This window comes from Furipterus horrens, unplaced genomic scaffold (genome assembly GCF_987537825.1).
Source record: "Furipterus horrens unplaced genomic scaffold, mFurHor1.1.pri manual_scaffold_7, whole genome shotgun sequence".
Lineage (NCBI taxonomy): Eukaryota > Metazoa > Chordata > Mammalia > Chiroptera > Furipteridae > Furipterus > Furipterus horrens.
Genome location: NW_028327177.1, coordinates 38,837,968 through 38,889,329, shown reverse-complemented (window position 1 = coordinate 38,889,329; position 51,362 = coordinate 38,837,968). Strand labels below are relative to the sequence as shown.

The following is a 51,362-nucleotide window of genomic DNA, read 5'->3' as shown; positions in this document are numbered from 1 at the left end:
TTCTTATTTACTCCTGAGTCATACATTACTCTGCTTATTTAATATCCTAACAGGAAGCAGAGTTTCTGCTGTATTTTTTGGATAAGTCAGTTTTATATAGAATACCTTTTTAGAGCTTGAAGGCAGGTATTTTAATAGGTTTTGACAGTAAACTAAATTCCCCTCATTTTAGAGGTAGAGAAAAACAGTTCCTCAGGAAGACTGCGAATTCATGTAAATCAGTTATAAAGACTAAGTGTGTAGTTAAAAGTCCTTTACAGCTGTTTGAATACACATTCAAATATATCGTAACCTGGGAGTTGGGTTTTATTTAGCAAAACATTTAGTAAAGAAGTTATATTTAGAGTATATACTAAAGAACTCTCAAGACTCACTAATGAGAAAAAAAAAAACAAAGGGGGGGGGGATTAGAACACTTTGTCCAAAAAGATACACAAATGGCAAATAAGCCACGAGAAAAGATGCTCCACATCATCAGTCATTAGAGAAATGCAAATAAAAACCACAATGAAATACTACTACATAGCTCTTAGAATGGGGGAAAAAGCACTGGCTATACAAGTTTGGTGAAGATGAAGATGCTAAGCAAATACAACTTTCATACAGTGCAAATTTTATAATAGCTTTTTATTTGTAATCACAAAAAAACTGAACACACTTAGAGGGACATTCTTACTCCTCAACCCCAGAGAGTTGTTTTGAATAGTCTGTTAATGCCTCCCAAGTTTTTAATTATAGTGATTTTAAAATTATGTATACTATGTTACCTTCATACTTCAAATCTTTAAATAAGTGACTTTATTATTAGTAAATAAATGAGCAAGAAGGTGCACCTTGCTCATCCTTCACATGGCTGCACCTACTTCTTATCTTCCTGCAAAGGCCAAATACTCCCAGGGTTTGGTTATGTTAGTTTGAAACGGTTATTCTAGTTTAATATGGTGCCTAAAAGACTATACTTTTAATAGGCCTGTATCAACCAGTCTCATAAGTAGATTTTTGTCTGTTCTATTAATTGCTAGACTCCAGTCTCTAGTGATAAACCCAGATGCTCAGTAAATAAGATAACTATAGAATGAATGGGGAAAAAAGCAAATAATAAAGAAGTACATAAATATGCTTACAAGGACACAAAAGTACAGATTAAAAAGGATTTGAAATATCATGATTACTAAGGTAGCAAAATTTTCCTAAATCCTGCCAACAAGGTTTGAATAATAGTATTGAAACTGGTATAAGCCTTTGAAAAGCAATATTGAGCAAAAGCCATAAATATGGATATATCCTCTGACAAGACATTTTAAAAATGTAATTCAGTACAAGCAAGAAAGATGTGCTTAAATGCCTATACTAATGTATTCCATTAGAACCCCAGTTTGGAAGCATTGTAAGACTAGCTTAAATAGCTGAGCAGCAGGCAAGTACAATTATGCAGACAGTAAAAACAGTAACATTAAGGCAATGTCATCAAATGATTGTTACACCAATAAGCTCTCCTAGGTGCTTCATATGCATATGTCTTAAGTAATATTCACAACTTTTATAATTATAAAAGCATGAGATGGCAGCAGGGCAGGCTTTAACTTTTCACCCTATGTACTTTTGTCATATTAGACTTTTTGTAAAAGCATAAGTTCATGTTTATTTTATTTTTTAACTTTAAAGAATGAGTTGATGCTAAATTCCAAAATTTTCTGAAAATCCTAGAAGAAAATAGCACAATATGGTATATATTTAAAACTTGCCTAACATCAATAATGCTAAATAATCCTTTGGCAGAAATTATGAAATCATGTATTATGTATTAAATCTGAAAAAAGAAATCAGCTTTAGGACTATATCTTGGAGACATGAAGTCTTCTTTAACCACTCTCTCATCACTACCAATATATTTTGCTATTCTCTACCTTTGAGTGCCACTTTAAATTGATGAAAATTATATAAATAGGAATCATACTAAGATAAGCAACTACAGTATAGAATTCTTAGTTTGGCTTTTAAAGGTAAAAGTAAGAGTAGTTGAACCACAAGAAAGCAAAAAATATAAGAGAAGTGTCCCTATATCAACCAAATACTTCTTGCTCTACCCTTTTGTGGTGGATAGAATAATGGCCCCCAAGATGACCGTGTCCTAATTCCCAGAACCCGTGAATATATTACCTTAATGACAAGTGGAATTTTACAGATGTGATTAAATTAAGGATTTTGACTTGGATCAAGGATTTAGTTTGGATTATTCAGGTGGACCCAATGTAATCACTAGGGTCTTTGAGACTGGATGAGGGAAGTAGAGGAATCTGAGATTTGAAGATGCTATGCTGTTAGCTTTGAAAATGGAGGAAAGGGTCATGAGCCAAGGAAATCTGGCAGCCTCTAGGAGCTAGATAAATCAAGGGTAAGGATTGTCCTCTAGAGCCTCCAGAAAAGAACAAAGCCTTGATACATCTTTAGTTTTAAAAAATTTTAACCCAAGGAGATTCTTTTTCACTTTTGACTTCCAGAGCTTAGGATAACAAGTTTGTATTGTTTTAGCCACTAAATTTGTGGTAATTTGTTACAGCAGCAATAGAAAACTAATAACACCTCTGTAATAATACCTCTGTAACGTTCAACATTTTTGGCCTGTAATAATGAAAGTACCTAGTGCTTTCTCTTCAAAGTGATCTTTCAGTGTATAAAATGTAGCCCTCCACCCCCCGCTTTTTTTTTTTTGAAGCAAATGATTCTACTACCATGAGGGTTCAAAATGAAAGATAGGAACTACACGTTAGGAGAGAGGGTACTCAGGGTATTGAAAAAGAGAAATAATTTACGAGCATACCACAAAAATCCTTAAAGCAAGATGATCATTCATTTGTGGGAAATGTGACGTCCACCAAGACGTGAATTTATGTGTGTCTTCTCTTAAATTCTAAGCTTTCGACATCTACTCACAATTTTATCACTTTCTATTTTATCAGAGACGATAACCTATTTTGTTTTCAGCCTCTCTTTCTAGTCTGGCCTAGCATGTCCAGGCATTCCCAAAGGGAACTGCGAATTTGGGAAGTTTTAGGGGACTTTGTGGTTATTGAAGGTCATGTACTGGCATTCAGTGTGCTGCTTCTAGGAACAGAAGATGGGCAATGTTTGAGACAGTCTTGCACAAGGCAGAATTTTCCTGAGTTCCATTCACTGTTCAACCGGACAGTAATATAAGTGAAAAACCTGATTATGTATTTACACCTAGAATGAATTCCTTTTCACAAGTGCACAAGTGTTGTGGGGTTTTTGTTTTGTTTTCAAACATAATTTCCAAACATGCAGCCACTATGTTAACCAGGGGAAGATTATATTTCATTTTGTTCAGTCTTAAGAGTTGTTTCCCCATTTTAGAAAATCACATCACTGAAGGTAACACAACTCAAGGTTTTAAGGTGCCAATACAGCCCACCAATCTGTATTTGTAGCTGTTGAGTCCATAGTGATTCTACATATATGTCAGTTGGATTATTTGCAGCTGGAAGTGATTTTATAATAAATCTCTTCTGTTTCTCCTCCATAGTATAGGTAGAGTATTAAATTAATTTTTTAATTATGTTATCTATGAATTTCATTGTAACTGGGTATAGGGAGTAGAATATAGTATTATTTAAAAAGGGATATTGACTCCAGTAGAGTTGAAAATATTGATCTAAATATATTTATGCATTCATTCATCCATCCCTTCCATAACTCTGTACCTGTTATCTTCCCTCTTCAGTTGAACTTCTTCAAAGCTGTCTTGATTTCGCTACTCAGTCTGTCCGCTTGTAGTCTACCCTTTACCATTACTATGTCATTGAAATTGTGGCTGTAAAACTCACCATAGCCAGTTAAATCCAATGAACATTGAAGAAATCAAACTTCATTTTACCTGAACTTTCTATAGCACTTGACTTCATTACTCCCTTTTATTTGAAACTTTCATCCTTTGTTTTCTGTGTCATCAACCTCCATGATTTCCAATCCCTCAAATCCCTTTGGAAGCCTATTCCTTAAATGTTGCTATTCCCTGATATTGCATTTTTAGCTTTCTTCTTACTCTACACACACTTCCTAGGCTATCTCACCCATGCCTACAATTTCAGTCATATCTGGTAATTCACAAATCTTTACTTCCAATTCCAGTTCCTCTCCTAAAATTCATCTCTATCTGGAAGCACTAAACACCCCAAATTCAACTTGTCTCCAAATCAAACTCACTTCCTACCCACTCATCTGCAGTTACTCCTGGATCTGACCCCAAATTTGTAGCACCACCACCCACCCTCTCATGTCAAAACCTGAGAGTCTAGGTTGACCTTTTTACTCTATTACCGTCTCTCCATCCCCACTGCTAGTCCAGGCTCTTATCTGTTACCCAGTTACAGCAAGTCTCTTGTCCTCTTGTCTTGTCCAACCCAAGTACCCTCCACTTGGCCACCTGAGGGATCTTTAACATAAATGTATTTAAATTACAATATCTGCCTTGGAAAAGCTCCAAATTCTAGTTGTTGTCTCAGAAGAAAAAAAAAAAAGCCCTTCTCATTTGACATTTGTGGTCACCTCACCTATTTATCAGTTTAGGTGAACTGCAGATTACTTTTAAAGTAGAATGGGAAGATAAAGGATATTAGAAAATGTATAAATGCTTATTTCCTCATTTTACATACTGGAGATTTAAGAGATAATGTGTAAAATTGATGGTTCAATAAACAGATTTAAGTATAAGTTTATAAAGATAAAATATAGGGCAAGGGAACTGATATTTCGTAATAGAAAGTTGACAAATCAAGAGCACCTCATTTAAGTTATGGAGGTAACTGCTAAGAGAAATGGTTGATTTAGCAATTGAGATGAGAAGCTAGTTGTCTTTCTGTAGCTAAATTATTTTTAACCAAGTACATGCATACTTTGAGAATAACTTTTAAAACGGAAAACAAGGGCTATTTTAGTGAAAACTTTGACTACTTTTTTGAGATATTGATTTTTCAGAACACTTCACTGTACCAAAAATAAATTTAATACAATTGTGAAGCTGACTATATGTACTAAAGAAAAAGGCAGATAATTTGCCATAAGAAAATTACTAAATGACAATCTTAACTTGAAAAGCAACATTGTAAACACAGTTTAAAGTATAATTTGTTATTAGCCACTTAGGCAGTACTATTACTTAATGGAAACAGATGATAGATACTGGGACAGGTCCATGAGAAGCTAGAAGATATAATCTTTCTATAATCCTGGTAATGTCGAAAGAAATCAGAATAATTGATTCTAGCTCCTAATTGATTCTTGCTTTACTATTTTGCTTACATTTTTATGTATCTCAGCACCTAATTTCCACTGGTCATTTCAGTAGCAGAGATAGCTTTTAGTTTCAAAAGATAAACTCAGGTTTCTGAGGTTGGTTTTATTCACTGAATTTAAAATATCGCATTGTTAGAGTTGTTTTTTTATTTACACAAGCTTTCTCAAACTTTTCCATCCTTACCCTTTTAACTGAATCACCACCTTCTTCCACAAAGGATTTGGGGTCTACAGTGTGGCAAACATAAACAACCATCCCACTTAATTTTGCTTGATGGACTAGCCTACTAAATAAAATATTTTTGGAGGTGCTGAATCTTGCCAATTTGATTTTTAAACATCCTATTAATTCTTTAGGTCTTAGCAAAGTACCTGACACATACATGACAGACGCCATAAAAATAAGTTTTTTAGGTGATATGCATGTAGCCTATGAACTATACAGTGAGAAGCATCAAATTTGGAGAAACTTCACACCAAAGCAACAGACCCTCTTAGTAAATGACAATAATTATTCTAGGTTTTTGAAATGAGGCGGTTAGACTTTTAACTAACCAACAATTCTCAAATTTACCCAGTTTAGTCATCTAAGAAATTCTGAAACCTGTCCTTTAAGCAAATTTGGAGGAAGAAAACAAACCCATGGAGGGAAGAACTTGGGGCGGGGATTGGGGTTCAGGAAGGGAACTTGTAGAAGTGAAATTAAAGACCGGTACTATATATTTAAGTCAGTTCAAACAAGGTTGGTGTTAGGTGTTCCTGAAAACAAGACAGATTTAACAACACATGTTTGTAAAGACTTACATGATCACCCAATTTCACTCCATTTCTAAATTACAAATGTAGTGCTGAGGTTAAAAGCACAGGCTATGGAGTCATAAACTTCTTTAAGTTTTAATCCCAGCTCTGCCACCTATTAACTCCAGGACCCTGGGTAAACGACTTAGCCTACCTGAGCCTGTTTCCTGAAGGATTGCAACAATGACAGTTCCCAAGCACAAAGAGTTGTTCTGAGAGTTAATTGCATGTTGTATTTTACTTTTTGCTGGGATATAGGGAAAGGGTCACAAATGGTAGTTATGAATGTGTTTATTGCTTGTCTCCATCATTGGGATATAAGCTGTAAGAGCCCCATGGAATTTGTCTCACTTAGAACTGCTTCTCCAGTTCCTAGAAGTTTGGCAGCTGATCAGTGCTTAAACAGTTTTAAATGAATAAATGATTCAACATGTTGATTCTGTAAACCAAATATAAAAATACATCACTGTTTTACAGGTAGAACTCATATTATACACGTTTCTATAAACAACTCACAAACCGGAATAACCACCCCAGATTCTCACACAATTTATCTGTCTTTAAATAATTATGTAGCATGATAAATGCACTGAAGGCAGGTTTAATTGCAACCAGAAGGAAAAAAAAAATACAAGTTTGAAAACCCTGTTTTTCACCTCAGTGTACCCTATGTATGTATACAAATATATACATAATTTAAAAAATCAATTAAAGACCTGCTATCGTCCATATACATTTTTAATTATTAGAAACAACCATAGAGTCAGAATTGCAGTCACTGGAGTCTGAAAAAGTCATCAATTAAAATAAAATTCATATTGAACTGTCATAAGTAGGATGTTCCACTGGAGTTTTTGAGAGCCCTAAATTATATGATAGGTAACCAGTGGCATGCATGTACAAGACCTCAAGTCCAGGTTTAGAACAAGTGTAGCCAGAGCATAAAGCAAAGCTACTTATGTTTAGTTTACTTGGGGTTCACACCCATGTCACTTGTCTAATCAGCACTATGCTGTCAGCAAGACACAATGACATGATCAAGCAGAAGAAGAGGGTAAAAACTGTTGAACCACAGGGTTATAGTAGAAACGGAGGCTTTGAAAGGCTCCTTAGGTCACAGAACAAGTTAGGGCACAGGCTGTCAGTCCTCTAGATTTTCAGTGTTGCATGTGAATGTAAAGCTATTGCATAAAAATCTGAACATAGAAGCATTCAGTTTTCAGTTCATTAACTAACTACATGCCACAAAGTTTTAACAATGAAATAATTTAAATGTGTGCCCTATATATGAGGACTTATCCCACTTAAATGCTAACTACAGAATTATTTTGATAAATATCAGTATAAAACACTTAAATGTTTACTGTATTTCAGACATCATTCTAATCATCTGTATTAAGTCATTTAATCCCCAGGAGTAGATGTCATTATTATGCTCCCACAAAAGAAACTGAAGTACAGAGGTCACACAAAAAGCAGTGTGTCAAGACTCAGACCTAGTAAGTTTGGTGTTTTGAGGCTTTGCCCTAACTACTAAGTTAAACAGTCTACCCTAACAAAACGTATATATTAAACATATATACGAAAACTTAAAAGTAAATACATCATGTTGATTGTTAAATTATACAAATGTAATTTAGTGCTATTTCCTCTATTTCCCTTTATTTCATTCTAACCATTTTTTTTTTTAAACCAGCACAAAACTAAGTTTTCTTTATTAGAACATACCTTTGTTTTGTCTTTAAATACTCAGTAAGCATAACATGACCTAATTGTGTAAGCTGTCTAAAGAACTTTTGCTACTCTTTTCTAATTGGGTCTGTTTCATTTGCATTGAAATTTGCCTTAAGGGGAGAAATTACAGTCTCTATCTGATAACCAAGTTAAGGATGTTTTTTAAAAACTTTATTACACTAAGAATTCTTCCATATAACTGAACTATATTTTCATGCATTATAATATTAAGGTATAATTCCAGGAAACTAAATAAAAAAATATTTTAAAAAGCTAATATGGAGAACTTCAGGGGAAATCAGTATGTATTGTTTTATTATTGATATAAAAGAAAACTACAAATACTGTACAGTGAGGTGTGCTGTAGAACACTATACAGTTATAATAAACTATCACAATTATTTATTACTTAAATGAAATATATACAGCAATCACAAATCAGAAAATAATGGGTAACAGCCAGTGCCTTAGGGATGATGTAACATCTATACTGTTTTATTGAGCAGTTAAAGCACTTGATATTTTTCCCAAATATTTACACTATCACTACTTAGTTTTACATAACCTCAATAGCATATCCCTCCAAAAAGTAGACTCTCCAGCTCTTGGCACTAATTCTTAAAGTCAAGTAAACCTGAAAATATTGATAACCTTTTCAGTCTTTTATTGCTCCACCACAGGCATAAAGGCTCAGGAAGGGACTTGTGCATTCTAAAGAAAAGTATGCAATACCTTAAAATTTTAAATACTAAGTAATTGATACTCACAAGCAGATAACATCAACTAAAACTTTTTTTTACTAGTTTTCCTTTCTTTTACAAGAGAATAATCATTGTATTATTATACTACAAAAGCATGTAGACTCCATAATTTAAAAAATTAAATGTCAGATATACAAGTAATGGCATTTTCTCCAATAATTCACAATTTTTACAATTTCTGCTATTTTGGAACAAACGTTAAAATTCCCACTATTTAAGTATTAATAGTATGAAATACTTAGCATCTTAAAGAATTATTAAGATGACAGAACTTAAAATTAACTATAAATCTTACATTGATGATATAGCTCCCCTTTGTTATTTTATTTAAGTAAACATTCTACTATGATATGTTTTCAAGTGAGTAGTTATGGTTTGAAAAATTAAAAATAAAAATCCTGAACCAAGACCATTTTTTCATTGCTTTTAGAGAGAGAGGAAGGGAGAGGAAGGGAAACAAACATCAACGTGAGAGAGAAATATTGGTTGCCTCCCACATGCACCCCAACCAGGGATCAAACCCACCACCCTTCGGTTATGGGACGATGATCCAACCAAGCCACACAGGCTAGGGCTGAAAAACTTAATTTTTTATGTTAATTGTGAAGAGCCTTGACACTATATAATTTTATTAAATTATATAACCTTAAAATGTAGGACATGTCTACTCAACTGAATCAGAGCATGTACTTCACTACTACTATTATAAAAGGTCATTAAGATGAGTAGAGTTTAACCTGATTTTCCAAAGGCTTTTATGAAAACCTTAATATGGAAACCTTGTTTTGAGAACCATCAAACTCAAAATCTGTTCTGCCGTATTTTAAGTATGGGCCAATTAAAATTCCTGTTGAAAAATGAAGACAAAACTATTGATATTCTGAAATAAACATTTTATGATATTGTTGTGTTGACAAGTCGAAAACTGCAAGTTTATTTCATATCTAAAGGTTATTAGGGAGGCCTAAATTTTTAGAGAAATGTTCACTAGCAGCCAGTATCACTAGGTAACTGCATAAAATACTCTTATAAACTTTGCATTTAGTAGCTAATGTGATGTCAGTACAATTCTCAAAAACCTGTCATGAGTAGGATGAGTTGCTAGCAAGTGATCTTCCCTGAGATAAGAGACTATAAACAGGTCTATTCATTTCCAATGAAGTTAGATACTCAAAAATAATGGCAATAAGGACCTGTGGCTCTGAATCACAGATACATTTCAGTTTCCAAGCAGTAGGCTTGATTGTAAAACCAAACTAAAACTTATCAAAAAATATGCAGAAATTTGCTAAATTTCTCAGATCATTGTCCTAACATTGTCCAATAAAATACCTGAAACACAGTGAAAGAGAAAGAAATGGAGCTATGCTTGCCCTTTAACTAGAGTTCCTGAGTAACCATTCCCTTGGAGTTCATTATATTCTAGCTTATATTTGGCAGTTATCTTGTTTTTCTTCAATTACCAGTATTCTAGACATACACTATCTTAAATTCCACCTGGACTCTGGGTCATCAATTCAAAGTTGGTATGATTAACTATAAAATGGATTACTGAAGGAAAAATTTTACAGTTTTACTTTGACTTTCAGTGAAGCACTGCCAACAGAATTTAGTTATAGGGTTGAATTATAGTTTATAATGTTACATCTAGGGATAAAAAATATTTTAACTGATTTATGATATCTAGCTTGAACTCGAAGTTGTGGTGATCACAAACAGTAGTACTAAAAAACAATCATTCTTTAGTCCTACTTTTGATTATGATAACCATATGGAAGGACAAACAATGATATCTAAGAACTTAAAGAAATTCTGTCCTAAAACTTCTTGGTAAAGATGATACCTGGCCCACCTCTCAAAAACTATTAATTACCCCAACCAAATCTTAGCAGCTTTAAAATAATTTTAATAAATCTAATCATTCTCTGAATCATGCCTTTTATTCTTTATCATAGGAGAACTCAAACTATTATAATATTTATACCTAACTGGCTTCTAAACAACATTACTGTGGCAGCAGAAATTAATCGTTTTAGAGATTAAGCACTATTAATCTCTGACATCTGACTAAATGAAAATATTTAATAGGGACATAAAGTTTGTTTCTGATATTCTTACTTTATGCTATATTTGTCATTTATTAACTAAACATACCAAGCCACAGGTGAAGAAAATATTTGTAAAAGAAAAGATGATTATATCATGTACCTGGAAACAGTGCATTTGTTTGTTAGTTTTTTGTATTTAAACTCAAAAGGGGGAGGAGGAGCATGTTTCAGTGGCTGAAAAGCCAAAAATAATAATAGTGGTTAGTAATATTTGTAATTTTTAGTTTAAATCACAGAAGTCACCTGTACTAAATGGGAAATATTTGGTATCTTCAGTTCTTTATGCAAAACTAGTGCACAATATAAAAGTTCTACATTTTGCTGCTATTTAGATATAGAGAAAGACACTTGAATTTAGAAGAAAATGGAGATAAAATATGGTTTTAAAATGTGAGAATGTGAAAAACCCAAATATATTATCTTGCTCAGATAGGGATCACCTGCAAATGTCTAGATTCTCCATTCTTTCCTTATTCAAAAATGGACTAGTTTATTTAGTAAGTGGATTCAGTCAGAGATACTTTTATAGAAAGGAAACCAAAACCTCTCTCATTTGGAAACACAAATTAAAGTACTGTTTATATACCTTTATGAATCAACGGGTTAAGATTTTTAAGTCCCTGATAATTACTTTCTGATGTACACCTTAGAATGTGAACAAGTTCTGCATCTGTTACGTGTGCAAACAGAGACAGTCAGGCTTTGAATGCTCTACATAAGAGATTGTATTAACAGAACTTTTGTTTTTCATTCATTCAAATTCAACTTAATTTCAGTGAACAGAGGAAAAAGATGGATTGAAATGTACATTTCAGAATACAGGTTTGCCAAATAGGACAAAATAGTGCAATACCAATCTCAGGATAAATATTCTCTGTCTTTAAGTAATAAGCTTGAAAGCTGCTTCTTGAGGAAACTGGCACTAAAGATTTGATAAATACACTATTTAAGCAAATGCCCAGTTGTTCAGGGTATAATGCAGTAAAATTTGCATCCAAATCCAAGTGAAGCCAACAAATAAAGAAAACCTTATGGACTCGAAGAAAAAAGAAAACTGGTTCAGAGGGGCTCAAAGACACTTAGCATATACAAGCTTAAATACCACTGATCAAAATCGTAGAACAATGTAACTTATTCATAAAGATAAATTCTTATTTATAAATTGTGAATCTGACAAACTCTGAAAATTAGAGATTAACTACTGCAACCATTATTTTTATATTTTCTACCACACTTTGCAATCAACTTTTCTGCAAGATTAAAGAAAAAAAAAATTTGGTGGTACTTGACCAGGCCAGGATTAAAAAAATAATGGTAACATATTATCAACAACAGAGCACACAATTGGCTGTGTTGGCTCAGACAGTAACATTACTGAATCATACTGACTTTATCATTCTAGAACAGATACTTTCCCCATAACCTTGTTCAAGGCAGCAAAATATTGTATCATTACACTCTATTCTCAAGATATTTTCACCAAGAATACATATCTCTATGAATGTTTACATTCACAGAAATGTCAGGATCCCAGTGTCTAATAAATCCTTTTATGAATTTTAAGTTACAATTTAGTTCAGATAACCTTCAAATTTACATAAATCTTTGACACTGGTAAATATGTGGTATGGTTATTTTGATGACATCAACAGTAGCAAAACCTCATTCCCACTCAGTCCTAACCTTTTCAGAAGTCAAACATATTTTGCAAGAAAATTTTCATGTTTGAAACATTAAGACTTTCATGGAATTAAAATTACAACGAACTTTCAATGAACCACATATATGGAAGAAACTCACCTCAGCAGATCTAATTACTAATTTATAGAAATTCAGAGCCAGCCTGGGCAGCAGTATATTAAAAGCTATTGCCAATCACACACTTGCTATCATGCACTGAATAACAAGATATAATCTTTGTATTATATACGTACAAGATATTTAATGACTAATCAAATTATGTGGCCCAGCCAACAAATATTACATATTCACAATAAACATTCTGCCTTTATTAGCCTCTAATAAAATCAAGAGTGATCCATTGGCTCAGTTGTGTTTGTCATCTCAGCATCTTGACTCTCCATCTCTTCAGGTTCCTCCACGGAACTTCCCTTTTGTGCTTTTGACCTTGTGGCAAATGCTGCTCCCAGTGCCTCTGCCACACAGCTATCAGTTGTTTCTGTATTCAAATTTTCAGTGCCACCAGTTAAAGAAAAAGATTCAGGTAAGCCAGTCTGAAGACTCCCAGACTTCACAGAACTCATAACTTCTCCTTTCCTTTGAGGATGATCAGATGGTGACTGCTCGGTACTTTGATCCCTCAAGTGCTTGTCCATTGAAGCCTGAATAGAAGAAACCATTTCCTGCAATTTTTTTCGCTGGGCCTCAACCAAATCAGGATCAAGCTGCCTGCTGTCTCTCATTGTAACTACTCCAGGAGCTATTCGAATAAGCTCATTGTTACTAGGAGCAGCTGTGAACACAGAAGGCTCTGTTTTAATGGAACTACTACTAAAGTCTGTCCCTGTGTTATGCTTCCTTACAATTGGAGTTTCCCTAGCTCTTGGATCAAGTTGTGGGTTACTGGATGCAGTTCCCAGAGAATGCCCTTTTCCCTGAAACGCAGTTACATTATGAAGTTGCTCAGATTTCTTTTTCACTACTCCACCACTACCTAGTTTTAATAGCCCGTGTGAGGGACTTGATTCCCTACTTCTCGTAGTAGCCTCTGCTCGAACCTGACTTACAGCCTCTTTAACTAAGTCTTCAACATCAGGACCGATGGGGAAATGTCCTGCAGCATCCATACACAACTCCAATCTATCTTCAGAAGCATTATAGACAAAGGTTTTGCCAGGCAGATGTGGAAAAGTACAATGCTTGCCATCAGCCATACCTAAAGAAGGGGAAAAGACATTTAACATATTAAAATGTTATTTTAAAAATACAGTAAGGACAATGTTAGGTAAAACAGTAAATTTTCAATAATTTACAGATACCAGTTTTCGAAACAAAATTAATTATAAAATAATTTACTTGTTAATAGAACTTAATACTCTTACAAAAAAAGGAACATCATCATAGACCTTAAAGTATACCCCAAGGGATGTTTAAAAGAATATATCATTCTTATATTGTGCTTATATAAGAGTGTATCCTCATTTTTGAAAGACACTTGTTGAATGTTTAAAAGCAAAATGTCACAATACCTGTAATTCTCAAATAACCCAGAAAAATATATACATATATAACCTATGTAACAGTATAAAGAGACATAAAGCAACTATAGCTAAATGATTATATATATATATCATAACCTACAACAGAATTACGAAAGGGGCTTGAAACAAACAGCTGAGCTATAAAGAAAATACCAGTAAGAGTGTTAGTAAAGTAACGGCTTACAGTAAAATAGTAAGAAAATATACTTTCATTTACTAAAATACGCATCATAAACTTTGCAAAAATACTTATTAGGGAAAAATGTTAGAAAAAAAGGTTACAGTGTGTGCTAAATTAAAAATAATTCTACTGAATTACAGAATACCAGAATAAAAGCTGTTTTCTCAATATGACCTAGGTATATATTTTTCAGAAATACATAAAAAATCTGAACTTTCAAAATAAGACATTCCATATTTAAAAGTAATATATATGGTGCATTTGTAGGAAAGCTTAGAGTAATGCACTGTGACTTCAGTATAATTGTAAAAACTGACACTTGGTCACAATAAATTTAAAAGATTTTATTCAATTTCTTTAAAATAGTTGTATTTCGTATTACCACTCTTACTCCTCTCTGGTAGGTCAGAACCACCATAATTGCCTGAGCTATTGATGTTCCTCAGAATGGCCCACTGCAATTTACTTCTGATAGTCAGAAGCAGAGGATAGAACTTTAAAGCCAATTTCTCTTTATTTTTCTAGTTGAGCATTTTGGTCTCACTACATTGTATTTCAAAATTTTACACTTTTTGTAGCCTGAGAATACAAAAACTGTGTGTGTGTGTGTGTGTTTTAAAACTATCCGATATCCTTACATTTTATATCTGTCACTCTTAAGTATACTCCAAGGATGCAAAAATAAGGGTTTTCAAATCTTACGAAACCACAGATTTTTCCATGTTAAAAGAAAGATGAAGTAGAGAACTTTTGCTAATATATGGTGTATATATTACTGTGTTTATAGCAAATATAAAGGCAAAAGCAAGCTACTAAAGAAGAAATTGTTAGTAAGTGCTACACAAATTCAAAGAAGAGGATGATAAGTGAACTCTAGGACGTTTTGTGGGCATTTAGGTTGTCTTTAAAAAGGCTACTGAACAAAGCTATAGTGGTTCTAATGTATCTTATTGTGAGTATTCCAAATAACCAGAGAAAGGAACTAGAATGCAAATGAATAAATAACATAGTAATTTCAAATAAACATTCATTTCAATGGTAAGTGAAGTATTAATAAAAATCCAACTAGAATTTCTCCTTGGTACATTTTTGGCAGAGATAAATGACAAAAATAGACATACAAAAATTAAAATTAGAAATGTGGTTTAAATAGCACCTTTTGGGGCACAACCCTGGAATCAGTTTACTGTCTACTAATCCACTACCTCAGAGATTGTAAACCATGACTCAGGGAAAAAGACATAGCAAAGAGAATTTTGAAGTAAGGTCAGGGACCCACCTAGGCAAAACTTTCCAACGTTCGTTTTATAGGTAACATCTATTGAGACTCACTATGTGCCAGGAACTGAATTAAACTCTGATGATTCAAAAATAAAGTGTAATGATATAAACAAATCATTATAAATCATCAGGTAAGTATAATGATGGGTAAACTACTAGTTTTGCTGATTATTTCAGGATTAAATGAAAAAACATGCAAAGCACATACCACATAGTGCCTAATATAAATCAGGGAATCAATAGTTAATTCCTGTATTAGATCAAAAAGCTTTTGTAATTTTTCTAGGCTGTTACTGTGATGCTTTCCCTTGGCTATCCCTGGAAAGAATCGTAGTCCCACACGTGTTCATCACAGTATTATTTACAATGAAACAATATAAGCTTTTAACAAGAAGAGAATGACTATGATCTACCTTCCTGATGGAAGTAACATGGTAATATTGATATACATAAGAAACCTTTGATGCCTCAGAATTTACAGCAAAATGTGCATCATGGTAAAATACCAGGAAACAAATCTATGTACTATAATTGCAATCAAAAAAGTATGTATAAGACAAATATTTTTAAATTACAGGTGCTGTTTCTCACTTCTATAGTTTCTAGGCTTTTTACATTATATAAAAATTGAAATACGTATTTCAGAAATCAATGCAAATACTTTAAATGTTGTGGTCCCTTTAAGCATAATCATAACTTATAGTCCTTTGAATTATAAGAATCAGGGTATATTAAAACTTTTATATCACATATCAACAATTCCATTACACATATACACCAAAAGACATCTATACTAATATTTATAGCTACATTCTTCCTCACATCAAGTAACTCTAAACACCCCAAAAGTACATCAGAACAATGGATGCATTATATTAAAATGATACAATAGAATACTATGGAGGAGAGAAAATGAACTACAGTTGAACCCATCAACATGAATGAATCTGAAAAAGCACTGCATAAAAGAAGCAACTCATGGCATACATAGCTTAATTGCATTTTTATAAACTTCAAACACAAGTAAAACTGAACACTATAAGTTAAAGGATATCTGTGCAAGGGTTAAAACTAAATTTGCCATTCATCTGCATTTATCTCTGTATGAAGACCTGCAAATTAACTTTAGAATACCTTTCCAAATATAACTAAACTCATTTACTTATATTGGGCAATATTTCTGTTCAAATGTAGATATACCATATATATATTAGGGTGGACTTTAAGTAAGAGAAGTATGTTCTTTTCCAGTGTTTGGAGGAGATGGGTTTATGTTTGCAAGTGAGAAGGGATTAATCCTTTGATCACAAGATAATAATAATTTGCCACATGAGTCTGTCCTAAAAAGAGAACATTTTACCACAAATATTAGGAGAACTTGTATTTTGAAAGATAAAATAATTTTCTGATGACCTATTTCAAATGAATATATTATATAGTCAACAGAATTTTAAATAATGCCACAAGTAACAGCTAGAATTTAAATAAAAATAACAAAAATTAACCAAGTATTTTTTCGGTACCAGGCCCTTTGCTAACTGCTACATGTGCACAACCTCATTTGATCCTAACCATAACCCTGAGATTACCATACCCCTTTACAAATAAAGAAACTAAAACTTAGAAGCCATACCAGGAGTAAGTGATAGAACCAAAATTTGATCTCAGATATTCTTACTCCAGAGCTCTGACCTACCCTCCTAATAAGGATAGATATACACAGATAACATTTAAAATATATATATTGGCTCTATTGAGATGTAATTCACCCATTTTAAGTGTACAATTGAATGATTTTTAGTACAGTCACAGAGTTGTGCACTCATTACCACAATCACTTCTAGAACATTTTTATTACCCCAAAAAGCAACCCTGACATCAGCACTCACTCTCATTTCCTCCCCTCACCCCATTCCAGCTCTAGGCAACCACTGATTTACTATCTCGTTAGGTGTGTCTATTCTGTGACATTTCATATAAATGGAATATATATGGTCTTTTGTGACTGGCTTGTTTCACGTAGCATAATACAGTATTCTCTCACTTATCGCAGGCATTACGTTCTAGACCCCTCTGTGAAGTAGGAACCTTACATTTATTCTACACTCTTAAACCTACGTAATTTTAACAACATATGTATACAGTACCGCAAAATCCTGTGATACAGTGAAAAATCCGCAATGAATAATATAATATTTTTAAAAATCCTGTGATACAGTGAGGCTGCGATAAGTGAACCGCGATATAGAGAGGGACTACTGTACTTTCAGTGTTCATATATGATGATGTAGCATGTACCAATACTTCATTCCTTTTTATTGCCAAATAATATTCCACTAGGGTAGATATTAACAAAGTAAGGATATCGTCATCGTCGGCAGCCGTCCGTCTCGAGAGACGATGGTGTAGCTTCTTAAGAGTCTATCTGCACCACCGAGAATGGCTGTGCAGTCCGACTCGGGAGTGACATGGTATCTGTCTCCTCCCATGTTGAATCGACATCTTGCGATGACGCTGGAGTGCCCTCTCCAGTGAAGCTGAAGTTACAGAGCCTGGGCAGGGTGATATGGAGGGTCTGCTGTTGCCCATGCAGCAGACCCCCCCTCTCTTCGCAGCTGAAGGGTCCAAGGGAAAGACGGAGTCAATACAGCTTGGCTTCAGGTGCGCCGCAGGAGTTGCCGGTGTTGACTACAACGTCAAACCGCCTTAGGGACTCCGGCTCCGGATTTTCTGTCGGGGTTTACTCCCTTAGCCTTTTCCCTGAAGAGGTATGCCGCAAGGCAGCGGAGGTTTTTTGGAGTCAGAGTTTTCCTTCTCTGATGTGCCCTGACTGGAAGATCGAACCAGCGACACTTAGCTCGCAGGCCGACGCTCAATCCACTGAGCCAAACCAGCCAGGGACAAGTAAGGATATACTGTACCGTATTTATCCAATCAGCAGGATATAGTAATTTGATTTTTTCCACTTTTGACTATTATGAATAATGTTATTATGAATATTTTTGTACAAGTTTTGTGTGTACATGTTTTCATTTCTCTTGGGTATATACCCTAGAGTAGAGCTGCTGAGTTGTATAGTTTGTCTATGTTAAATCTTTTGAAGCCCAGATCTACACCATGATCAAGTGGGGTTTATCCCCAGGGTGCAAGGATGGTACAATATTCACAAATAAATAAACATAATACACCACATAAACAAAATGAAGGATAAAAAGCACATGATCATATCAACAAGATGCAGAAAAAGCATTTGATAAAATCCAGAACCCATATGATAAAAACACTCAGTGAGGTAGAAACAGAGGGAGCATACCTCAGCATAATAAAGTCCATATATGAGAAACCTACTGCCAACATCATACATTGGCAATGGGCAAAAACTAAAAGTTTTTCCCTTAAGATCAGGAAAAAGACAGGAGTGTCCACTTTCACCACTCTTATTCAACATAGTACTGGAAATTCTAGCCACAGCGATCAGACAAAAAAAAAAAAAAAAGAAAGAAAGAAAGGAAAAAGAAAAGAAAAGAAATAAAAGGCATCCAAATTGGAAAGGAGGAAGTAAAACTGTCATTATTTGCAGACATGATAGTGTACATAGAAAACCTACAGGCTCCACCAAAAAGCTACTTGACCTAATAAGTGAATTTGGCAAAGTAGTGGGATACAAAGTCAATATACAGAAATCGATGGCATTTTTGTACATCAACAATGAACTATTAGAGAGAGAAACTAGGGGGGAAAATCCCATTTACTATACCAACAAGAAAAATAAACTACCTAGAAATAAATTTAACCATGGATGTAAAAAACCTGTACTTGGAAAACTACAGAACATTGAAGAAACTGAAGAAGATTCAAATGGAAACATACACTGTGTTCATGGATTGGAAGAATTAACATAATTAAAATGTGCATTCTATCTAAAGCAATATTATAGATTCAACACAATTGCTATTAAAATGCCAACAGCAAACTTCACAGATCTACAACAAATATTCCAAAAACTTACATGGAACCAAAAAAGACACCGAATATCCTCAGCAATCCCGAGAAAAAGAACAAAGTTGGAGGGATCACCACACTTGATATCAAACTATAACACAAGGCAACTGTAATCAAAAGTCTGGTACTGGCATAAGAACAGACACACAGATCAATGAAACAGAATAGAGAGCCCAGAAATAAACCCATGTCTCCATGGTCAATTAATATTCAACAAAGGGGGCAGGAGCATAAAATGGAGTAAAGACAATCTCTTCAATTAACTGGTGCTGGGAGATCTGGACTGGTACATGCAAAAAAATGAAACTAGACCACCAACTTACACCATACACCAGAATAAACTCAAAATGGATAATGGGTTTAAATATAAGTCATGATACCATAGAAGTCCTAGTAGAAAATATAGGCAGTAAAATTTCAGCTATCCCACACAATAATATTTTTGCTGATATATTTCCTAGGGCAAGGGAAATAAAGGAAAAAATAAAGAAACAAGACTACATCAAATTAAAAAGCTCTGCACTGCTAAAGAAACAATCATAAAAATGGAAAGTGAACCAACTATATCGGAGAATATATTTGCCAATGATACCTCGGACAAGGGTTTGATCTCCAAAATATATAAAGAACTCATAGGACTCAACACCAGAAAGACAAACAATCCAGTTAAAAAATGGACGAAGGACCTGAATAGACACTTCTCCAAGGAGGACATACAGATGCCCCATAGACATATGAAAAAATACTCAACATCACTAGCCATCAGAGAGATGGAAATTAAAACCATAATGAGATATCACCTCACACTGGTAGAAATGGCCATCATTAATAAGTCAACAAACAAGTGCCAGTGAGGATGTGGAGAAAAGGGCACCCTACTGCACTTTTGGTGAGAATATAAACTGGTGCAGCCACAAAAAATTAAAAATAGAACTGCCTTTTGACCCAGTGATTCCACTGCAGGGAATATACTCTTAGAATTGTGAAGCATCCATTCAAAAGAACCTATGCACCCATATGTTCACAGTAATGCTATTTACAATAGCGAAGTGATGAAAACAGCCTAAGTGCCCATCTGTAGATGAGTGGATCAAAAAGCTGTGCTACATTTACACAATGGAATACTACCCAGCAGAAAGAAAGAACTCCTACCTTTTGCAACAGCATGGATGGAACTGGAGAATATCATGCTAAGTGAAATAAGCCAGTTGGTGGAAGACAAATACCATATGATTTCACTCATAAGGGGAAGCTAATGAACAAAATAAACTAACAAGCAAAATAGAACCAGAGGCATGGAAACATGGAACAGAATGACAAAGGTCAGAGGGGAGGGAAGAGGGGGATAATGGTGTAAAGGGGAAGGGTCTAGTCAAAGAACACATATGAATGACCCATGGACAATGGTGTGGGGACTGACTGTGGGAGCAGGGGGTGGGCTGGGCAGAGGAGGGCAGAGGCAGAAAAATTGGGACATCTGTAATAGAATAATAATAAAAAAATCTTTTGGGGAACCACCAGACTATTTTCCCAAGCAGCTGCACCATTTTACATTCCCAGCAGTGTACTAGGGTTCCAACTTCTCTATATCCTTGCTCACAGTTCTTATTATGTCTTTTTTATTATAGCCACCCTAGTGAATGTGAGGTACTATCTTATTGTGGTTTTGATTTGCATTTCTGTGATGGTTAATGATGTTGAACATCAGTTCATGTGCTTTTTGGATGTTTATATATTTTCTTTGGAGAAATTCCTATTCAGATCTATTGTCCATTTTTAATTGGGGTTTTTTGAGTTCTTTATGTTTTAGATACAAATCTATCATCAGATACATAATTTGCAAAAATGTTCTCCCATTCTATGGGCTGTCTTTTCACTTTCTTGATGGTGTCCTTCATAACACAAAAGTTTGATTTTAATTTATCTACTTTTTTCTTTTGATGTTTGTACTTTTGGTGTCATAGATAAGGTTTTGCCTAATCCAAAGTCAAAAAGTTTTAGGCCTATGTCTTGTAAGATTTTTCTAGTTTTAGTTCTTATTCTCAGTTTTTTGATACAGTTTGGTTTACTTTTGTACTGTGTGAGGTAGGGGTCAAACTTCATTTTTGTGTGTGTGGACACACTCTTGTCCCAGTACCATTTATTAAAATTAATTCTAATTAAACACTGACTTAAAAAAAAAATCAAATGGTATTAATATATTTCAGAAGGTAGAATGAAGTGAAAGATGGAAAGTTAAAAGGGATGCAAAAACGGTAGTATCAGAGAAATTTATAGCTTGAAAGACTTACATTAAAAAACAAAACTTTTAGTCAATCTAAATTTCATCTCAAAGAAACTAGAAAGAAGAGTACAAGTAAACACAAAGCAAAAATAAAGAAGGAAAAAATAAAGAGCAGAAATCAATGAAATTAAAATCAGAAAAACAATGAGAAAACCTATGAAACCAAAAGCTGTTTCTTTGAAAACATCAATAAAACTGATAAACCATTAACTAAATTGGTCAGCAAAACATGAGAGGCACAAAACAAGAAAGGTACAATATTAGAAATGAAAGAACTATAATCCTAAAAGACATTAAAAGGACAGTAAGGGAATATTATAAACAATATTATGCCAATAAAATTGATTAACTTGGGTGAAATGGACAGATTTTTTTCAAAGACAAAACTAACAAAGCTTGCTCAGGAAGAAAGTGTTAATCTTATTTAAAAAAACTCTATTAAGAAATGAAATTTGTAGTTAAAAATTGTCCAACAAAGAAAACTCCAAGAACAAATGGTTTCACTGGTAAATTCTACCAAACATTTAAGAAAGAACTACTATCAAAACTATTACAAAATCTACCAGAGAACAGAAGAGGAATGAACAGTTCCCAACTCTATTTTATGAAGCCAACACTATCCCAATCATACAGTCATTACAAGGAAATTACTATTATCCTTCGTGAACACAGACACATGCAAAAACACTCAACAAAATATGAGCAATCTGAATCCACCATGCAAAATTGGTTCATATTTAAAACAATCAGATTTCCAGTCAAGATGGAAGCATTGGGAGACATGTTTCACTTCCTCGTACAGACACAAGAATTACAACTAACCTCAAAACGAATAACACCCAGAACTGAAAGAAAATCGAACTGTATGGAAGTCTGACAACCAAGGATTTAATGAAGCCACTTTCATCCATATGGGTAGGAGGGGCGGAAACGCTGAGTTGGGGTGGAGAGGTGAGGAGACGTGGAACAGGACAGGGAGGAAGCAGCATCAGCAGAACAGGCAGTACCACATTGAGGAGTGCTGGATAAACACCAGGGGGGATACCTTTGGAGCAAGGGATACCTTGGGAGCAAGCGATTCCAGCCCCAAACCAGACTGAACAGCCCAGGGTTCCAGCTCCCAGAAGATAAAGTCCCATAACTTCTGGCTATAAAAACCAGTGGGATTGGGACAGAGGAAGAAACTGCTGATTTCTCAGGAGAGTCCTCTTAAAGGGCCTATATGGACTTAGAACATACACAAAGCCACTCAGTCTGGCACGCACCACAAGGGCAACAACTGGAAGGGCACTGGTTGCATACGGGAAATGCGGGAAGTGACTGGAAATGGGGTGAGTGTGGGGCAAACCTCCAGAAGCCAGGCAGCGGCACTGTGCCCTCTCCGAGTCCTCCCTCCAACTCAGAACCTCAAAATGGTGAAGCAGGTTGCCCTACCTGGTGAATACCTAAGGCTCCACCCCATGCAACTTAACAGGTGCACTAACACAGGGAGTCAAAGCAGCTCTATCTAAATCACAGAAACAAACAAAGGGAGACTGCCAAATAGAGGAGACAAAGAAATATGGCCCGAATGTAATAATAGAACAAAATCCCAGAAAAAAAACTAAATAACAGAGATAACCAACCAATCAGGTACAGAGTTCAAAACACTGGTGCTCAGGATGCTCAAAGAACTCACTGAGTAACGGCAACAGCATAAAAAAGACCCAGGAAAGAATGAAGTTTACACTAAATGAAATAAAGAAATATCTACAAGGAACCAATAGTGCAGGGGATGAAGCCAGGTTTCAAATCAACTATTTGGAACATAAGGAAGAAATATGCATTCAACCAGAACAGCAAGAAAAAACAAGTAAAGTATAATGAGCCTCTGGGACATCTCCAAGAGTGCCAACATCTGAATCATCAGGATGCAGGAGAAGAGGAAGAACAAGAAATTGAAAACTTACTTGAAAATATAATGAAAGAAAATTTCCCTAATCTGGCAAAGGAAATAGACATACAAGTCCAGGAAGCAGAGAGAGTCCCAAACAAGTTGGACCCAAAGAGGACCACACCAAGACATATCATAATTAAAATGCCAAAGGTTAAAGATAAAGAGAGAATCTTATTTTTTTTCTAAGTGTAGAGTTTCTTATTATATGTAACATATGCACAATTATTTAAAGTTAATAAATTTTTATTTAAGGAATTTCACATGTTTTGAGCCCTTGTTCCTCCTGAGTTTGAGCCTTAATCCCCTTTTCACTCAATCCAGCTGCCATGACAGTCAGTTCTTGACATCCATATTCCTGTCTCTTTTTCAGGCTTTTCTGTCTTCTGTCCAGTGTTTTTGCACTTTGATACTCTCTTTTTAGAGAAAGCAGCTTCTTCCGTATATTCTTGTTCACCAATTTGATATTGCATTCATTGTGTTCAAGGTTTGTTGCATCCTCGTCTCCTACTGGCTCTTCAATAGGAGCGACAGATCCATTGTCATCCAAGAATTTATATCTACAACTATCAAAGTCTTCTTTTTCTAAGTCTTCACCAACGTTCATCTGTTACAAGGATTCCTTGAGGTGGTATTCATACTTCAGTTTTACAAGGTAGTTGAAAAATTCTCTTGCCACTGCTTGCTCAGTTAAAATTTTTCTCCAAGGTAGTGATTTTCTTCCATTCCCTGATTCTAAAAATGGAAACTGGGGTCTTTTATCTTTAAATTGTTTCTTAATTATTCGTGACCTAGTGCTGTTCCTCCTGGTCTTCCCCTTGGTCTTCCTGTTGGCTTATATTTCTTCTTTTTACGTTTCTTTTTCTTGAGTCTTTCAAAAATAGCTTTTAAAGTCAATGGTCTTGGTTCTAAAGATGAATCACTGGATGAATCTCTTGCTTGAACTCTTTCAAGAGAATGATCACATTTTTTAACAGCATTTCTTTGCCTCCGTTTAGGTGAGTAAGGAACACACTGAGTTTTAAATAAGCTGCTACCAGAGGAAGAGTTATCACTTTGATTTTCAATTTCCATAGCTGAATCAGATGCTGTTATACAGTCCAAAGAATCCACTGCTGATATGTATTCTCCAAGTCCCTCTTAAAACTTATCCGTCACTTGTTCTTTGCTTTTACCAAATCTCTGTGCCACTGCGCCGAAGAAAAAGGACTAAAGAGAGAATCTTAAAAGCAGCAGGAGGAAAGAAGACAGTTACCTACAAAGGCATTCCCATAAGATTATCAGCTGATTGCTTATCTAGAAACTTTGCTGGCTAGAAGGGAGAGGCAAGGAGTATTCAAAGTGATGGAAAGCAAGGACCCACAACCAAGATTGCTCTATCCAGCAAAGCTATCATTTGGAATGGAAGGGCAGATGACGTGCTTCCCAGAAAAGGTAAGGCTAAAGGAGTTCATCATCACCAAGCCATTATTATTACAGGAAATGTTAAAGGGACTTATTTAAGGAAAAGATAAAAATTATGAATAGCAAAATGACAACAAACTCACAACATCAACAACTGAATCTAAAAAACAAAAAACAATCAAAACATACTATACAAACAGTCAGAACAGGAACAGAATCATAGATATGGAGATCATCTGGAGGGTTATCAACTGGGAGAAGAAAGGGGAGAATAGGGGAAAAGGTGCAAGGGATTAGGAAGCATAATTGGTAGGCACAAAAGAGACAGGGGAATGAAAAGAACAGTGTGGAGAAGCCAAAGAACTTACATGCACGACCCATGAACATGAACTAAGGGGGGAAACAGCTTGAGGGGAGGGGGGGTACTGCATGGAGGGGGAGAAATGGGAAAAAATTAGGACAACTGTAATGGCAGAATAAAATATAATTTAAAAAATCAATCAATGAATAATCACAGGTATTTAAAGTACAGCATAGGAAATATAGTCAACAATAATGCAGTAACTATGTATGGTATCAAGGGAGTACTAGACTTATCAGGGGGATCACTTCGTAAGTTATATAAATGTCTAGCCACTATGCTATACACTGAAACTAATACAATACAGAAAGTCAACTGTAATTGAAAAATTTAGAAAGTAACAATTAAAAAATGGTAAAAAAAAAAAAAAAAAAGTCAACCAATGCAATTCAACCCTATCAAGAAACTAAAGAGAAAAACCATAGGATCATTTCAATTGATGCTGGAAAAGAGCACCTAATAAAATTCAACATCCATTTACAATATAAACTTTCAGTAAACAAGAAACAGAAGGAAATGCACGCTCAACCTGATAAAGGGCATTTCTAAAAAACCTACAGACTGAATGCTTTCCCCCTAAGATCAGCAACAAGGGAAGGACGTCCACTCTCACCACTCCTATTTAACAATGAACTTATAGCAAGTGCCATAAGGCAAGAGAAAAAAATAAAAGACATACAGAATGAAAAGAGATAAAACATAAAACTGTCTTTTATTTGCAAATGATATGATAACCTACATAGACAATCCCAAAGAATCTGATAAAAAGCTACTACAACTAATATTTGAATTTGGCAAGGCCACAGGATACAAGGTCAATGCATAAAAACCAATCTTATTTCTGTGCCCTATCAATGAATAGGAAATTAGAGATTTTAAAAAGCGTGTTATACAACAGCATCCCCAAACATGAAATATTAGGTACAAGTGAACAAAGGATATGCAATAATTATATTACAAAATGACAAAATTTTGTTAAGAGAAGTTATAAAAGACCTAAATAAATGTAAAATTATAACATTTTCATGAACCAGAAGACTTAATGTTGCCTAAATAGCATTGTCCTCAATTTGATCTCACATTCAACACAATCATAATAAAAATCCCAGCAGACTTTATAGAAAGTCATGTTTCTAAGATTTATATGGATAAGCAAAGCATCCAGAATATACAAAACAATTTTTAAAAAGATTCTAGACACAGACCATATGTATATGATCAATTGATTTTTTTTTAAATGATTTTATTTTTAGTGAAAGGGGAAGGGAAGGAGAGAGGGAGAGAAACACCAATGTGTGTGGTTGCCTCTTGCACACCCCCAACTGGGGGGACCTGGCCAGCAACGCAGGCATCTGCCCTGACTGGGAACTAAACTGGTGATCCTTTGGTTTGCAGGCTGGTGCTCAATCCACTGAACCATACCAGCCAGGGCTATGGTCAATTGATTTTTAACAAATAACTTTACTGACATATATTTTGCATATAACTCACCTTCTCAAGTATATAATTCATGGTCAATTTCTGATAAAGGTATAAAAGTAATTCAATGGATAAAGTGTACCTTTTTCAACAAATGGTGCTAGAACAACTGGACATCCATACATTAAAAAAAGAACTTTGACTCATACCTTGCAACATATAAAAAAATCAACTGGAAATGCATCATAAACCTAAACTATACCTAAAACTATAAAACTCCTAGAAAAAAACATAGAAGAAAAGTTTTGTGACCTTGGATTAGGCAAAAATTTCTTGGATAAGACACACAAAGTGTAGCCCTGGCTGCTGTGGCTCAGTGGATTGAGCGTCAGCCTGAGAACCAAGTGTTGCTGGTTCGATTCCCAGTCAGGGCATATGACTAGGTTGCACGCCAGGTCCCCAGTTGGGGGAGCATGAGAGGCAACCACACAGTGATGTTTCTCTCCCTCTCTTTCTCCTTTCCATTCTCTCTAAAAACAGATAAATAAAATAAAATAAAAATGAAAAATAAAATAAAGTAACCTTGTTAAAAAAATTTTTTTTAAAAAGACACACAAAGTGTAAATCATAAAAGAAAAAAAATGTTAAATTGGTTATCAAAATCAGAAAGTTCTACTCTTCAAAAGATACTATTAAGAGAATGAACACACAAGTTACAAACTAGGAGAGAATATTTGACACTTATCTAATAAATGATGTGTGCCCAGATGGATAAAGAACTCTCAAAACTCAATTTTAAAAATCCAAATGAATTTTAAAGTGGGGCGCTGGGGGGAGAGATAGCAAATAAGCTCATAAAAAGATTCTCAATTAGTTTTTAGGGGGGTGGAGGGGGAAAAAAATTAGTTTTTAGGGAAATGGAAATGAAACCCACTATGAAATAGTACTATAAACTTTTTATAATGGTTTTAAAAACAAAAACTGATACTACCAAGTACCGACGAATACAGAGCAATTGGAACTCTAATTTAGTGCTAGGAATATAAAATGGTCCAGCCACTTTGAATGGTTTGGAAATTTCTTATAAAGTTAAGTATATATTTTACCATATGACTCAAAAATTCCACTCCTAGGTGTTTACCAAAGAGAAGTGAAAACATATACCCACACAAAGACCTGTACATAAAAGTTTTTAGTGGCTGCAGTTATAGTAGCCAAAAGCTGAAACAAAGAAAAATAATATGTCCTTCAAATGGTTATAAATTTTTTTAAATGTGATAAATACATACAATGGAATACTACTCAGCAATAAAAAGGAATGAACTACTAATACATGCAACCAGACAGATGAATCACAAAAGCATCAGGCTAAAAAAGAAATCGGCAATTTTTATTCTGTAAAGGGGCAACATGGTAGCATTTTAGATTTTGCAGACCATAAGGCCTCTGTCACAGCTATTCAGTTCTTCCACAGGAGTGTGAAACAACCATAGACAATATGTAAAGATGAGTGTGGCTGTGTTTCACTAAAACTTTATGTTCAATAGGCAGTGGGCCTGATAATGGTCCACAGGCAGTAATTTGCCAAACCCTGTGCTAAATCAAAGGATGCAGACACAAAAGGTTACATTGTATAATTCCATTTATATGATGATATGAAAAAGGCAAACATATAGAGACAGAAATCAAATCAGTAGTTACCAGGGTCTGGGGTAAATGTAAGGGATTAATTAAAAAGGGACATAAGGCAGCTCTTTGGGATGATAAAAATATTCTCTGTCTTGATTGTGGTGGTAGTTACATGACTATGTATGTATATTTGTCAAAATCTATATACTTATATATAGGGTGAATTCTACTATGTGCAAATTATGCTTCAATAAATCATGTCTTAGAAAGAAAGGGAGAGAGAGAGAAAGAAAGTCATTCTTTGGTCCCTAATTCAAAAAAATCAAGAGAAAAAAATTTTTTTTTGAAATAATCAAAAATTAAGGAAATTTAAACACTGGATATTTGGTTTTATTTTTTTAATGTAATAATGGTGTTATGGTTATTTTTAAAAAGAAAAAAAAAACAAGATTCATATTGAAGTTCCTACAAATGATATTATGTGTGGGATTTATTTTATAATAGTCCAGTTGAGATGGGGGTAAAAATGTACTAATAATTGTTGAGGCTGGATTGTGTGGGTAAATAAGGGTTCATTATACTATTATTCTTGTTATTTTTATGTATGCTTGAACATTTCTACAACAGTCAAGTTAGGGGGCAGTTAACAATGAAAAATAAAGTGAGGAAGAAATAAAAGCCATAAAATAAGAGATTATGCACTTAATATCTACTGAGGTGAGGTAGGTGAAGAAGTGAGATAAGCCAGAGTGATAAAGTCTGAGGCCAAAAGTGTTCACATTAAATATTTGAAAAAACATGTGCTTTCCAAACACACTCAGTGGCATCCTCTCTCTGAAGACCTTAAAACTATGAAGGTACAGTTATACACTCACACATGCTTTTACAAACAATGCACACACAATGTGAAAAGAAGTTAAATGTAAAATAAGCTGTTTTTCTAAAATCCAGAAAGCACTGGGGTATATATAATAATCATAACCAAAACACAACAAAAAACTTTATTATCTGGTTCTGGGATAGTCTCTAGCATTACAGCTAAATCTGCTTCTAATTTCACCATTTGTCTTTAGTTGTTAAGACTAATATACATAATTTAAATGAGAAAACAGGAGCAAGAAAGTGATAGGAAATTTTTAGTAATATTATAGCAGAAAACACAGCTAAGTGTATCAGGATAATAATCCCTTTTAATTAGGCAGACTGCTAAAGAATATATACCTAAAATTAACATTGGAAATAGTTTGATAAGAATACTATCTGAACTTTCTGAAGCTTATCACAACTTGAGTGAAGATATTATCTAAAAATAAAATCAGAAATTGACTATACCCGTGGTTTTCTTCATAATATTGTAGAATACGCCACCCTGTTGAAACATGTGAGGCAGCCCCTTTGCATAAGACCATACATCTTCTCCTGTAAGATAAAAACAAATATAGTATTAGCAACAAACAAAAATATTCAACCTAAGGTTGTTTTAACATGGATTAGCTTCTAACAGAGATCGCAAGGCAGCCTGGTCTAACACACAGGGAGATGATACGGAGTGATGAGGCTACAGCACACTAGAAAATGTATGGCCCACCTAAAGGTGGCAGCCAACTGCCAAGTGATGTGATAAAGTGTAGGCCCAATGTTTCCAGGCCATATGGCTTTTCAAGAGAAGCCAGAAATCTGGGTTTTTAATGTGAATTCTCTCAATATTTAAATGTAGAAGCTAATTCAGAAATGTCTTTAAAACTACATGAATCAATAATGGGCACATTAAAATGGATCTGAAAATTCAATACAGCTCAAAGGATACTAGTTTGCATCCTTGGACTAGAACAGAAAGAGAATAGAAAGGTAATATATTAAAGAATAATTTGAAACTGTATTTTCTAATTTTATGTTAGAACCAAATAAAAACAGATAAAAGAAGATAGGAAGAAAAGTAAATAGGTAGGCTAAAGATAAGTAATTAATGTTGTAGTATTTTGCTGTTCCGAAGTGGTTTTTTTAAAATAGAAATTTAGGGGGGCAATAACTTGTTGAACAGATTTAGGATTACCTTTAGAAGTCCACAAAACATCCACAAGCAAACCACCATTTCACAAAAACATTTTTTCAAGAACACTGTTTAACAGTGCCTATTTCAAAAAGAAGTTTCAAATAAAAAGTTAAGGAAAATTAATAACTGTTCAAGAAATTAATAAAGAATGGAAGGAACATAAAAGTTACTTTTGGTTTGTGGAATGTGGTTGGTTTCTTTATAATTTCATTATTTTCTAATATGATATTGTACAGTACTACTTTCATAATTAAGACTTTAATTTTTAAAGAAAGGTTAACATCTTTCCTACTAGAAGATTGTACTAAGGGATCTGAGCTTTGAAAGGAGGTTACTGATGAAATAATCACTACGTACCTACAACCTCATTCATAAATAGGAAAAGAATTTGCATGGCAGTTATTAAAGTTACTTAGTACATCAGTTTAAAGTATATAAGTTTTAAAAGCCCTGGCAGTTAAAAGTTTCAGTTAATGAAAACATTTACTTGCACATAAACACTTAATTTACTAATGATACAGCACTACTCAAATTCAGCTATATTTAAGTTCAATGAACTCATCAAACTTCATTTGGATAAATTATTTCTATGGTGATAATTTTTCACTTAGTTATTATCAATGTTATCTTAAATGTACTTAGTATTTTATAAAATGCTCTCGGATATCATTTACTCAAAAATATATCAAAAAATCAGATGGTAGTATTTAATTTTTTCTTTTTTACCCAAGGACATTTTTTTCATTGCTTTTAGAGAGAAGGGGAAAGAGAGAGAGAAATATCGATGTGAGAGAGAAGCATCAACCAGTTGTCTCCAATACGTGCCTGGACCCTGGACCAGAGATCAGGGAACAAACCTGCAACTCAGGCATGCACCCCGACTGGGAAATGAACCCACAACCTTTTGGTTAAGGGACAACATTCCAATCAACTGAGCCATACTGGCCAAGGTGCACTTAATATTTTTGGTAAAAATCTGAACAGTTACCAAACTAGTGAACTTCTCAGAATTGGCCGCCTAAACTACTAGTAAGAAAAAAAGACGTTTCTTATGTATTTAGATATATAAACATACATGTAAATAGATATACACAATGGAATTACTGCAATTTGTGACAACATGGATGGATCTTGAGGGTATTCTGCTAAGTAAAATAAGACAGATGGAAAAGGACAAAAACCATATGATTTCACTGATATGGGGAATATAAAACAATAAAGAAACAAATGAACAAACAAACAACTTATATAGACATACAACAGAATGGTGGTTACCAGAGCAAAAGGGCAGAGTGTAGAGGGTAGGAGAATTAAGTAAGGGGTCAAATATATGGCAATAAAAGGAAACTAGACTTTTGGTAGTGAACACAAAATACAGTCTACAAATATCATTTTATAATGTTGCATACCTGAAAATTATATATTAACCAATATTACCTCAATAAACTTTAAATAAATAAATAAAACTTTCAGTGTCAGCTCCTCTAGGATTTTTCAGTGGTGGTTATATGGGAACCTTCCTTGCTGCTGCAATGCATATGAATACCACACTGCAGGTTAATTTAGTTTACTTCTTTGTTCCCCTTCTACACCAGAAGTTCTTCAGAGTCAGGAAAAGGTCAGTGGCCTGGCACAGTGCTGTATAGTAGCACTCTTAGCATTTGTTGAATGAAGGTATATGAATTAATTTTACAAATGAGGTTTTTCCTTTTAACAAGGTCTTAAAGAAATCCTGAAAAATCTTAACTGAAGCAGTACGATGATAACTGTTCTTCAACATTATGGATAAAATATAACTAATGGTACTGCTCGTCCTCTTCATGAAACTAGTAAAACAAAATCATAGCAAAAACAAAGGTAAAGACTTTTAGGTACAACCTTCCAGTTATAAAGTCAGTCAGTCATGGAATGTAACGTACAGCATAGTGAGTATAGTTAATAATATTGCATATTTGAAAGCTGCTAAGACAGTAGATCTTAAAAGAAGGAGCAGAATTCTTTTGCTACAATTTCATTAGAAAGCAAACTTACAGAATAGGAATAGTTTGGTAAAGCATCTAGCAAATATTCTTATTCTTTAGTCTCCAATTAATTTTATTTTATAATTCAACTGTTTTTTCATAGTACAACAGTAAAATACTAAGTTCAATATATTGTATGTGTGTATAAATGTAGAAAACAGTCTACACCACCAACACACATAACTTCTGTTCACATCTTGTCTTCCTGAAATCCTTCCTCCTAACAAATAGTCTTCAATTCTCCTACCTGAACAGTAGTTATACATAGCAGTGGTATTATGAATGGTCTTTCTTTTCGTTTATCTGATGGTTTTCCCTCTTAATTAATAATTAGTTAATTTTAAAATGTATATTAAAATAAAAACATTAAAAAAATTTTTATATTCTCTCGCAAATCAATAAAACATATCTCGACTGAGAATTTTAAAAATGTATATTAAAATATCATAGTTTTTATTTTTTCAGGAAGATAGAAAGTATACAAAAATCAAACGAGTTTCTCAACTCCTGAAAGGCTGCTAAAGTTTGTAGGGAATGGAATATCACAAGTAGCCTAATTCCATTAAAGCAATTCCAAATGGCAAACTCTGTTTTTCACAAACCTGTTCTTATCTCTTGAAAAAGAAAATTAACTAGAAACTTAGTAGAATACAATACTACAAAAAAATTAATTAGCCTAGTATTTGTGGTGGATGATGTACCATTTATCATATCTACCACCAAAGAAAATGCACAAAAAACTGGTCTACAAGAAAACTTAATAACATTTTATAATACCAGAGTTAGAGTCACTTCAATACTATATAAATAATAAATATTATAGTCTGCAAAATTGTTCAATAAACTCCAAGTAGACTGGATAAAGCAGATTAAAATGTGAAATATTTACAAGGAAAATATTATTTCATTTTAAAACTAGCATCATAAGATTCAAAGTGACTAATTCTATGAATTGTTTATACTGAGCAATAGGTATCTCATTGAAAAGTAATAAATATAAACTCTATTTAATAAATATTCTACTTAAAAATAATTAAAGGAAAAGCACATGTCCCTATCAAGCATTCAGACTATTTAATGAAGATATAAAAGCTATATAATGAAAATAAAAAGCTATACAAGTATAGGATGACCCTAGTTGGAATCCTGCAGGTAAGTTTATGGAAGGCAAAGACTATGTCTCATTCATCTTTGTACCACTAGTAGTCTCTAACTCTTAGCAGACATTCACTTCGCTGAAATAATTCAGCAAGCATTTTCTTGGCACTTAGTAAATGTCAGGCCCTGTACTAGGTGATAGGATTTCACAGGTAAATAAAACACACTACTGTCATTGCTTTTGTGGAGTTTATAATACAGTGGGTGAGGCAAATGAATATGTAAACCAACAATTAAGATAATGAAAAATTATAATAGGTTCTAGGAAAGAAATGAAGAGAATACAATGATAGAGGGTACTTAGAGTGGCTAGCAAAGGTCTCTCCACCCTTATTAGATAAGTGATCAGGAGGAGATAACCTCTCTTAAGAAGCTGGTATTTAAGCCTAAATCTAAATGAGAAGGAGCCAGCTATTTGAACGACATAAAACTTAATGAGCTATTTTTTGAAATAACATCAGTAGCTTAGTTCACAGTTGGTATTCACAAAATAACTTCTGCACGTTGAAACTCAATTTTCTAAATAAGCCCTGTCATTTTCTATTTTCTAGCCCTCTCTAAACTAAACATCAATAGTTTCCCACAACTCTTTACATAGGTGTGTGTATATAACTATCCCCAAGTTGACATTCTTATAAACACACCACTTTTTATTAAGAGTATCTTTAAATATAGTTATAAGAAAATTAGAGGTAGAAAACTAATATTTATGGAGGGACTAAAATAGGTCAGGCACTGCCTTAGTACTTTAAAGTAGAAAGTCTCTCAAGTGCTACCACTATAAAATTGGCAAAACACTCCTTTATGCTCAAATTTTGTGTCTGCAGTGGAAAAAGACGTAAAGAAATCTGTGGTTTGTAAGGGCAGCAACGTAAATGGTGGAGGTGAAGAAGAAAGGGATCATATCAGAAAGACATTATCTCGCTGAACTCATTGCAGTCCAGTCTATTACTCAGATATTCAGGTTCAGAAACCTTGAACCAAAATCAAATAGTGACTAATTATAAACCAGAATTATATTGTACTAATTTTTGTTATGAAATATTATCATGCTCACCAGACTTTCAGACTACTTATCATACCTCACCCATGCCACATAATCCTCACTTGCACTCTCAACTGTACATCAACATTTATATCAGGAAGCTAAATAAGTGATCAGAATCGATGCTTTGTGAATATGTAATAAGTAAAGGGTTAGAGATCTTTCAGCCAGGCCATCGTGAGGACTAACCCACATATTCCTGCCCCTCAGCAGAGATTACTTCCCATAGTTAGCAGAATTTTCATGAACCATAGATGGTGTATCTTTTCCCTTTCTACAGCAGTGTATAAGCAGTGCCAAATTCTGCTTTTCAACTTTTTCAATGTTCAGTGCTGACCATCCATTCCATTTCTGCTGGCATAGTCTTTGTTTAGATATGTTAATGTCATCTATTTAATTCAATCAAAAACATTTCAGTGCCTATTACTGACTGGGCACTATAGTAGGTGCTGAGCACTCAAGGTTAGTTCTCATCTGAGCCACATCCTCAAGAGTTCATCTTCTATTTAGCAAGACTTTCTCTTTCCTATTGTTGACCTGGGAGATTGGATGTTTTCTTCAGTGCCTTCTGCATATATCTAATTTTATCCATTCTAATGTCATTTAATTTTCAGAGTTCTAGAAGGAATATACTGTTACCTTACTACAGGGGGTATTTTGTATATACAGGAGGTGACTTAAGTACTGGGGAGTTAAGCAGTCTACTTGAAATCACTAAGTTAATAACTAGTGGAGCCGATATTCAAATTCTAGGTCTTTCTGACTTCAAAGATCACACGATGTTTCCTCTATTCTATGCAGTCTCTAAGAAACTAAAAACTCTGAGATAGAAATATGTAAAGTGCTGACTATATTTCTTCCCATATCCCCCCATTCAATGACTATGTCTGCCAAAATAAAATCAGCAATATCAAGTTATAAATTCGTACAGGGCTTTTAGAACTCCTATGAATTACTAGGTCCCCTAATTTAACAAGCCAACAATAAATAATCTTCATTTTTGAAGGAGGAGGCCCAATTCACTGACATTTAGTACTTTCAGAAAACTGAATCAAAACCCAGGTCACTTTTCTAGTTGACAGTTCTAATCTCAGCAAAAATAAGGCACTTCTAATATGTAATATATCTAAATTTTACGTTTACTTTAAGCCTTATTATGTAAAATATATCAACAGTGATTTAAAAACATAGATTAAGCAAATAAAAATGTAAAAAGTGCACCAATGGATCATATCTCAAATCATCTAAAAATTTAAATTGCATATTCTGTTGATAATATAGTTTCCTTTAATTTATGTTGAATTACTAAAAGAAATGCTTCTTAACCAACTCCATTAACATCTACCTATTCTTCATGAGTTACAAGAATTCGTTACAACTGATTGCAAAGAGTCACTAAGGAAATTACTTGAACACAAATCCTAATGTACAAATAAGAAAAATACAATGAACTGGGAAAGGGAGAACAGGAAATGGAAGGAGAGAGACTATTAGATGAGAGCCTGTGGGAGTAAAAACACCAGAAACTGCAATTCATCAAACAGGAAGTCCTAAGATCACATGACATACAAGAAAATAAAATTCAAAAATAAATGAAAAGGGTAAAGAAAGGTGGGAAGGCTCAATAAAGCCAAGAGAGGGAGGAATGAAAAAGGTTTTAAATGGACACATTACAAGCCTATTTAAAAGAATAAGAAGTTACTGGGGTGATGAACACAAAACACCACATAAGAGATGATGTATTATAGAACTGTACACCTGAAACCTGTAATTTTATTAACCAATGTCACCCCCAAAACTTAAAAAAAAAATCTTTTTTTAAAGAGTAAGCTATATGTAAATAATCTGGTGATCATCAAGGGACTACTTTCACTTTTTCAGTTATGTTTTCCTAATATTTACTCAACAGAGAATCACACTAATACCTAGCCCCTAACTGTCAAAAAGCTAAAGAAAATAATTTTCTCCTATTTTTAATGATGACCAGTTTTTTCACAAAAAACAGAAAAGTATATTATATTCACAATTAGGTTAAGAAATACCATTTGAGTTAAATTGATCTTACCCATTAATGTTGCTAAAAGACACAAGGAGTACATTTCTTTGTCAGCTTGCTCCTGAAGTTCCTTCGAAGACAGTTTACCAGTAGCAGCAATCTCTTCTTGTCTCACAACATGGGCTGAGTGTGCTGCAGCAGACTGACCACCTTCTGCTTTACCTTTTAGAATCTCTATTGTAATTCTGTCACCATGCTGTAAAGGCACTGGCTCCTTTTCCATTCCTGCCTGGGGTGGCATTAACTCTTTAGGAGGAAAGCCATATCGAATACACTGTAAATACGGAGGAATGTTGAATTCTCTGGCTATGCTTTCCTGAAGTTCAAAAAAGGTTGTTGAAGACTTAAGTGTAACCATGGACTGCCGGCCATCATTTGTTGTTATTCGGATCTTCTTCTCTTTAGAAGTTGTTGGTGAATAGAGAGACTTGGTCGGGGTAGCAGGTGCAGAGGATGGACCATCACGAATGGCACTGGGAGAAACAGTCCTGGGCTGGCCTTTTTGTTCTTGCTTTAACTTCTCTGTTTTCCGTTTCTGCATTACAGAAGCCTGTTCTGTAATGTTCTGTTGAATAATTCTTTCAGTTCTACTCATGTTTAACTCCTCCTTGTGCAAAGTTTTTGTTTTCTGTCCAGTAAGAATAATTTTAGTTGGGAGCTGAGACTCTGACTCTTGTCCTTGTACATCTTCGACTCTTTGGGCATGAGCACCATCTATGTTTACAGGAGTATAATCATCAGGATTCTTTTTGGCAGTCTGATGCAATATAGTGTGCACAACTTTCTGAACTAGGATTTCACTCCCAAATTCACCAGGAAAGTGCTTGGTAACAAGTTTCATTGCAACATCATAAACATTACTATTCAAAGATGAATCACTTTCATACTGGAACCAATAAACTGTTTCTCTGACCACTCTGCCACCCCATTCCAAAGTAATAGGAAAAGCTTCTGGTAGATTGTCATACTCTTTACCATCCCAAAAATGTTTGAATCCACAACCACATTTGCCACCAGTGGACCTAGAATTAGTTCTGTCCCCATCCAAATACACAATAGACCCATCTCCTCTGACCCTTCGCACAGATGTGCCATGGCACCAATTACAAGCTGTTAGGTTACTCAATCCATAGTCTGGTATCAAAACATCTTTCACTGAATCATATGAGCAAACCAAATTGTTCAAGGGAAAGCTATAATTTTTGTCAGGCCTCAGCTGTCCGTGAGTACTTTTTGCCAGGTTATACAGTTTCCCTCCTGGAGCCAACCACTCTGGAGGAACGTGAAGTTCAGAAAGGGCACCACAGAGCAAACATTTGTGAAGACGATTATCCATTACTGCTTTTTTAGCAGCTGCTGTGACTTCTTCAGGCTGAACTCCTATCACCCCAGTTCTCCTGTAGAAATACTGATGGACATCAGCAACCAAACTAGGGTGGATACCGTGTTTGTCCATAAAGACTTCTTCCATAGCAGCAACAAGCCTAAGTAAGTATTTATCCTGCAGACTTCTGTCTCCTCCAATAACACAACCACCATCCTCCTCAAGTTTGATGTACTTTTTAATAAGGTCCTGAGGCACACCCCATGCTTTAGGAAGCAAATTCATAGGCAGTTTGGGCAAAGCAGCCCCCTTTATGCCTACCAAGGGAATATAATGGTTTCTACCAGAGCTACTCCATGCAATACAGATTGGTTTGTTCAAATGACCATCTTTCCCAGTGCACTTCTCTGCAGGGATGAGCCCAGGCAGAAAGGTGGCTGAATAATCACCAGAGCTTCTCATGCCACTGAGAGAATCTAACAGAATAATAGGGCGATGTAACACATTAGCAAGGCCAAATATGTGGATGTTCCTCAGACCCAAGGGAACACCCTCAGGTGGTACAAACATGGGGTCACACTCATTGATAATGTCCTCCCACTCAGCGGCATCAATGAAGTCATGGAACAGGGCTTGATATCTGGCTAGGTGCTGCTGGAAGTGCTGTTTCAGATTCTCTCTCAAGGCATGCCAGAAGAGCTCCCGGCCTACTAGAGCCCGAGACACAGCATGCACCAGGCAATGTCCATCCCCGTCCACATGCACTGGAATGAGGCATTCCTGACTTTTATTGGCCCGCTTGATATCCTCAAGAGTGTCATGCAAATATAAGAGGCTTCCGGAGCGGTCTTTCCCATAGCCCACAGTGTTAACATGCTCTGGTTCGATGAGGAAGGCGCGGTCACCCAGTAAAGCGCAATCGAACACTTCGCCCTGGTTCATGTCCCGGAGAAGCTTAGCCCGGCCTGTCTGTTTGTCCATTCCATAGCGAGCTAATATGGGCGACAACAATTTACAGTGGTAGTTGGAAAGGCCCATCACCTTTACCAGTTCCGTGGTCTTCTTCGGTGCTCCTGTAACCCCGAGTAGCGCGTTCCGCAGCAGGTTGTGCAGCACTACGTCCGGGTCGGTCACCTCCTCCACCCCCAGCAGCTGTTGTTGCTCGTGCCGCTGTCCGCACTCGGTGCACTCGATGCTGACGGAACCAGAGGCCGGGAAGAACAGACGCGCCTGGCACTTCGGATCTGGGCAGCTCCCGGAGAGGATTCTCCGGTCTCTCCGCTTTGAGAGCAGCCCTGGAGCAGCCGCCGCCGCCGCCGCCGCCGTCAGGGACGATGGAGTATGCGGAGCCTCAGGGGGAGGAGGTGGCGGCGGCAGCGGAGGCGGCGGTGGCGGCGGCTGAGACATAGCTCTCGGCTCTCGTGTCTCGCTCCGCGTCCCAAGCGACCCTCACAGGCTCATAGCCTAGACCTCCACCGGCCCACCTCGGTCTAGTCCAGGCCCAGGGCGAATCACTTTCCTTTCCCTACCAGCTCCTCCTCCTCTTAAGCGACGGCGGAAGCGTCAGACGTTGTTTCTCTTACTTCTCCACTGCCGTAGCCGTTGCCCCGAACGTAACGGCCACCACCCTACCCCGCACTCACACTCACTCACTCGCTCTCTCGCTCAGACACACAGACATACACGCCCTCACTGAGAATGCGCAGGCGCAGCTTTCGCTCTGCCCTCTGGGAACTCGAGTCTTTGAGCCTCTTGCTTGGCCATTGAGAGCTAGAATTTCAGGTCCTAGAAGAACTACAAGTACCGTGAGGTCAGGAGGTTCACCGTCCGTGGAGAGGAGGAAGAGGAAGGCGATAGAAACCGGAGCAGAAAGGAAACTAATCACTCCCGTTATTTGCCGGGAGTTGTAGTTTTATCTGGAGAGACTTGGCCGGTTTCCCCACTTTGGGGCCCAAGCAAAAAAGTGTGAAAGACCACCTTTCCTAGAATGCACTGCGGTAGGTCCACACTCACTTCCTCCTTAGGCGAAGCTTGCTTGGTAAAAGCGGATTTAAAGGGAATGGTGGTCGGAAGTAGAGGTCTGAAGTTCACGACTTCTGTGGAAGGAGGAGAGGGAAATGAAAGGCTCTCAATGAAGAAGGTACTGTAAATAAATGTTCAGTGATATGGCGGGCTGGGAAGCTGGGTGTAATGGTCTTTCCTAGGCTGGTGGTCATAAGAGAAAAAGGGAAGAAATAGTGAGTTGATTCTCGGAGTGTTTCTTAAACTCTTTCCCGCCCCCGCCACACTTTTTAATTCTCATTCTTATTCCAAGCCACTGAGGCGCTCGAGCTCCATTTTCTGCATTTTTTCTCTGCTGGGGTCGTTAAGGCGCCATTTGTTTACTCCTTCCCTGTACGTCTTTGCAGTTCACAGTACTACAGATAATACTTCTTTCCCTCAGTTATAACAGCCATTTCCATACACGATCTCGTTATGCTCTATGTAATAATCTTGTTACGAAACATGTCCAGAAAGGAAACGACTTGCTCAAGTTCTCAGTCAGTGACTTGGTAGGTACAGACCTAGATTTGTACCCATTTTACAAGCAAGAACATAGGAGAGGTTAGGCCAATATTAATAAAATAGTAACTAATTTCTGGTTACTATTATTGTTGTTGGTAAAGAACATACAGCCTAAGAAAAAGTCTTATAAGAGTTTGAACCAAACTGACACAATAGCCCAGAAGCAAAATCTCAACGGATTGAAAAATGCTCTAGGGAATGGTAGTTCTGCAACTTACTTTAAACATTAAAATAAAAGGAGGAGATGTAAGGAAGGGTATATGAAATTCATCGGCAGTAGGTTAGAAAAGTGACAGAAAGCAAAGTGGGAAAATCTCTGAGACTGGATAAAAAGTAAAATGGAGAGACACGTCTTTTATATTGGTGGGTATAGGATAGTAAACATTTACAGTACCTAGAGATGGTATGTGGGCAACATGGCAACAATGTGGTCTGGTGTTCTAGTGTAGGTGTTTGTGCCTTTTAGGGATCTGGAAAAGAAAATTACTGCGACATTTTAAAGGTATGTTATCCTAGATAGAAAAAGAAAAGAGACAATTTCAAAGGTAAAGACCAGCTTTTGTCAAGGAAGAAGCTACAGGCCTAGGATGTGACTACCCACCATGACCTGCTCTTAGTTAGGAATTTTTACATTCTGACCACCCACCCTGTGTGGTTACTTTGGTCTCTGGGTTTGTAAGATCAGCCACGCAGGCCTACCCTGATTTTGTCAGGTTTAGTATGTGGCCCTTTTTCATCCACATAGTGTACTTAATATGTTAGCATTTATCGTCAGATCCTCATACTTGTCCTGCGATACCTTTACTAGGTATGTAGCTGACTCCATTTACAGTTACAGAAAAAAGAAAGAATTAAGTGACGTGTCCAAGGTCAAATCACCAGTGTATCTCAGACTCAGAGAGTACTTTTTATAGTACTTCCTCTACAAAAGTAAAAGAGCAGCTGTTAAAATTAGAGCTTTTGTTAAGCCTCAGGGTCTCCTCTTAGTGACTCAAGGGGTTGTAAGAACACTAACTCATAAGGAGGTGAAAGAACTTTATTTTATTCTGTCCTACGAAACTGCCTTTTCATGCAAAACACATTCATATATTAATTGAAAGCTAGTGTTATTTAAATTATTGTATAGTTAGTCAGTCCCTTTCACTTATCATTCTGGAACTTTTTTTTTCTTTCTATTAGTTGTTCCATTCCACCCCCCTCCCCTACCCAATTTGCTCTCCCTGAAAATTCCTGCTTTCAAAACCTTAGAGAAGTGAACGTCCTCATAATTTTTGAAACATTTGGCACAAAATAGGTAACATCAGTGCAGTCCCTGAGGTCAGTTGATGCTTCTGTAACTGCCAAGGGAAGTGTTTACCTCCTTAGGTTTTTTTGAGTAAATAGAATTTGATGCTTGAAATGAACCATCTGTAAGATATATTATTCCTAAAGAGTCTTAGTACTGACTTTCACCTAATTATTGTCTGTAATTTTCTTCAAAAGAAATAGGTTTGGAAGAGAAATCTTTCAAAGGTTAATTATTTTCTTGCCCAGTTCTACTTTACCCATGTAAAAATAATGTTAACCTTTAAACAAGATAGCTAATGGTACTTATCTTGAAGGGGATAATTTATGCAGGAGAAGTTGTTTATATCTATTTTGACAATAGTTGGGTGGTAACTGCATAAGTGGTCTTTTAACTGATTTTTAATTGAGTGTTTAGAAGTTGGGTAATTGGATATGCCCTTTAAGTGGAAATTATTTTCTTCCTTGAGTGAGAAGTTATGACTGCAGTGATATTTTATTTTTCTCATACAGAATTCAAAGAATCGAACAACGAAAGCCTCAGAGCATTTGAAAGCTGATGGCAGTATGCAGTTCTAACACTGGCATGCACTTTTATGTGTTAACCTTATCAAGCCAAATTTTCCTCATGATGATACATATGAACAATGAAATAGATTTTTTAAATTGCACTTGAATATGTCATTCTGATTTGTCCCTTGACAAAATAACCAGTTCCCACCCTCCTGAAGAAATGGGCAGCCTTTCTCTGGCTTGCCTAGTGTAATCCAGAGTGCTCATTTCCCTATATGGAGCTTTGATTAGTTAGAAACATTCTTCCCAAACTAAATTTGAAATTTAAACTCATTTATTACTATAGTTCACCTAGTTTTATGAATTCTACTTTTGAGGGAAAAATAAAAATACCCTGGTATAAGGCATAGTTAATGGGGGTAGAGGAGGAGGTAAGTTTTCAAGCAATTCTAGAATTAAATTACATTATTTAACCTGAAAGTCACTTAGTTAATGAGTCTGTAGATGCAGCCAAAGTTCAGAGAGTAAGAAAGGGACAATGATACTAACCACGCCAAGTTCAATTTGTGAATTAATTCTTTACAGGCACTTAGAAGGCATGTGTACCTATATAGTAAGAAAAAGAAATTCTGTTAGGACAAAAGATGACATTGTGTTTCTTGTAAGTCCACAAGAGGGCTGAAAGCTTCCAATCTATTTATATAAGATACACATGCTTCCTTTTTCCTCCACAGTCCCTCGATCTTAATTGCCTAATAACTTTCCTGAGATTTTTGTGGGTTACATGATAGTTCTTTTTCTTCTCTCAGTAGTCCAGATGGGAAAAATGAGTGGGGCACCTAATGTTAGCTGCTCTGATGCATAACTCTTCTACCACCATCACCCTAGCATCATTTGCATCCGAACTACAAAAATTTAGTTAAAACGGAAATTTATTTTTTTCATAATTTCTAGTATGGCACTTCTCAACTTCCTGGGTGGTTTTTAACAAACCTGGTAAATGTAAAAGCTAAGGGCATCTACTTAACATAAAAACAAAAGGCATCCACTTAACAGAAAAGGCATCATTGGTTTTTCTCTTCATATTACGGATTGTTTTAAGTCAGACACTGTCTTCCCCCTATAAAATATACATCTATACTAAGAGTTGATTGTGTTACTCCAGATTCCTATCCCAGGCAGTCCGATGTCCAGTTATAAGCTTTTGTTGAAGCTGAGAGTGGATATGGGAGGGACTTAATTACTGAAGTAGATAATATAGGAACTTAAAAGGATACAAAAGGCCATTCGTATCCTGAAGGAGCTCACAGTATAATAGAAGAAATAGCCTGATCTAAACTTCATAAATACAAATAGAATAAAGCATGTAATCATTCAAAACAATACAGGAAAATAAATATTACAAATTCTATAAAAAATGTGTTCATGCCTTACTATAAGGCAGTTGCTTTTAAGTATGTTATCTTACTATTTAAAACAATCTTGTCAGATAGTATTGTCTTTATGCAGTTGAGAAGATGTAACTCTGAAAGATTAACTTCATTATCATTGCTACCACTCAGCTAGCAAATTGCAGAGCTTGGCTTCAAATCAAGGTTTTCTTCCATGTTCGGCTCTCAGGCTCTCCACTACCTCACAACTGCCTAGTGATTTGAGAGAGAATTAGCCAAAAAGTGAGTGCAACCTGGTGGCCAGTGGCCAAATTTGGCTTACATGCATTTTCTTTTTTTTTTTTAATATGAACATCTTTGGGCAGTGGCCAGCACTTCACTCTTTAAAGTTGTACACCGGGCCTCCTTGACACAAATTACTTGCTCCAGAAAGCATTTGTGCTTTCTATATCAGGCAGTAAACTGGGGACAGAGAGGAGCTATTCTCAGAAGTATTGGTATTGTGAAGTTACATCCAAGGGTGGAAGGATGACTTCATGAACAAGAATTGTGGAGAGTATTTGAAGAAGAAGAATTGGTAGTATTTATTATATAAAGGTGAGAGAGGTCAAGTATTGCACAGAGCTAGAAGTTATACCTGAACATGGCAGTTCTCCAACTTTAGTAAGCATCAGAATCAAATATAAAGCTAAAACAGATTGCTGAGCTCCACCCCAGATTGAGTACTTCTGGGGTGAAACCTGAGAATTTGTATTTCTAGCAAGTTCTGTGGTACTGCTAGTGTGGTCCAAGTATTAACACTTTGAAAATCACTGATTATCAGACTGTAGGGCACTTACGGAGAAGAGCTTAAGCCAAGGTTTTGCTCCTGTGTTTCTCTTGTTTTAAGTATAGTAGGAATTGCTTGATGTAGCCTGTTTAGAAAATAAGTGAAGAAAATTAAATTAGTCTGTTATTAATTAGAGGTTACAGTTTTAACATTTTTGAACTTCCAATTCCTTTTTTCTAAAAAAGTTCACTTTAAAAAAGAAACCAAAGTTGTATAATAATCATCATAGCTATTAACACTTAATTAGGCATCTACTGTGCACCAAGGTCTTTGCACATATTTATTTAATCCTTATCCTTATTAGCCAGGTACTATTATTATCATTCTTATTTTACAGATGAAGAAACTGAGGCACAGAGGGGTTAAGTAACTTGCTCAGTGTTTCACTGCTGGTAAGTAACATAATTACTATTAAAATCCAGGCAATCTGGCCCCAGAGCCTGTATGCTTAATTAACCATAATGCTATACTGACTCTTATGCTGTACTATAGTGCATACTTGGTGTTAACCTGTATTGTTTAATTACATCATGAACAATCTTGATAACTTAAGTATTCTTATCCAGCATTTGAAAGCCTACTTTTTTCTTTCCTTTACAGGTATTCCTTGTTTTATTGCATTTTGCTTTATTGTGCTTTGCAGATACTACATTTTTTACAAATTGAAGGTTTGTGGCAACCTTGCATCAAGCAAGTCTTCTGGTGTGATTTTCTAACAGCATTTGCTCACTTTGTGTCTTTGTGTCTATTCCTGGTGAAGATGCTGTGAAGATTGTTGAAATGACAACAAAGGATTTAGAATATTGATAAACTTTGTTGATAAAGCAGCAGCATTGCAGCATTGTTTGAGAGGACAGACTCCAATTTTGAAAGAAGTTCTCCTGTGGGTAAAATGCTATCAAACAGCATTGCTTGCTACAGAGAAATCATCTGTGAAAGGAAAGGTCAGTGCAGCAAATTTCATTGTTGTCTTATTTTAAGAAATGGTTGCAGCCACTTCAACCTTCAACAGCCACCACCCTGATCAGTCAGCAGCCATCAGCATCGAAGCAAGACCCTCCACCAGCAAAAAGATTGTAACTCACTGAAGGCTCAGATGGGATGATTAGCATTTTTGAACAATAAAGTATTTTTAAATTAAGGTATGTATATGTTTTAGATCTAATACCATTGCATACTTAATAGACTACAGTATATTATAAACATAACTGTTATATGCACTAAGAAACCAAACAATTCATGTGACTTGCTTTATTGCAATTTTTACTTTATTATGATGGTTTGGAAGTGAACCCACAGTATCTCTGAGGTATGCTTATAAAATATTTCAAACATTCAAAAGTGTACAGCAAAATAATATTTGATATATTCATGTACCCTCTACTTGGTTTAGCAAATGTTAATACTTCAGCATACTTGCTTTAGAACCCCCTTTCCAAGAGGAAAAAAAAAATCAAATTTAGTAAGACTATGATATTGAGCTTTAATTTTACCTAAAACAAAATTGTGCCTTATATTACCATTGCTGTTATGCTATCCCAGTGAACACTACTCCTTTCACACCCATGTGCTTAATTAATTACTTGGTGATAAATATAATAAACAGATAGTAACATAAAGCTAGGTAAGGTGACTTGTATGGCCTACTCAGTTTTCATGCTGCTTGGCCCACCTCCAGGTGGTGAAGGTCAAATTCTACCAAGGTAGCATCTCAGCATTGCCTGATAGAACTGTCTGCAGTGATGTAAAAATCTTATGCATGTCCTGTCCAGTACAGTAGCCACTAGCCACATGTGGCTTTTAGGTACTTGAAATGTGGCTACTGCAATTGAGAAACTGAACTGTATATTTTATTTAATTAGCCACATGTGGCTAGTGGCTATCATATTGGACAGCACAGATCTAAGTCCTCAAAGTCCATTTTAAAATTAGTGAGTCCCCAAATTCTAGTGAGTTCTGGCTCTAGTAGAGGGTTAGGGGATGGGGACTGACTTCAGAAGGGAACAAGGGAACTTTTTGGGATGATGGAAATTTTCTTTATCTTGGTTATTATCATGGTGACACAGATATATATGTTTGCCAAAACTCATCCTGTGCTCTTAAAATGGGTGTTTTTGATGTGTGTAAATTATGTCTGAATGAAGTTGATTTTACAGAGTTGAGTTTTAGAGATAGTAGTTTTACCTCGTGTATATCTAAAGCATGCCTTCTGTCTTCCATTTTTTTCCTTATAATCACCAGTCATGACTACATTACCATCCCTATATGATCTGGCCCCTGACTACTTTTCTGACATTATTTCCTGACTGCGCTTTAGCCACACTGGCTTTCTGGTTGATCCTCAAATACTCAAAGTACATTCCTGTCTCAAGGCCTTTGAACTTGCTCTTCTCCTTCCTAGAAAACTTTCCCCACATGTTCATTTAGGTGTCTGCTCAAATGTCAGACAATGAAGCCATTCCTGCAAGCCTTTCTAAAACAGTACCTCTGTCCTTTCAACTCTGTTCCCTAATCTTGCTCACTTCCTTTACAGCACTAATTACTGTCTGAAATTATATAACTATTTATCTATTGTCCTCCTTCCCCATTAGACTGCAAGGCTGTTCATAAGGGTAGGGAGTTTGTTGATTGTTAAATTCCCTGTGCCAGACACACAGGAGCCTGAGTAAATATTGTTAAATGAATGAATGAATGACTGTCATCCATGGCAGTGTTTCTAAGCCTGAGTTCATAGAAAAATCCACAAATTTTCAACAAGATTAAAAACATTTTGTGTTGCTATTTTGATACTAATCTATAACAGTGATATTTATGGTTTTCCAAGTGAATACCTTGAAACATCAAGTTTTGAGTGCCTGAGTTCACATTGAGTTTGTTTTAATCAGATGAAAGCTAAAGGACAACATGACACAATGTATGGATAAAGATTTCACAGTAATTTTGGTAAAGTGTTGCATCATCACATGTCACACAGTAGCCCAGACAAGTCAAACTCAAAAGAACCAGCACTTCGCACAACACTCACATGTATACATGTGCTTACACTCACAACTTACTGTAAGAGAACTAGTAAATACACAGTGAAGAATTGTTTTTGTTGTCCCCAGCAATAATTAGATTAGGTACTATATAATTCAGATTTCAAATACTCAAAAATACCCTTTTAAAAAATTTTATTTTTTTTAAGTTTTTTTTTTTTTTTTTCATTTTTAGAGAGAAGGAAAGAGCGGGAGAAAGAGAGGGAGAGAAACATTGATGTTGGGGAGAAACATTAATCAGTTGTCTCTTGCATATTCCCCATTCAGGCCCGCAACCCAGGCATGTGCCCTGACTGGGAATTGAACCGGTAATTTTTTCTTTGCAGAATGACACCCAACCAAGTTACACCAGTCAGTGCTATTTATATATTCTTACAGAGAGTGGAAGGGAGGGAGAAATAAAAGTAGAGAAACATCGATGGTGAGAGTAACATCGATCACCCTGACCAAGTCCACGCCTTTCTGGCTTGAATGTGTGACCTTTCACTTTGCAGGATGACCCCAACCAAGCTACATAGGTCAGGGTGATACTAACCCTATCTTATAGTGAATAATATTGCTTCACAGAGTTATCAAGTGATAATTAAAATTGGCATTCCAGGATTTTGTAGCACCAGAATTTTTAATAAAATATAAGACCCAATTATCTAGAACTAGCAGCAAAAAACCTGAAAGTTATTAATTACTACAATGTATTTGTACAAACAGGTTATCATTTGCATTGACATTATTAAAGTAAACATAAAGAGACACATTTAATATAGATCAGAAGTTGAATCTTACTGCTCATAAACATAACATTTTACAATTCAAATTAACATTAATTTTAAATGGCTGAACCAAATAACCGCTATCTTTAGAGAAAGAGAATGTTTATTACTGCAATTATATTACCTTTGCCTCTTTTTCTTTTCCCTTTATTTAGAACCCAAGGGTTACTTTGGGGATAAAAGAAAATAAAGTTCAAGAATTTTCTAGAAGAAACATCTGCTGTATCTTTATTCTGGTAACAATTTTGAGTTTCTGTATAATGGCCTGACTTTTTCTAAACCTTCTAACTCTATCCCAAATGTAGTCTAATTCAGTTCCTTTCATGAGTATAACATAAAAAGTCAGGACAAGTAGTACCTGACATGTTTTCAATATGTATAGTTTCATACAGCATATTTTAATAGGTGACAGAAGAGCATACTTTTTAGCCCTATGGATCATTTATATATACATTTCATAGTATTCCAAGATATAAATGCATCATAATGATGATGTACAAGAACTTAAACCCAAGGCAGTCTGCAAGCAGGGGTTTTTGTTTCAGCGGGCAGCAGTATACTATTGTAGAAAATAATGTGTGTGCTCTTAAGTTAAAGCATTGGCAATAGATGTCAGCAGATCACAATATAAGAGAGCACCTGAAATTGAACATTGGTAAAAATAACAATAAATGGACAGTACACCTTTAACAAGGACTCCTCTCACTGAGCATTTTCCCACTCAAGTACTAATTATATATACCTGGAATTCGTGAATGTGTGCTCCATGAATTCTATGGATGGATATTAACAGGTATCATGTTGAGGGAAGGGCCTAATAGTGAAATAAGGTTAGGAAATGATGAATAAACTAAGTTTTGGCTTATGAACCTTTCTATGCTGATAACATTGTGACTTCAGAGAGCAGCAGCGATGGCTCCAGAATGTCTGACAGAAGAAGGACTTAGTGTCAAGAGTCTCCTCGCAGCATAAGATACTAGGATATGTCCTTCAGTCACATTTATTTGTTTTGCATACTTGTATTTAGAATGTGTATTTGGGGGTGATCTGGAGAAACTGATAGAGATAATGGGGGTGTTTAGTGCCCTAAGCTGTGCCTTGGCACTGTTATTGATATGTAGCATTTCCACACTTTGGCTACAAAAACATTTTGAATCTGTGTGTTAAAGGCACACATTTTAAGAAAAACCAGCTCACACAAATAGTACCTATCATTATGGTCTCTAGTTTTATCAGTGTGCTTGAAGAGGAATTAACGCTTGCCCATATTTTTTGGTAGTTTATGGAGGTGTTTTCCATTTAATGTTTTAATCCAGCTGTTATATATTTTTGTATATAATGGAGAGGTTTATCAATTTATTTTATATTGCAAAATACCAGTTGTCCCAAAACCTTACTTTAAGTGTGGCTTTGGTTTTATTTCCAGGTTCAGAACCCTTCACATCAACTTACCAGTAAGTTCAATATGTGAAACAGATAAACGCAGTTGAAATGGTACAAGATAAGAGTTATTTCAACCTGCCAGCTGCCCTGCCCTCATCCTACTCTCCCCACAGGAGAAGCTCCAGGGAGTACTTTAAAAACCATTGGAAAAAATCATCCCCTCATAAATGACTTGAAATGCCACATCTGTGATAGGCTACATTAAAATTTTTACTTATTCTAATTATTTTTCTGTTTTCTTTCAATCTTATATTTTTAAAATTTATTTTATTATGTTGTTACTGTTGTCCCAATTTCTTTTCCCTTTGCTCCCCTCGACCCAGTAACCGCCCACCCTCCAGAAATCCCATCCCCCTTAGTTCATGTCCAGGGGTCATGCATATAAGTTCTATGGCTTCACCTTTTCCTATATTATTCTTAACTTCCTCCTATTTTGTACCAACCAATTATGCTTCTTAATCCCCGCACCGTTTCCCCACTTCTCTCCCTTCCCCCTCCCAGCTAATAACCCTCCAAATGATCCCCATACCTGTGATTATGTTCCTATTCTGGTTTGCTTAGTTGGATTTTGTTTTTATTTTTTAGATTCAGTTGTTGATAGTTGTGAGTCTGTTGTCATTTTAGTGTTAATAGTTTTTATCTTCTTTTTCTTAAGTCCCTTTAACATTTCATATAATGCTTGGTGATGATGAACTCCTTTAGCTTTACCTTGTCTGGGAAGCACTTTATCTGACCTTCCATTCTAAATGATAGCTTTGCTGGATAGAGTAATCTTGGTCCTAAGTCCTTGCTTTTCATTACTTTGAGTACTTCTTGCCAGTCCCTTCTTTCCTGCAAAGTTCTTTTTGAGAAATCAGCTGATAATCTTATAGGCACCCCTTTGTAGGTAACTTTCTGCTTTCCTCTTGCTGCTTCTAAGATTCTTTTTCTTGAACTTTTGGCATTTTAAGTATGATGTGTCTTGGTGTGGTCCCTCTTTGGGTCTAGCTTGTTTGGGACACTCTCTGCTTCCTGGATGTGTATGTCTATTTCCTTCCCCAAATTAGGGAAGTTTTCCTTCATTATTTTTTACATAAGGTTTTGATTTCTTGTTCTTCCTCTTCTCCTTCTGGCACCCCTATGATTTGGGTCTTGGCTCGTTTAAAGTTGTCCCAGAGGTTCCTAAGCCTCTCCTAATCTTTTTTTCAATTCTTGTTTCGTTTCTTCATTCTATACTGGTTGACTGTTTTTTTCTTCCTTTTAATCCAAATCATTGATTTGAACCCCAGTTTCCTTCCCTTCACCATTGGTTTTGTGTGGATTTTCCTTCGTTTCATTTAGCATAGCCTTCACTTCTTCCTTATGTGTTTGCTGTACTTAAGCATATCTCTCAAGTCTATGAGCATCTTTAACACCAATGTTTTGAACTCTACATCAGTTAGATTAGCTAACTCCTCGTCTTTT

At 35.5% G+C, this 51,362-nt stretch overlaps 1 protein-coding gene, 1 long non-coding RNA gene and 1 pseudogene across 5 annotated transcripts; 1 reads left to right on the top strand and 2 right to left on the bottom strand.

Annotated features, from left to right (window-relative positions):
* Positions 1-8,492: 8,492 nt before the first annotated feature.
* On the bottom strand, positions 8,493-39,734 carry VCPIP1 (valosin containing protein interacting protein 1). Its single transcript, XM_090283616.1, has 3 exons — positions 36,772-39,734; positions 29,762-29,848; positions 8,493-13,610 (listed from the first exon to the last, which is right to left on the bottom strand). Exons 1-3 carry the CDS (start codon positions 39,491-39,493, stop codon positions 12,742-12,744), a joined length of 3,678 nt encoding a protein of 1,225 aa, XP_090139742.1. The 5' UTR covers positions 39,494-39,734; the 3' UTR covers positions 8,493-12,741.
* On the bottom strand, positions 23,877-26,893 carry LOC150004306 (TATA box-binding protein-associated factor RNA polymerase I subunit D pseudogene; annotated as a pseudogene).
* A 206-nt stretch (positions 39,735-39,940) lies between the features above and the next one.
* LOC150004304 (uncharacterized) lies at positions 39,941-50,142 on the top strand. 4 transcript variants are annotated; one of them, XR_016512380.1, is made up of 6 exons: positions 39,941-40,226; positions 45,006-45,060; positions 45,650-45,810; positions 47,974-48,014; positions 48,632-48,712; positions 49,903-50,142. It is a non-coding gene; the product is annotated as an uncharacterized LOC150004304 (long non-coding RNA). The 4 variants fall into 4 exon arrangements; XR_016512379.1 differs by having other exon boundaries at positions 47,882-48,014; XR_016512378.1 differs by lacking the exon at positions 47,974-48,014.
* Positions 50,143-51,362: the final 1,220 nt, after the last annotated feature.

What these genes read in the sequence shown, in the direction of transcription:
- VCPIP1 (XM_090283616.1), bottom strand. Translation starts at nt 39,493, where the DNA reads ATGTCTCAGCCGCCGCCACCGCCGCCTCCGCTGCCGCCGCCACCTCCT. An exon ending in TCTTTTAGCAACATTAATGG is followed by an intron (nt 29,849 to 36,771) that starts GTAAGATCAATT and finishes TTTATCTTACAG; the next exon opens with GAGAAGATGTATGGTCTTAT. An exon ending in TATTATGAAGAAAACCACGG is followed by an intron (nt 13,611 to 29,761) that starts GTATAGTCAATT and finishes CCCCTTCTTTAG; the next exon opens with GTATGGCTGATGGCAAGCAT.